This window comes from Zonotrichia leucophrys, chromosome 21 (genome assembly GCF_028769735.1).
Source record: "Zonotrichia leucophrys gambelii isolate GWCS_2022_RI chromosome 21, RI_Zleu_2.0, whole genome shotgun sequence".
Lineage (NCBI taxonomy): Eukaryota > Metazoa > Chordata > Aves > Passeriformes > Passerellidae > Zonotrichia > Zonotrichia leucophrys.
The window spans coordinates 1,541,882-1,610,378 of NC_088190.1; the positions used below are offsets into that span (position 1 = coordinate 1,541,882).

A 68,497-nucleotide genomic window follows, 5' to 3' on the forward strand; every position below is an offset into this window, starting at 1 on the left:
TGTATCAGGAGCTTATATTTAGGTGCCCATTGATGTTGTTTTTCATCCCAAGTGCTTTTGGGAGGGCGAACAGTTGATCATTATACTGAGTTTGCTGGTACCCACGAGCACACTTAACCTAGAGCAGCAAATAGTTATTGTATTGCATTTTGTTTTGTGCCTCTGGGCACACTTAAGTCAATGTACATGATGGCTAGTACCACATATTGTATTTGTCTGCACCCATGGGCCCTTGGAATTGCCAGTGTGAGGGAATTGGTGAATTAACTAGTGGTATGCTGGTGTACTTACTTCAAGAGCAATGCTACTGTTAATTGCTAAACTTAAACCTAATCATAATACAAAATAACAGAAGTGCTGCAAGAATCCCGATTCACACAGAAAAGGAATAGTGACATTTGCTTGATTCTAAGCTTGTTTATTGCCAAAACTGAGGATGTTTTAGGGCAGAAGTCTCTGATGGCTAATTGTCCTTCTTTCCCTCCCTGTTTTACAGTTGGCACAGAGCTCCCTGTTCTCGTCAAGCTTCTACTCGCACAAAATCCAGTCCAAGGCCGGTGTTTACTCTGCTCATTAGTGAAATTACCACCAGGTGTTGTGTGAGATGGAGGCTGCTCTGCTTCAGCACCACAGCAACCTCAGTGCTAAACTCTGAGTGGAAATGGTGCAGCACATAGTGCTGACACACTAAAATTACCATTCCGTCCTCACAGCATGTTCAAACAACACTGGCTGTCTCCATGCTGACTTGGCAACACCACAACTGGCTTTGGGATGCATATTGTGGATCACTACAAAATTTCTTCGAGTGATCCACAATATACATTTCTTCTTCTTTTGTTAGCCTGTGTCTAGTCAGGTCCTCTCAGAACTGCTGAAAAATGGTAATTAAATGGTAAGCCTGAGTCTCAAGTCACACTCAAGGCATGGATGAGCTGAACTTCAGTGGTGCTGGGAGCCAATTTTTGCACTTGAAGAAATATAAAGTGGGAGTCTTAAATACTCTCAGCAGAAGCTATTAATGCAGGGTACTGGATTAACCTTTTCTAGCAGTAGAGTCCTCTGTCCTTACTAATAGCTCTTTCTTTTTATGAGATTCTTTGGGCGGTTTTTTGGGGTTTCTTTTTTGGTTTCCTTTTCTTTTCTTTTGTAAACACTCCTTGAGCTCTGGCAGCCCTGGGACCGTGACCACTGCCCTGGGAGCCTGTTTAGTGCCCGACCATCCTCTGGGGGAAGCATCTTTTTTTTTGCTCTATTTGCCTAAACCTCCCGTGACACGCCTCCAGCCGTTCTCTCACTGGTATCAGAGAGCAGACATCGGAGCTACTCCTGCGCTGCCCCTCACGAGGAACTTGTAGGCTGTGATGAGGTTTCCCCTCATTCTTCTTCATGCTGAACACGCTAGGTGGGCTTTGGTGTTTGTTTGTTTTGGGTTTTTTTTAATGAGGTGGCCTCGTTTTTTCTGGTAGCGGAAACGGGAGAGAGGCGTCACAGAGCTTTGGCAAGGATGTCTTTGCTAGCGGCTTCTCCGGGTGAGCTACCCGGGACTCCGGACTCACGGAGCTCCGCCGTGACGGACCCGCCGGACCGGGCCCGGACGGCTCCGGCTCCCGGCAGCTCCCGCGCTCGCGCATGCGCGGCCAGGGCCGCACCACCGTCCCCGCGCTTGGGGGGAGCACGGCTCTGAGAGCTGCCGTCGTCGCCGCCGGTTCCGAGAACGCCCCGGCCGATCTCCGGCTGTAAGCGACAGGCGCCCGCTGGGGCAGGGCCGGGGCTCCACGCTCTCCCGCATTCCGAGCGCCCCGCCGGAGTTCGCTGCCCCCCTCGGCCACCTGGAATGGTTCGGCCCGCGGCCCGGCCCGGCCTCTGAGGAGCCGCGGCCGCCATTTTGTGCGGCGGCGGGTAGAGTGCGGTGGAGGGGGTGTTGAGGAGTTTTTGGGGACGTCGCTCCCTTTCCTGGCTGGTGAGCGGGGCCGGGGGGCGCTGAGGTGGGTGGAGCCGCATCCGGAGGTTGTGGGCTCGGGCGGGTCCGGCAGGCCGCGAGGCCGGCAGGGGCTGTGCTCCCGGCTCCGCGGAGCTAGCCCATGGCGCCCCTGGGAATTTCCGTCGTGCTCGGGGACTAAGTCGCTGTTTGTACCTCCATAGCTCCAGCACCGGCCGAGGTTTACAGCAGGCCCGGAGGCTTTAGTGTTAATGAATAGCGCGTTTCGGGGCCCCCTGTTGTGTAATAAAGAGAGATTCGTGCCTCAGGCCGAAGAAGATGAAAGCCAAGTCGGGGGGATAGGGTGATCGCTTACGCCTTCTTTTTCCCTTTTGTACTTCAGTAACTTCCAGCGAAGATGTCGGAGTATATCCGGGTGACGGAGGACGAGAACGATGAGCCCATCGAAATCCCGTCGGAGGACGACGGCACGGTGCTGTTGTCCACGGTGACGGCGCAGTTCCCCGGGGCGTGCGGGCTGCGCTACAGAAACCCGGTGTCGCAGTGCATGCGAGGAGTCCGGCTGGTCGAGGGCATCCTGCACGCCCCCGAGGCCGGCTGGGGAAACCTCGTCTACGTCGTGAATTATCCCAAAGGTTTGTCCTCGTGGCTTCGGTTCTCCCTTCTGGGCTGCTTTCTTTAAGGTCCCATGTTGTCTTTAAGCAACATGTTACTCTTTAACTTTCCAGTTCCCAGTGATTTATTCAGGTGTCTGTTCTGCCGAGTAGGTCTGATCCCATTGAGTTTTTTATTTTTTTAACTACCTAAACAAATACTTTAAAGACAAAGTCTTGCATTATCCTTGAAGGCTACTCTTGTATAGGCCTTCAAAGGGTACTATTTGAAGTGTACTGTAATCTCTGTACTCACAGACACTTTTCCTCAAGGCATGGTTTAGTCAGAGGTACCATTCAGAAGTGTTCAGGAAAGGAAAAACCTGACCACCCTGCTCCATCCCCCCAAAAAAGAGGGGAAGAAAATAAATTGCTAGTGAAGTAGTCTTGTTAAACGTTTTCCCCACCTTATAGTGGGGAAAACATGAAATTTTTTCCAACCTTATGTGAATGTTGCTGGATAATTCTCAAGTAAACTAATGCAGTACTAACTGGGTTAATTTGCTTTTTGGAGGAGCATTCAGTTGTGGACTAGCTTTGGTTCAGGACAGTCAGATATGTGTTCCATTTAGCTCTCAACAGCTGATGTACTCTTCCTCATCACGGTTTCTGATTTAACCCCATGCAGTTCATAGTCACTGGGTCAATTTCCAGCTCTGAGGATGTCTAATGTACTTTTTTATATTCAGATAATAAGAGAAAAATGGATGAAACCGATGCATCATCAGCTGTGAAAGTGAAACGAGCAGTGCAGAAGACTTCAGATTTAATAGTCTTGGGTCTTCCCTGGAAAACCACTGAACAAGACTTAAAGGAATATTTCAGTACCTTTGGAGAAGTTCTGATGGTGCAGGTAAAATCCATTTGCAGCTCAAGTAAGGAGGGACATTGGGTAGATATCAGGCTCCTGAGAAAGCAGTAGAAACAAAGAAGCTTTATAAATTCGGACAAGATCAGAACCTGTGTCTCTTCCTAAGGATGTCTTTTTTTTTTTTCCATGAGCCTGTTAATTTTGGGAGAAGATGTTAAGGAATTAGAGGTTGCTGTGATAAGAATGGTTGGAAGACAGGTGAACTCTCAAACAGATTTTTACCAAATTCATTCAGTAACAACATGCTTCATACTAGTGGTTACTTCTGGTTTTTGTTTTTTTTCCCACCTAGGTTAAGAAGGACATTAAAACAGGCCACTCAAAAGGTTTTGGGTTTGTTCGGTTCACGGATTACGAAACCCAAGTGAAAGTAATGTCTCAGCGTCACATGATCGATGGAAGATGGTGTGACTGTAAACTTCCCAACTCTAAGGTACTTTGGGATTTACCACTGCTTTTATTTGTACCAAACACTCCAAGTGCACCTCTCCATCAGCTGTGCACAGATTAACTGTCCGCTCTCGGATGTGGCTTTACTGTGAATGAGCAGAACAAGCGAGAGCAAGGAAGGAAAACAGGGAGCAGGTGGGTGAGCTGGAAGTAATTTGAAATGTTGGGAAAATCACTCATTATGTGAGGGAATGAAACACAGATAGAAATCTGTGTTTGATGTCCAGCAATACCTGCCTGACTTGCCTGTTGCATGAATAAATGCAGAATAAAGCAGATGGAATCGCTAATTTGGGGAAGAGCAGAACAAGTCTTTGAGTTCCAAACTGAACCTATAGCTTCTATTCTTGTCTCTGTGTGCAATTATCACAAAAAAGTGTTCTGCAGTGGCCTTGTCACCATCCCTGTGTTGCTCCCATGCTCATTTTCTTGTGGTTTTTCCCCCCCACCTTTACCAAGGTGCAGCCATGTCCTTGGAATAGCATTTTTAAAATATACTTATTTTAAGTCTTAAATTTACAATCTCAAAGTTTGTTCCATCAGCAGCTGTCAGATCAGGCTAGATTATGAGTGTCATTTCCCATCCTGTGACTCAGTTCTCGAGGACTGTAGTTGTGATGGTTTTTGCCTTCAATTCTCTCCAGCAAAGTCCCGACGAGCCCTTGCGCAGCAGGAAGGTGTTTGTTGGGCGCTGCACCGAGGACATGACGGCAGATGAACTGCGACAGTTCTTTGCCCAGTATGGGGAGGTGGTAGATGTCTTCATTCCTAAACCCTTCCGAGCTTTTGCTTTTGTTACGTTTGCAGATGATCAGGTAAGTCTTAAAATATTTTAACTTCATAGACTATATTTTAGTAGCATGATAAAGTGTCATTTCTGGAACTACACATGAAATGCTTACTTGTCCACTGTCTGATTTATTGAATGGACTGAGAGTACACTTTCAGATGCAGCTGTGCAGACAGGACTTTGTACTACAGTTAGTGTAGTGATGAATGCAAAGCTAAATCACTTCAAATTGAATTAAGTACGTGCATATGCTTTCTTTGCAGGATAAATATCTGGTCAGAATTGTAGGGGGTGTTTTGTGTTTTGTCTTGTACTGCTAACATTTTTGAAAAAAAGGACATCTAACATACATTTAATCAATCCCTTATTTCTTATAGGTTGCCCAGTCTCTTTGTGGAGAGGACTTGATCATTAAAGGAATCAGCGTACATATATCCAATGCTGAACCTAAACACAATAGCAGTAGACAGTTAGAGAGAGGTGGAAGATTTGGTGGTAACCCGGGAGGCTTTGGGAATCAGGGGGGATTTGGTAACAGTAGAGGAGGTGGGGGAGGACTGGGCAACAACCAGGGCAGCAACATGGGCGGGGGTATGAACTTCGGGGCCTTTAGCATCAACCCTGCCATGATGGCAGCAGCGCAGGCCGCCCTGCAGAGCAGCTGGGGGATGATGGGCATGCTGGCCAGCCAGCAGAACCAGTCAGGGCCCTCGGGGAACAACCAGCCTCAGGGCAACATGCAGCGGGAGCAGAACCAGGGCTTTAGTTCAGGCAACAACTCATACGGAGGGTCCAACTCGGGGGCAGCGATAGGCTGGGGCTCAGCCTCCAACCCCGGCTCCAGCAGCGGGTTCAACGGGGGCTTTGGTTCAAGCATGGATTCCAAGTCGTCAGGCTGGGGAATGTAGACGCAGTGGGCTCTGATACTGACTCTATGGTGGGAAATCAAATTTTTTAACTCATGGTAAGTATACTGTAAATTACGTATATGCTAAAATTTTCCAAATGAATTTGTTCAGTGTGCAGTATATTCAGCAGTATTTTTGACATTTTTCTTTTCTAAAAAAAAAAAAGAAAAAAAAGAAAAAGAAAAGAAAGGTAAAAGGAATTTTCTAAGTTTTGTTACATATCTAGTTGGAATTCTGAATGTTTGGAAGTGGACTGCTGTTTGCCCGATAGGTGAACTAACACTACAGTCTATAGGAAAGGTTTCTCCTGTAATACTTTACCCCTTGTTTCCTGGTTACATGAATTCTTTGCATGTTCAAAATGGAACCATTGGTCAGAAACAGCATTCTCTCCCTCTTGTTTTTAATTTGATCCCACCATAAGACTCTCCAAGCGCCCCGTTGGACAACACAGTGTCATTTTTGTTTGTGTTCGTTTGTTTTTTTTAACGCTGTCTCCCCTCCATACTAAAGTACGATATGAAGGCTTCATTTAATCTCCGCAGTTCATCTCATTTCAAATGTGTATGGAAGAAGCACTTCATTGAAAGCAGTGCTGTAAATATTCTGCCTTAGGAATACTTCTGTCTACATGCTTTCTCATCCAAGAATTCTTCATCACACCGCACATGCTGCGTCTTAGACGGTGGGTGTTCCATTTTTATCCGCTACTCTTTATTTCATGGAGTCGTATCAACGCTGTGAACGCAAGGCTGTGAGATGGAACCAGAAGGCTGTTTGAACTTTTGAAACCATGTGTGGGATTGGTGGTGGTGCCGAGGCATGAGAGGGCTGGTATGTGCGAGATAAAGGAGCGAGCGCATGCAGAGACCTGGTGGTGCATTAATGGGATTTTATTTGACTTGGCGAGATGTCTCTCGATCCTGTGGCTTTGGTGAGAGAGTGTGCGGAGAGCAATGATAGCAGATAACGTACGAGTGTTTATTGCATTCAAAGGACATCCACATGTGGAAGACTTTTAAGTGGGTTCTCTACCTAGTTAATCAATTAGTTGAATGTGTTACGTGAAATGGAATATTTGTATTTCTTTTCCCTTATGTCAACTGCTGTGAATGCTGTATGGTGTGTGTTTTTTTTCTGTTAATGATCTGTAAGTGTGGTAATGTGACCTGAAGATGATGGGGGTTTGTGATGAGAACATTGAGCTTGTGGTGTGCTTTGCAGTAGCTCTTTTAGCAGACATCACTAGAGCTCAGTGTGCCTCTCCAGGGTGGAAGTTCCATTGTCTGTAAGATATCCAAAAGAATGCTGTTTGCTGCAGTTTTGTGTTTGGATGCTTTTTATAAGATTTGTCACTGTAGGAAATTCTTAAATAAAACTGATTTAAGTAATATGTGTCTTTGTTTTGCAGCCCTGAATGCAAAGAATTCATAGCAGTTAATTAATTTTACCCTTTTGCGATGAACTTCTGTAAAGCTTTTTGCAGCCACTCGGTTTGTTTCAGATAAGCAGGTTCTAAAGGAGCCACCGCTCAGCACGTATCGATACCTGACACTCTCCTCTAAGCCACTGTAGCCTTGCACTGTGCAGTGACATAGATCTAAAATCCAGGTCCCACACCTTGGGGTGCCCGCACCTAGACTGGTAAGCAGCTCCCTCCAGATTTCATCTGTGCCAAGGAACCTTACTTGTTCTTTTAGCAGTGGAAGTTCCTTATCAGAAGTGGGTTGGGGGAAACAGAGTTGCTGTCATGGTGGATTTCTGTCCACATCTTCTTTGGGGATGGATGCTTTTAACTTGTTTTTAGATCAGCCCACTCATGGCAAACAGGCTTCTGCCACACTTCCAGCCCAGAAGAGTGCTGTTAACTCCTGTTAAAACTAGTCACAGGAAAGAGTTTCCAGATGAGTAAAGCTCTGTAAATATACACAGACTGCTAAAGTTTGAACTGAGTTATGACAGGTGCAGAGGTGTCACATAGGAGGCAGCTTCTTAACAAAGTGCAAGGCATTGGAGCAGAAACTCATGGAAGGTTATTTCCACTTGTGGTATGAGCTTGAGGAATTGTGTTGTGTACTTGGGGTTGCAGCCCACTGAAGCTTGGATCTGTATTTTTCTATACACCATAATACTGTGCTGTGAATAGTCTGAATATGGATAATTACACAGTTTTTAACCTATGTGATTTTCAAGGGAATCTTCAGTATCCCACTGAGGCTTGTGAATAGCAAAGCATCTAAACAGCAAACAAAACTGCATGACTGAGCTTTCCACCTGCAGAATTAAAAAATCAGTTGTGCCTTAATGTGCTTAGTTTAAAGAGGGTTTCTAAACACCCAGGCTGAGAAAGGAATCCCACACATTTGTTCATATTCCACTGAAAAAGTTGCTTACATTTTTTTTCTGCACCTTAATCAGAATAATCTCCAAACTGTCCCATCTGTGAATTTTGCATTTTAGCACTTGCACTATTACCAGCTACTTCTGCTGAGTAACACTTTAAAATGGTATTCTTGGACCTCCAAAGACTAACTGTGACCCCCTGCAAGGAACCTCATGGTAAGTTTTTGTAATTAGCATGGTTTTAATTCTGTTTCAATTGCTCAGGTTTAGGTTTAAGAGACTGGTTGGCAGCACTGAGTAGTCTTTGCTAATAATTTTAGCCTTCCTTCACCTTCAAACAAAATCTCCTTTTCAAGTTACAGTATCATTTTAACTGCTTTGCATACTTTAATGTTTATAAGTGAGTAAATAAACTGTCACTGAAAATACTGAAGTGTTTGGAGTCTTAATTTTTTCTAGAGATACTTCATTTTCAGTTGCATTACTTCAGAAAGTGAAATGCTAATGAAAGAATCCAAGATACAAGAAAGAGGAAGTTTATTGTAGGGGGGGTCAATATAGAAAAAAAAGTTTTTCTAACAGTGCTAATTAGCTCCAAGAACCTGTTGTTGGATGGAAACTCCGAATGTGAAAGCTTGTTCTTCAGAAAAACACCATTTTTCCAGCTGAAAGCTGGAGCTCCTCAAGCAGCAGTGATGTGCAGGGGCACAGGGACAGGGAAATGCCCCCACGTACAGCCAGGGGCTGGTGCTGCAGACCTGGTGTGCCCCTGAGGGGTGGATGGAGGGATGTTGGTGCTCTGGGGGCTCTCACTTCACCTGTGCTCAGTCAGAAGCTGCAGCCCAACAAGAATTCACAGCACTATTTCATGTCACCAATGAGTCAGAAGTGACACAGATAAATCCATGCATTCACAGAAGGCTATATCTAACCCATTCCTTTTTATACTCTAGTTTGCTACATGTGGACCTAATTGGTCCTTTAATTAAAATTCTGTCACCATTGGCTAATTAAGATGACATCCCTTGGGAGTAAACAACTTGTTACAAATACCAGGTGCAGATTGATTAGAATTCTTTCTCTCCAGCACCCTAAAGTTTCCCAGACTGATTCATGGAAAGCTCATCTAGCTTTCTCTCTCTCTGACCAGGCTATTGCATCCACAATTAAAGAGAAATTCATAAAGCATGCTGTAGGCAGATGGCAGCTTTGTACAGTTGAAGGAGTTCTAACAGCTGCTGGGACATTTCCTCAACCCATCATCTGCAGCATAATATGTGTAAGATTAGTACTGATGATGTCCTGCTCCACTATAACCAGTACCATTATCAAAGGGGATGAGATCATTTTTATAATCTTCATGAGTTAAATTTCTTTCTCCCTGGCCACCTTCATAGTGTTTTCTCAAAATTCCCAATTTACCCCTCAAAGATGGGATTTTTTGATCAGCTATATGGTAAGCAGCTGTCAGAACCCCACTGCCACCCACAGCTGAGCCACCTAACTTTTCTTGCCCTGTAGATAACACCACTTATCAGGGAAGCTCATCCTCCCTTCCTGCAGGAACTCACTCCACAAAGTGCAAAACAGCAATGGCAGCAAAAGCTGTTTAACAGTTTGAGATCTAAATACTGAATTATTGTGCTCATATGGATTAAATTAAGTTAATGATTCTAAATGTAATTCCTGGATTGTTCTGGAATGGAAAAATTGCTTGCAAATGAATATTTGATTTAGAATACAATTTTCATTAGTATTGCATCCCTTGGAAAAGTTCTGTAATCAAGAGAGACAGCATTGCTGAGGAATTTGGGCACAGAGGAGGAAGTGCATTTGTTCTGAATGTAAATTAGGGTAATTGGAATATATGGATATTCTAATCTAAAAGATAAGAGGCATAATTATGCTATTACACTGTACAATGTTTCTCCCAAAACTCAGTCTTGGATCTTGACTAATTTTACAGAGTAATGAATTTAGCAGTTCAGGCATTAAAAAACCAAATACAATCCACAACCCTGTACTCAGCAGCGAGGGGATTCTTTTCCTCTCACAAATCCTGCTGTAGCATGGTTCAATCTTCCTGTCAGAAACAATCCCAATCAGTTTAAAAGCAACAATTTAGTTAATTATGAAACTGTGTTTTCCAAAGAGATCTGGAATACAGGAACATTTGGCTTTTTACTCTCCTCATGGAGAACTGCACTGAGTTCTGGGCATTGCTCTGCAGCAGGCAGCCTTAGGCATGACCAAGGCCTGTTCAACAGTAAATGATTTAACAAAACTACGATCAATAATAGAAATTACAGTCACACTGTGAGGTTATAACATTTTCAGTTTTGTTAGCATTCCTCTGCGCTGTTAAACATTTAAATTAACTCACATTAGTTCTGTTATTCTGTGTTTCTACATAAACAGTGAATATGTGCATCAATTCAGACAGACTATGAAGTAACTGCTGAGGTAAGCCTGAGCCTCCCCAAACCACAATCACCTCAACTGTGATTTTAAAATTCTGTAAGCATACACAGTCTGGAGTATCTTCCAAAACTGCCTGCTGAGAAAGCTCAGTTCAGTTACTCAGAAATAAGTCTGAAACACTGCCTTCAGCAGGAATGTCCATGTATTACTGTTTGAACTTCCCTGGAGAGGTCTATAATGAAAGAACATTAAAAATTCTCACCACAGATCTTGTGAATCTGTTGTAAAATCATTATTTTCTCCCAACATAATTAGAAGCAAATCTCTAAGTAGCAGCGTCCAGGGCACCAGCAAGGCCAGATGTACACACCAGCATGCACAGACAGGAACAATTCTTTGGGGAGCATATCAAAGGACAATTGCTGCCAAATCCACCAAACTCACCTAATTACAGTATGGGAATGACAGAAATTGGTAACAAGAAAGGGCCACCTCCGTGTTTAATGCACGAGAAATTAAATCAAACGGGGTGTATTTGTTCTGGTTTACAGCAAATCTGGGAGAGAATCTTTAAAGGGGCTCTGGTAGGAAAGCAAATTTAATCGGCTTCTCCTTCTAACTGGTCTGGGAGAAAATACCTCTTTGGAGAAAAGTGGAAAAAAACCTGATTATTAAACAATAAAACTTAAACAATATTAAACAATAAAACTTCTTGCTGCTCTAAAAGAGATGACCAACTGAGAAAACCCCTCGGGTTGCAGCTGAGCTCTCTCAGTCTCTGATCAGTCCCTCAGTGCTGGAAATGCCACGGGCCAGGCTCAGCCACAGCTGCAGCTGCCAGTGCAGAGCAGGTTTTAAGAGGTCTAAAGAAAAGGGAAAAAACCACAGTCCAGGGAATTCTTTGCCTCAGCTACCTAAACTAACTAAAACCAAAAAAGAGCTCTGTCTTGCTGTCTGTGTATCTGCAGACAACACAGTCCAGGAGAAGGAATGTGGAGGAGTGAGAGCAGCATCTGAAAAAACCTGTGCTTCTTCTCTCCTCCCTTCACTCTCTGCAACAAGGTGCAAAACTTATTATTCAGCATAAACAAAGCGAGACTATTGGGGGATAAAAGCATCATATAGCGAACCCAGGACACGGGGTTTACACGATTTACATCGAGCAGCACAACCCGGAGCCTGATGCACTGCAGCGCTCCGACCACAGGGTGATGCTCCAGGACCGCAACAGAGTTCGGAGTATTTTACTTACTGCTCAAGAGTGCTGGGAGAAAACTGTCACTCTGGTTTTTTAAGATTTTCTAAGCTTTCTAATGTTGACATTCTTGTAGTGAACTTTCTTACACGCTTTCTGCAAATAACTCATTGTTTTGCTTTCTTTTATGGAAGAGGAGAGAGTTGATAGACAGTTTGACTCGTGTCATTAGAGAGTGTCACTGTGACTTTTTAATCTGCTGTCACTTTTAGAAAACTATAAATGTTAGAGTCAGAAAATAAACTTCCCTTTTTCATCACCTTGAGAACAGCAGTGTGTGCTTGCGTTCTTTGGTGTCCTATAGTGACAGAAAGCACACATTTTCTCTAACTGGACACAATCGTCAACTGCTGAGAATTAAAGCAAAAACCATGACTGACTCCTGATAATGTTCTCACACCAAAGGGGAGCAGTGACCTGCCACAGCCCAGCTGCACTCACAGGATCAGCCCAGGACATCTGCTGCCTAGATGTATAACTTTAAACTCTTGACAAGTTAGGGAAATTGTTCCATAAAATAAAATCATATGCCTAGATCCAAGCTGGTCTGTAATGATCAGCTGGAATGCTGGAGTTCTCTTAAGAGCATATCTAAAAGGAGCATGAGGAAACAAAGGTGTGATGTGGTTATGCTCTTCTTGCAGTTTAAGAACTATGTAAGGTTAAGCAACAAGAACCAGATAAAAAATTCAAGAGTCTTCAGGTAGCTCTGATGCTCAGGGGCCTTTCACAATGGCTTGTCTCTTACCAGCTCCTGTCTGATCTACCTTCTTTTTTCCCAAGTGACATGTGGGAACATCAGAAAATGAATGTCCCAGAGGCTGCATTTGGCTTTCAATAGGCAACAGCCTCTTTATTTACTGCAGCAGGCAAGTCTGAAAGGCAAGGAACCACATGGACAAGTCATGGAGCAAGAGAAGCCTTCAGCCCTTGGGCAGACTGCAACAGGTTTCCTTCCTGGAGTGCAACCAGGAGGAAAACCAGCTCTTCCCAGCACATCTGTCTCCATCTCTGCCTAAGTGAGGAGGAGCTTAAATATCTTCTGCTGGAAAACAAAGGAGAAAAAGAGCCTGTCAATATCAGCCAGCTCAAACAGGAGTCCAAAAGACACAGGGGCAGCTTTTGCCCTCAGCTCATGAAGATCTGCAGGGACCTTTGGCACAACAGCTGCATCACACAATGTCTTCACTGCCAAGGTGGCTCAGCAGTCACTGTTGCTGAGGAGCTCCCTCTGCTAGGAACTCAGTGCAGCACAACAAGAGATCTTTTCAAGGAGGGGAGCATAAATGTGCACACACCAATGGTCAGTGCAGAGCTGCTCGTCTGCTGGTTCACAGCCCTGGCTAACTCTGTGAAACTCCTCCCAGCTGCACCAGGCACACAGGGAATACTGAAAATGAAATACTAAAAATGAAAATGAAACCCCAGAGCTTTCACTGATATTATTGTCAGGACTGGATTTAAGTAGATGTTGTAGATAGGGGAGCATCTCCTGATCTAGAAGGAGCTCACCTGTACACGTCCTCCTGTTTTCATGCAGTGTGTAGCCAACCCTGCAGCTGCAATAGTAGCCCCCCATGTAGTTGTGGCAGTGATGACTGCAGAGGGGTTTGGTATCCAGTGGCTGCTTGCACTCATCGATATCTAATGGGCAAAGCACAGGATCAGGCAAACCATAGATTTCAACACAACGTTCTGTCAGTCTCAGCCACCCTGTGTTTTGTGAGGTTGGTCTTTGGTTTTTGCTGTGCCCCTCTGCATCTGCTTCTGCACTATGAGACCCCCTTCCTTCTCTGCCCCACACCAGCAGCCTCAGGCACTGAGAGCACAGGGAATTGCCAACCCCACAGCAGCCCTGGCTCCTCCACCTGCAATGGGGCCAGTCTCTCACCTTCAGCAGCATAGAAGGCCTCAAAGCCTGTGAATGGTTTCTCGTTGGAGTAATCAGACCGGAACACCACCACGAGGCGGTTATCAGCGGAGATGTACGTCCTGTTCCCCGGAGCCTCCTCGGTGTCTGTGCTGCCCCTTCCACACAGCGTGGCCAAGGTCTTCCCACCAGAGCTCAGCTACAAAACAGGCAGAAAAACCCAGCAGGTGAGCACAGATCATTGATCTTCCCAACCTGCTGCCATGGCTGGACAAACATGCATTTAACAGTGTGGGAAAGGAAGCTTGGATGCTCTCAAAAGGTTCTTCTGGAGGTCAGTCCACATCCAAGGCCAGGTAAGAGTGGATTTCCTCTGTTCTCTGTGACTTAAGACCATAATTTTGTCTCCCTTTCTCCTTTCAGAGATCCTCATGAACCTCTGATGCCAGCCATGCTTTGTTTATAATACTCTCATTAACTTGGCTCTCAGTGACAATCAGATCTGGGTAAAGCCAGAGACAACTGGGGTAAAAAGGTTTTGCACACTGACAAATTCAATTTTAGAAAAAGGTGTCCTTAAGCAAGTAACTCACTTGCTCTACAATGCACATATTAGAGTTCCAGCTGTTCATTTATCTTTATCACAAGAGAAATGTTCTGATACGTGGGGTTTATGTGGGGCATGGTAAAGAGGGAGCTGTGTGCCACACAACCACCAGAAATGAATATTCTGTCCTACACAAGGGACAGTACATGAAGAAGAGCAGACATTTGGGGAATGGGAGCAACTTGCCATATAAAAGGGTGGAAATTAGATTTTTCTCAGTGGGAACAAGGCTGCCTGATTTGGTTCAATCAGATGAAAAACTGGGTTTGCACACTCCCTGCATACACAGCTCCTTCCTTATTGTACACCAGGCCCACGCAAACAACAAAAGGAGTGGAGGGGTGGCTTGGCCTCAAATCAATGACAGGACACCTGGACCAGAGCACACACATCTTTCAGGGGCACTGCTGCTCACCCAAACTCTTCCCCAAGGCAGCATCTTTAGTTTTTTAATTTTTTTTATTATTATTTTTATTGGTTTTTGTTTGTTTTTTTTTTTTTAATTGCTCCTCTTCCTGAGGCTGCCTCTCACATTAGCCAGCAAACACACCACAGTAACTGCTCAGATGAGCAGTTTAAACTCTCACTTTCATTTTATGCTCTCCCATTATAGCCTGTGTCAAGCATTACTTGTTAATTTAAAACACTGTAAAATAGCAAAATGCTCAAATATTGTTTTGGGCAAAATTTCACGCTTTTTGTTTCATCACAGAATAGCATCAGAATTTTCTGAGCAAAAGCATCTCACGTTGCAGATGTTCCAATGTGACAACCACATCTGCTTCCTGGTCCCGTGGGCCTCAATAAGCACATAATTTAGAAACCAGCTGAGCCTGAACTTTATAAGTAGACTAAAATCAAGAGCTGACAAAGAGTTATGTTGATTCTGCATGTGACCAGGATCACATAAACAGAGTTTTTAACAGCTGCACCTGCTGCATGTTACCCCATCCCACACATACCTTCACATAATCATATTCACACAGGTAGGACAGCTCCAGGTCGAAATGGGTGAAGTAAATGCGAACAGAATATCCTTTGGGGACAGTAATATTCCATATTTTCTCCTTGTGATTTGGGTAGACTTTTGGGAAGTTTGGGGATGTGATCCTTCCATACATTTTTTGTGGCACAATGCTGCTCCTTACTCCACTGCAGAGCACAGCCAGCAAAACAAACAGCCTGTGGCAAAGGGACAAGAAATTACCCAAGAAAGAGTGAGCATTGTCTTGGATCACACCCCAAAAGCCACACACCCTCATTGCCTGTATTGGTACCAGATCAGGTCACTCAGTTCTAGCTGAAACCTTCGTGCCCAACACCAGTGAAAGCAATTGGGAGGGAGCAGTGGGGTCACTGTGGTAACAGCTAAACAGGATGAGCCTCATGCCCACGCCTTCTGGACCCTGCACAAAATCAAGTGGCCAGAGGAGCTGGATGGAGGTGACGGCACTCACCTCATTTTGATGCCTCCCTGTCTGAGCCTGTTCTGCCCTGAGCCTCGGGGAAGGAATCCCTCCCTGTGTGTTTGCATTTGGGGGTGGATGTATTTATTGCGTGTGCTCTGCTGTGTTTGTCTGGATGTTGAACCCTTGTGTTTATCTCCCTTCCACCCCCTTCAGCCTGCTGAGTTCTGGGAACAGCAGAATCACTAAAAACCGGGCTTCAGTCAGCGACGGGGAGAGCAGGCAGAGATGGAGAGGATGGATCAGGAGTGCTGCAGGCTCTTGGAGGGAGCCACAACATCACTGCTCTGTGGGAAGGCAGGCAGGGTCTGCCAGGGTGAGCAAGTGTTGTTATCTTGTTGTTATTATATTCTTAAACAGTCCATACCTTCTCGCTGGTTCTCTGCCACATAGCTGTTCTCTGTAGCACAGTTCTTCACGGCTTCTCAGGGGCTCCTCCTGGGCTCCTGACCCACCCCTGTTATCCCAGCTATCTTTACGAGCCCCAGCTGCTGCCCAACTAAGGACTTTGCAGCTGTGACTCATTTAGAATAGCTAGGACCCACTTATCTAATACATAGGACTCTCACTACATTTCAGTTGTTGTATTCTTATTGCTGTTATAACAATACATGTATTCAGGCCCCCACAAGCAAGGGGAGCTGGCGATGCTCCTTCCCTCTGAACAACTCGTCCCCATTTACTACCGATGCAAAAACAGCGTGTTACAGCAAGTGGCTGCGTCCATCTCAGAGTACAGAGGTGTTGAAAACAAAATAATGGGGCACATTACAGGATTTTAGAATAATGATGCCTCTGGTTGTATGGTTCTTGGTACCAGGACAGAAATACTGCAGGGACATAACACTGCAGTACACGCAGGCACCAGTTTCAGAGATGTAAATTCTTCCTGTTTTCAGCTGCAGATTTTAATCCAGTGCACACTTGTGGCGACCGAAATCTACTCCATGCCTTCTCCATAAGCATGGATTGCTTTTTATCCTGCCCATCCTGAAACACCCATAAGTAAAAAGTCACACTTAAAAAAATAATTTAAATTTCTTTTAAACATTTGTGGATCTACACAGGGGTTTCACACTGCCTAGGAAATTCAGCTGGGAGAACAAACACTATGGGACATAAAGCTTCATTAAGTCTCCTGCATGTAGACTGCTTCTTTCCAAATCAGCATTTAGGTTTCCTACAAAACTCCAGCACACATGGAAATAGTCCTAATATATAGAGGGTGAAAACCCAGATATATTAAAGCTGAGCCTAGGTCCATCTCTTCTCTGATGAAAATGGACAGAATTGGAAAACTGATCTGCAGCATGGAACAGACTGTTGGATTGCACATGCAGGAAATTTAGCCTGAGATATCCTGTAATCTAATGGACACCTTTTCAACTGCCAAAAGTCATTACCCCGGGCACAGAAGCTGGTGCTGGCAGGAAAGCAGGAGTTATTATATGAACAAAACTAAGGCCAACAAACCATTCAGCAAACTGCAAACAGAAAACACCATTTAATAAAAGCGAAGGAGAAAATACTAGCATAATAAATAGTAATAATTGTGTAGCAGCAATACCTACAAGCACAGCTAAATGACAAGAACCAAGAGGGCATTGACCTTTCCCATGGCCCACTAGCTACTAAAATGATCCTATCATCAAGATAGATGTGGACTTTATACTATCTGGAAAAGGGGGAAGAGAGAAAATTTTGGAAAAGAAAATCAATCCATGCCTGACTGAGCTGCTGCCTGATTCCCATGGGCATAAACACTTCCAGAAGCATTCCACTTCAGGCTTCCTGCTCACATCAGTGGCAGAGGAATGGAAAGTCAATTCTGATCTAAGGTCTGCAAAGTTTCTCACAGCCCAGAATTTGCTGAATGCCCTGAGGCTGATAGTTGCTGCCAAACATTGAAACAGGACTGCTGACTCCATGAACTGTTATGCTGGGCACACATTGGCTTTCCTCAGGCATGAGGAGAAGCACCTGATATAAACAAGGCTAAAAACACTGTCCCTGTTTCTTCTCCCAGAAGCCTTTCACCTCCAAAATACTGCTGGGGATTGGCTCACCAGGTGCATGAGCATTTTGAGAGCACTCATAGCAAACCAGGACCCACAGAAGCTCTTCCTGCCCACAATTTCCCTTCTGTCACAGTGCAAAGGCTGAGTGGACTTCATCCATGTCACTCACTATTTAGACAGTTTTGCAATATAAATGAAATTTATTGTGGAATGGAGCAGAAGATCACCAGTGCTGTTTTTTCTCAGCCATTCTGCTTCTAGCCCTCTCTGTCCCACAGAATGGCCAGCTGCCTTCCAGCACTGGACAGGGCTCAGTTGTGCTTTTGGAAGAGCAATCATAAGGCACTTCAGAGCCTGCTGACTCCCAGCAGTGGGTAAATTCATCAGCTCACAGATGAAGATGAGCACTGTTTGCAAGCCAGCATTTTGGAGCACAAAGACCTCTGTTTGCTCCCCGTGGCTCTGGGCTCCTAAAGCACACAAATCCATGGTTTTTTGGGGCAGCTGCAGCTCCCTGTGTGCACACCTGCACCTAAGCTTCTGGCAAGGAAGCCACCTCTCACCATGGGACTGATTGGGCTCTGGCTGGATTCAGCAGCACATGGCCAAGGACAAAGGCAGAGCTCTCAGAAAGGAGACCTCTTGGCCCATGAGTTTCACCCTGAGCAGGGCAGTTCCTGCACAGAGCCTTATCCCAGCTGGAAGGCTTAAAGTCCTAGCTGGACAATCTCCTTTTATTCAAATATATAAATAAAGTCATAGTGAAACCAACCAGATCTGAGGACCAACACTGACCATATGTACCATGTGTCTAAAGTGATGGATTCCAAAGCCATCATTGTCACTTTAGTTCTTTAAGATTTTTCTAAGCTTTCTGATGTTCTTGTAGTGAACTTTTTCACACACTTTCTGTAAATAACTCATTGTTTTGTATCCTTTTATAGAAGAGGAGATAATTGATAAACTGTTAGTTTAACCAGTGTCATTGGAGAGGTGTCACTGTCACCCTCCAATCCACTGCCACTTTTAGAAAACTATAAATGTTGGAGTCAGAAAATAAACTTCCCTTTTTTTCTTCACCTTGAGAACAGCAGTGTGAGCTTGTGTTCTTTCATGTCCTGCAGTGACACATCATCTCAGTGACCAAATGTCTCCTGGGTAATTTCTGGAATGTACAAGCCAGGAGTGGAAGCTTTTCACAATCATAAGTCATTGGTTTCTTCCCCTCTTTCAAGAAGAGAGTAAAATACACCAGCCAAGCACAGCCCCAGTCAAACATTTTTAAAAGCAACCTTTCCTAACTAGCAGTCTTGCATTAGGAAGCAGGCCTGACCTCAAACCAAATTCAACAAGGTCTCAGCTGTAGAGATTGCTTGTAATTTATTTTTGTTTGTTTTACACTAAACATTAAAGGCTTAACAACTGCTCAGGACTATGACACTCTCTGGGGAGGTGGAAGATATGCATTTGAATTGTTGATATTTCCTTCACCTTCCAAACGCTTCCTCTGAGACTTTCTATGAGCTTTCTATGCCTTCTGTCAAACTTTTAAATCTTTTTCACTTTCTAAAAAACCCAGAGATAACTTATGGGTATTTGCTCTCGCTCAAAGAGCAAGACACATTATTCTGAGCAGAGACTCTTAAGTGCATTGGCTACTGCATCTAAAAAAGAAATAGCAGGCTCTCACTCCCTTCTAACTTGTCAAATGCCATTATAAGTCTCACAATTCTTTTGTGAAAATTCAGATTTTTTGTGAAAATGGAGAATAAGTCACTCACACTGAATCTGATTTATCCTGACACACTCACTAATTGCTACCATCAGGCAGGACCTCGCATCGCTTCAGTGTCAGCACATTGACTTAGCAAGGAGACTGCACAGTCAGATCCAGCTCAAACACTGATTTCAGAGCTGATAAAAGAAGCTGTCCCCATGGTGCTGGCCCCTGTCCACAGCAGGTGCACTGGCAACTCACACTTCCCCTTGGTGCTCAGCCAGTGCCCCAGCCTAGGGCAGCAGGAGCCATCTGTGGGGACGCAAGAGCAGCTCAACTTTCAAATTTGCTTCCAGCCTTGAGAGCTGCCAGGTTCCTCTCTCCTGTGGGAACCACTAAATAATCCAGCTCACAATCTGCTGAACCAGCAGGCTCTGTCTGGGGCAATCCCTACATCCATGTACTCAGGAGTTTCTTGTTTTTACTGCACAATTTCTTGGCCATTACCTCAGCTGCCACAAAACTGGCTGGTTTGCTGATTAATCCAAAATGCTGCTGTTGACAGGAGTGTCCCCTCCTGGTCACCGACCTCCAAAAGCAAGATGTAAAGGCTCAGAATGAAGCCATTAAAAATAGCTACCTTCAGTTCTCATCAGGTCTGGGGACAGGATCAGTGACATACAGTAGAAGCCTCCTATTTTGTACAGCCATTCACAGCAGGGTAATACAGCTCTGAAATTCGAGTTCCTAGTTGAACTTGAAGCAAAAGAGTGACTAAATTTCATACCTTTTTGTTTGGCCAGTAGGAGAGATTCAGCAGCCTTCTTCAGAGGGAAATACCTGTGAACTCGGACACGTCTACTGTCCGTATCTTTTTACTACCTGTTAGTTCTAAAAATAAACACTTCAAAGATCTCCTCAATAATCCCAAAGAAATAAAACTACATGATCTGCTACTCTCCAGGCAGCAAATGGCACCCAAGAGGGTAGGTAAGAAAGCCCAGGTGGTTTGGTTTTGGGCTTGTTTAAGCAAGTTGAGAAGACACCAAGAAACCATGAGTGAACCAGAGCACAGTCACAGCTGTTCAACCCAGGGTTATGGCCAATTTATAGAATTGTTTTGGTTTTAGATGCAGCCCAAAAGCAGCCCAGGAGCTTCTCTGGAATTACCTGCTGGCAAACCAAAAGTAGGTCAAGTCTGGGCATGTCTCCCTCTCCCCAGATGCTGCTCCTGCACCCCACATCTGTACAGCACTGCCTGGGTGCTTCACTAAGCCAGTGTGGGAAGGAGCAGGGGGTGCTGCTCTCTCCCATGTCCAGAATCAAACCATCCTCTCCCCACTGGTGCATGGCACCTAATCCTGACCAGGGGCTGACACTGAGGATCCTCCCCACGAGGAACCAGCACTTCACTGCACACCCATCTGGTCCCTCAAAGGCTGAGGAGGCAGCTGCAGCAGCTTTAGAGACGGCTGTGCCTCCTCCCCGTGGCTCCCCTCACACCTGCAAACCCTTTCCCATAATGGCCATGGTCCCCCAGGGCTGCTCCTGGGGGAAAATGTGTGTGTCCCATCCTCCCAGCACGGCTGCCCCACAGAGAAGCACAGACACGTCCCCGAGGCGCTATGCTTTATTCTGAGGCGTGCAGGGCACAGAGAACGAGCTGGGTGGGCAAGGAAGATGAGTTGTGGGAAGGTGTTTGCAGGCTGGCAAGGCCAGGCCGGGCAGCACTAGCAGGAGGTGAAGGTTTTCCAGAAGAAATTCTTGCAGGGCGCCTTGCGGTCTCGCTGCGGGAGCTGGGCAAGCCGCCCCAGCGCTGCCCGCTCCTCCTGCAGCTTGCCCTCCTCCTCCTCCCCATCCGGCAAGGCTGCCTCGCTGCCCGCGTCCACGCCGTCCAGCAGCCCTGCCAGCATCTTCAGAATGACGTCCTTGTGGACGGTGCTCCGTTCCTGCAGGCAAAGAGCAGGCAAAGTGAGGGATGGAAGGCTTGTCCCCCATGGCTGTCGAGATCCAGAGCATGCAAACGTAGCCCACGGGGCCCCTTCTCATTCCCCTGCCGCATCTCAGAGCCAAGAGATGGCAGAGCCGTGCTGGAGCTCAGGGATCTGTGGCTGCAGAGGCCACTGCTGCCTCCCATCCCTATCCAGCTCAGCCAGTTGGGCCTCCATGTGCCATGTTAGAGCTGGAAAAGAGCTGCTAACAAATAAGCTTGAATTGCTGTGAAGGCCCTCACTGCAGCACTAATTAAATTTCAGTGTATGCCAAACTGCCTCTTTGCTGCTCTGGCCTCTGCCTTGGGAAAGTCAGGGAGGAGGCACAATTCTCTAGGCAATAGTAAATTATTTTACCCCACAGTAAAATGCCGAGAATGAAGTGCAACAAGGAGAGGGCTGGGTTGATGGGGAGAGGGACACCCCAAATATCTGAAACAAAATGTTGCATCAGTGGAGAGAGGCAGCTGTACTGTGTAATGCCATAGCCTGACCTTGGGGGAAAGTGGGATGGAAAAAGAGCTTTTGAGCTCCATCCCATTGCTTAATCATCCCACAGAAGAACAGAGCCTGTGATTTGGAGCTTGAGGGAATTCCACAGGTACAAGCTACGAGTTACTGTGTTTCTCTTAATTTTACATCCAACAAATCTGAGAAATTACCTCTTGCCTGAGCATTCCTGGTCTCTGTGACTCATTAGCAGAGACAGCTGGTACTGGCCTAGCTGAGATAGGATCTGTTCCTGTCAAACCATCTATTTCCCATGCAGATGGGAATCTTGGAAACAAGTTTCCACATCGTCCCTCACAAATGCCCACACGTACTTAACATTTGCTAAGGACCACCTCGTGAGCAACTCAAAAGATGGGCGAATACAGGCAGAGCAATTGTCTTGAGTTCACTTTACAGAAGGTTTATGGATATTTTTAATCACTTTCTTAGCTCCAGTAATTACCCCTGCTACCACACAAAAGAAACCAAGGAACAGAAAAAATCCACACTATATCTCTGGCAGAAGAAAAGACAGGCAAACCAGTTTGTGCTCATGGTTCATTAGCATCCATGAACTCTCCAGTTTGCAGAATGCTCTATAATAATGACTGTCTTTAATGATACCAATATCTTGTAAGCAACAGTGTGTAAAAGACTAAGAGCCATTACACTTGAATTAATTTTTACTGAATACTTTTTTATCAATTTATCCCCTATAACTTGTTTCTTTTTTTCCCCAGCAGCTAGGATTTGCACCAGGAATTTGTTTTTTAAGAGAAATTAGTTCACTTTTTAAGTACTGCACTTGTTATTGTAAGGATGTAGAGCTGAAAATTTCCAGTTATACCCAGAATGGTTAATCCCAGGCAGCTGCAGGAGCTCTAATCTCTGACAGAATGTCAACACTTCACACTGTGTATGGTTCTGTCTTGCAGCCAGTTTTGTCATTAATGGGATGTGAGCCTGCTCCTGAAGTGCTAACACACCGGTGGATGAGCTGGAGCCAACACTAAGACCAAAAAACCAATGTGGATGTGCACAAAGGAGAAGTTAGTGCCTGTGAAACCACCACTGGCATCCCTCACTATGGATCCAGCCAGGTGTGGCACTAACCAGAGCTCAGAGGCACATCAGGAATATGCAGGTGAGAGGACTGCAGGGCAAGGGCAAGCAAAACAGGGCTTGTTTGGTTATGCTTTGATTCCCTATCCCTTTGGCCTCTTAGGGAAATAGCACAGAAAGCAAAGTTATTGGAGTGCTCTAGCCATTATAATATTAGGGTTTTGCCAATTGGTAAGATAATTAGACTGCTGTAAGTTCTGCCACTGCATTGAGCTACGCTGGCTCAGAGCATAATTATCCTAGTGGAACTATGTCAATATAATTCCTCCTGTGAATACTTACTACTCCAGAAAACACAATTTTATTTTGATGCAATTTCTTCATTTATTTCTCTGTCACTTTCCTATCTTTTAAATGTTTGTCCTTCCCACAAATTCTATTTAAAATTGATCATTTTATCAATTATATATCTTTTCCTGCCCTCCCTAGTACTTTGCTTCATTCTCTCATGCTGTACCCTTTCAATAAGATTTTCTCCTTTTCCCTCCAATCTCCTTTGTGCCAGTTTTCACTTAGCTCAGGCTTCACATATTCCAGCTCTCTGGCGTCTGTCCTGGTACCTTTCCTAAATCAGCTGGCCAGCAAGCCATAGTAACAGTCCGGGGCTTTGCAGCACATCAAACTGTAAAGCCTTGGAATATAGAGGGATGGAAGAGTTGCATTTGGTCCAGTCTACTTGCCCTTATGTCCCTTTCCTTGCCTCTATCCTACTCCTACCCAGCGCATGTTGTACTCACCCTGGTGCTCTGCAGTCTCTCTTCCCCGGGCAGCGTCGTGGCTCTCACACTCCACACCAGCAGCAGCACGGACACCAGGCTGGCCACCAGCTGCATGATGCTCAGCTTGTCACTAGTGCTGAGATAGGGACACTGGTAGAGGGAGCTGTTCCTGGACTCTCTTCTGCCTCCGACAATTGTTGCAAGCCATTTTATAGCCCTCCCCCAGCCCAGTAGGTGACGCAAACAATTAAGTCTATATCAAAGGGAAATTAGGCTTTGGAGAGGTTGTTAACATTTGGCTGCTTGAGTGGGATAATTCAGTGCCTCTGGGTTTTCCATGTGCCAGACCTGCAGAGGCTGAGGAAGCAAAGGTCTGGGACTCTCCAGTGACAGGCTGTTTCTTCATGTCACAAAATTGCAGGCATCATCTGTGCCTCTTCTAGTTAGCCAAATTCTGTTTGGGAAATAATGAGAAGTAGAACAGTCCACCAGCTCCCACAAACCTCTGGCCAATGCCAGATGAATCAGAGGCAAGTGGTAAAATCTTTGGCCACCAGTACTTAGATATAGCTTGATTGATTTAAATGGGAACTAATGAGACTGAAAGCCCTTCCCCAGAAGCATTCCCTGCCCAGCACAGGAGCTGTAACTGCTGGAGCAGGGCATGACATCTGAAGGAACACTGCAGCCATGGCATTAAAGCCAGCAAAAACAATTACTAAGTAGAAATAGTTACTCAACTGGTCCAACAATCAAATCTTTATGGCTCATCCTCGAGGGGTGAGCCCACTCCAGGGAGGAATCTCCATGCAGCCCTTGAGCATTGGGGTCAGATGCTGCCCAACCAGTGGAGGACAAGGGGTTAACGAAGCTTTTTGGACCTTGCCCTCAGAGTGGTTCCACAAAATGTCGATTAAAGCAGATCTTTAAATAAAGACAGCTTATACATATGCTTGCAATGGGTACCCCTAATTTTTTATGTTCTTTCCTTAAATGTTGGCATATATTGTATGTACCTATGTTGGCTTGTATTGTATGTACTTATATTGTATGTAATTATGCTGGCTTACAGTGTGTGCTTATACTGTGTGTACCTATTTTGGCTTATATTGTGGTCTCCTGTAGCAATAAAGCAAGGTGTAATCAACTTTTCAGAAATAGAAAAATGGTAATATTGTGTTCATATGTATTTGGCCTGTATTGTTCTGAATTTGCAATTGCTGCTGCATTTTGATGCATTCCCTCTATGTGAATTGGACTCCTACTTGTTTGTATATGTATATTGTGTTATTACTTGCATTTGTATCCATACTTGCACTTGTATCCATTGTTTCAATTCCTCCTTCAAGGCTCAGCTCCAGTCCCAGGCTCAAGACCTGGCATGCACATGCATTTGGCAGGGAGTAGCAAACCAAGTGAAAGAACATTTCAGTGTTTTTTTTCAGCTGATTCTTTAGGAATATACTTGGAATAAGCTTCCTCCCCAAGAGGATTTCAATTCTACACATGCACAAGGAGGAGAAAACATAAATGCAGCATTGAGACAGCTCCGTGCTGAGAGCAGTGGTTTTAAGGTTAAGGCCTTGTATATCTGGGAGGGTGAAACCTCTGTGTTCAACCCTCTGGGATCATCACTTGGGCTTCCTGTGCTTCTCAAGTTCTCAAAGTAAAATTGACCCACCAAACTCATCTTTGTCTCAAACCAGCCAGTGAGACTCACATTTCAGAAGGACCATCAATGGTCTGATAAAGACACAGCACATTCAAGCAGGCTACTGGGACTGAGGAGGATATTCGAAACCTGTTGACATGCAGTTCTAGCAGAAGTGCAAAATGAAATGCAAGGTAGTAGAACTGGAAAATGAAATGCTGTTAGACAAGGCTGCTCCCCAAATTGGTTCTGCCTGCATCCACCTGCCCTGCAGCAAAGCCTTCTCCCTTTCTCCTCACTGCCCTGTGCTCAGCACCAACCCAAACCTGGGCGATTTCAACTGTTGTAAAACTGCTGTAAAGCGCGACTGTTGTAAAAGGTACCGTAAAGCGCGACTGTCGTAAAGCAGCACTGTCGCAAAAGGTGCCGTAAAGCAGCACTGTCGTAAAACTGCCGTAAAGCAACACTGTCGTAAAAGCTGCCGTAAAGCAGGACTGTCGTAAAATGCCGTAAAGCGCACTGTCGTTAAAAGTGCCGTAAACGCGACTGTCGTAAAAGCGCCGTAAAGCGCGACTGTCGTAAAAGCGGCCGTAAAGCGCGACTGTCGTAAAATCGGCCGTAAAGCACGGACTGTCGTAAAATCGGCCGTAAAGCCGACTGTCGTAAAAGTGCCGTAAAGCGACTGTCGTAAAACGGCCGTAAAGCGCGACTGTCGTAAAATGCCGTAAAGCGCACTGTCGTAAAGTCGGCCGTAAAGCGCGACTGTCGTAAAACGGCCGTAAAGCGCGACTGTCGAAAAAGTGCCGTAAAGCGCGACTGTCGTAAAATCGGCCGTAAAGCGCGACTGTCGTAAAAAGTGCCGTAAAGCGCGATGTCGTAAAAGTGCCGTAAAGCGCGCGTGTCGTAAAATCGGCCGTAAAGCGCGACTGTCGTAAAAGGTGCCGTAAAGCGCGACTGTCGTAAAAGCTGCCGTAAAGCGCGACTGTCGTAAAATCGCCGTAAAGCGCGACCGTCGTAAAAGGGCCGTAAAGCGCGACTGTCGTAAAATCGTCCGTAAAGCGCGACTGTCGTAAAATCGGCCGTAAAGCGCGACTGTCGTAAAAGTGCCGTAAACAGCACTGTCGTAAAAGCGGCCGTAAAGCGCGACTGTCGTAAAAGTGCCGTAAAGCGCGACTGTCGTAAAAGCTGCCGTAAAGCAGCACTGTCGTAAAAGCGCCGTAAAGCGCGACTGTCGTAAAAGGTGCCGTAAAGCGCGACTGTCGTAAAAGCGGCCGTAAAGCAGCACTGTCGTAAAATCGCCCGTAAAGCGCGACTGTCGTAAAACTGCCGTAAAGCAGCACTGTCGTAAAATCGGCCGTAAAGCGCGAGTGTCGTAAAAGGTGCCGTAAAGCGTGACTGTCGTAAAACGGCCGTAAAGCGCGACTGTCGTAAAAGGTGCCGTAAAGCGCGACTGTCGTAAAGGTGCCGTAAAGCGCGAGTGTCGTAAAAGTGCCGTAAAGCAGCACTGTCGTAAAACTGCCGTAAAGCGCGACTGTCGTAAAAGCGGCCGTAAAGCAGCACTGTCGCAAAAGGTGCCGTAAAGCAGCACTGTCGTAAAAGCGGCCGTAAAGCAGCACTGTCGTAAAAGGTGCCGTAAAGCGCGACTGTCGTAAAAGCGGCCGTAAAGCGCGACTGTCGTAAAACGCCGTAAAGCAGCACTGTCGTAAAAGGTGCCGTAAAGCGCGAGTGTCGTAAAAGCGGCCGTAAAGCGCGACTGTCGTAAAAGGTGCCGTAAAGCGCGACTGTCGTAAAACTGCCGTAAAGCAGCACTGTCGTAAAAGGTGCGTAAGCGCGTGTCGTAAAACTGCGTAAAGCAGCACTGTTTAAAAGGTGCCGTAAAGCGCGACTGTCGTAAAAGCTGCCGTAAAGCGCGACTGTCGTAAAAGCGGCCGTAAAGCGCGACTGTCGTAAAAGGTGCCGTAAAGCGCACTGTCGTAAAAGGTGCCGTAAAGCGCGACTGTCGTAAAAAGTGCCGTAAAGCAGCACTGTCGTAAAACTGCCGTAAAGCGCGACTGTCGTAAAAGCGGCCGTAAAGCAGCACTGTCGTAAAAGGTGCCGTAAAGCAGCACTGTCGTAAAATCGGCCGTAAAGCAGCACTGTCGTAAAAGCTGCCGTAAAGCGCGACTGTCGTAAAAGCGGCCGTAAAGCGCGACTGTCGTAAAACTGCCGTAAAGCGCGACTGTCGTAAAAGTGCCGTAAAGCGCGACTGTCGTAAAAGCGGCCGTAAAGCGCGACTGTCGTAAAAGGTGCCGTAAAGCGCGACTGTCGTAAAACTGCCGTAAAGCAGCACTGTCGTAAAAGGTGCCGTAAAGCGCGACTGTCGTAAAAGCGGCCGTAAAGCAGCACTGTGTAAAATCGGCGTAAAGCGCGACTGTGTAAATGCCGTAAAGCGCGACTGTCGTAAAATCGGCCGTAAATCAGCGACTGTCGTAAAAGGTGCCGTAAAGCGCGACTGTCGTAAAAGTGCCGTAAAGCGCGACTGTCGTAAAATCGGCCGTAAAGCGCGACTGTCGTAAAAGTGCCGTAAAGCGCGACTGTCGTAAAAAGTGCCGTAAAGCGCGACTGTCGTAAAATCGGCCGTAAAGCGCGACTGTCGTAAAAGGTGCCGTAAAGCGCGACTGTTAAAAGCTGCGTAAGCGCGACTGTCGTAAAATCGGCCGTAAAGCGCGACTGTCGTAAAAGGTGCCGTAAAGCGCGACTGTCGTAAAATCGGCCGTAAAGCGCGACTGTCGTAAAATCGGCCGTAAAGCGCGACTGTCGTAAAACTGCCGTAAAGCGCGACTGTCGTAAAAGGTGCCCTAAAGCGCGACTGTCGTAAAAGGTGCCGTAAAGCGGGACTGTCGTAAAAGCGGCCGTAAAGCGCGACTGTCGTAAAAGGTGCCGTAAAGCGCGACTGTCGTAAAAGCTGCCGTAAAGCAGCACTGTCGTAAAATCGGCCGTAAAGCGCGACTGTCGTAAAAGGTGCCGTAAAGCGCGACTGTCGTAAAAGCGGCCGTAAAGCAGCACTGTCGCAAAAGGTGCCGTAAAGCAGCACTGTCGTAAAACTGCCGTAAAGCAGCACTGTCGTAAAAGGTGCCGTAAAGCGCGACTGTCGTAAAAGCGGCCGTAAAGCGCGACTGTCGTAAAAGCGGCCGTAAAGCGCGACTGTCGTAAAAGGTGCCGTAAAGCGCGAGTGTCGTAAAAGCGGCCGTAAAGCGCGACTGTCGTAAAAGGTGCCGTAAAGCGCGACTGTCGTAAAACTGCCGTAAAGCAGCACTGTCGTAAAAGGTGCCGTAAAGCGCGACTGTCGTAAAACTGCCGTAAAGCAGCACTGTCGTAAAAGGTGCCGTAAAGCGCGACTGTCGTAAAAGCTGCCGTAAAGCGCGACTGTCGTAAAAGCGGCCGTAAAGCAGCACTGTCGTAAAAGCGGCCGTAAAGCGCGACTGTCGTAAAACTGCCGTAAAGCAGCACTGTCGTAAAAGCGGCCGTAAAGCGCGACTGTCGTAAAAGGTGCCGTAAAGCGCGACTGTCGTAAAAGCGGCCGTAAAGCGCGACTGTCGTAAAAGGTGCCGTAAAGCGCGACTGTCGTAAAAGGTGCCGTAAAGCGCGACTGTCGTAAAAGGTGCCGTAAAGCAGCACTGTCGTAAAACTGCCGTAAAGCGCGACTGTCGTAAAAGCGGCCGTAAAGCAGCACTGTCGCAAAAGGTGCCGTAAAGCAGCACTGTCGTAAAAGCGGCCGTAAAGCAGCACTGTCGTAAAAGGTGCCGTAAAGCGCGACTGTCGTAAAAGCGGCCGTAAAGCGCGACTGTCGTAAAACTGCCGTAAAGCAGCACTGTCGTAAAAGGTGCCGTAAAGCGCGACTGTCGTAAAAGCGGCCGTAAAGCGCGACTGTCGTAAAACTGCCGTAAAGCAGCACTGTCGTAAAAGCGGCCGTAAAGCGCGACTGTCGTAAAAGCGGCCGTAAAGCGCGACTGTCGTAAAAGGTGCCGTAAAGCGCGACTGTCGTAAAAGTGCCGTAAAGCAGCACTGTCGTAAAAGGTGCCGTAAAGCGCGACTGTCGTAAAAGTGCCGTAAAGCAGCACTATCGTAAAAGGTGCCGTAAAGCGCGACTGTCGTAAAAAGTGCCGTAAAGTAGCACTGTCGTAAAAGGTGCCGTAAAGCGCGACTGTCGTAAAAGGTGCCGTAAAGTACGACTGTCGTAAAAGGTGCCGTAAAGCAGCACTGTCGTAAAACTGCCGTAAAGCGCGACTGTCGTAAAAGGCGCCGTAAAGCGCGACTGTCGTAAATCGGCCGTAAAGCGCGACTGTCGTAAAACTGCCGTAAAGCGCGACTGTCGTAAAAGCGGCCGTAAAGCAGCACTGTCGTAAAAGGGGCCGTAAAGCGCGACTGTCGTAAAAACGGCCGTAAAGCGCGACTGTCGTAAAAGGTGCCGTAAAGCGCGACTGTCGTAAAAGGGGCCGTAAAGCGCGACTGTCGTAAAAGGTGCCGTAAAGCGCGGCTGTCGTAAAAGGTGCCGTAAAGCGCGGCTGTCGTAAAAAAGGGATGTAGTAAAGCACGACTGTCGCAAAGGGCAGTGCCGTTCAGCCCTTTACCAAAAACTTGAGACACAGGTTTTTAAAGCACTTTATTGTATCTCCCGCCGGGCCGTGGCTGCCGCAGAGCTGGCCCCATCCTGCAGGGCGCTGCTGGAGCTCTCTGCTGCACAGGGGATGCCCCAGCGCCCGCCCCGCCCAGCTCCACCCCTTGATGCCGCGAGTCTCCAACGGGACACGCCCCCAGCTCCCCGTCGGACTCCGCAGCTCCGGCAGCCGCAGTCCGGCTCGCCCGCACCGCCCCGCCCCCAGCCCCTCCCACCATCCCCGCCTTTGCCATTCTACCAATCGCTGCTGCCGCGGCTACCGCGGGCCCCGCCCCTCCTGTCCCCGCCGCTTGCTCCCCGCGAGCGCGGCCGCTCCTGCCGCCCCCCAAGTCCCCCTCGCCCCGTTTGCCGACCCAGCGCCAGCGCTGGCCGAGTCCCGTCGCTGCAGCCGCATCTCTGCAGCCCCGTGCCGCTCCCGGATCCGCGGTGCCGAGCCCGCCCGGCGCGGCCCCGCTGCGTCCCCAGCGCCCCGTGTAGGCGGCTGCCGCGAGAAGCCTTCACCCCCTACCCCGAGCTGCCCGCGGGCGCCGCGGCAGCGCAGACACCCACGGCTGACCCCGTCCCTGCCGCCGTTTCGGCGCAATTCCCCGCTCCCGGCACGGCACCGCTTGCGCAGGCACCGGGGCGCCCCAGCCCGCCCCGCCGCCCCGTGCGGGCGCCGCGGCGTCCACAGCGGCGGCTGCAGCCTCTGCCGCGCTGCCGCCGCTCCAGCCGAGCCTCCTGGCAGCGCCGCCCCCGCCCGCCGGGCCGGCAGCCCGCAGCTCCCGCCGCTCCTCCCGCCTCCCGCGATCATCTCCCGCTGACGAAGCCGCCCCGCCGCCGCCCGTGGCCGCTTTCCTGCTCCTGCCGCCGCCGCTGCATGGCGGGCCGAGCCGTCCCTTCCCCAGCGTGGCTCCCCGCCTCAGAGCTGATGGATAACGCCTCTCCGCCGCCTCCTGCGACCGCGGCCGTCCCGGCTTTCCTTTCCACGGCCGCCGCCGCAGCCCCGGCTTCCGCAGCACCGCCGCCGCCCGCCCGCCATGGCTCCCCACGCTGCCCTAGTGACGTAACGCACGCATGCGCATTGCTACAATCCCCGCACCAGCTGCTGCCGGGATCAGCCGCACGCATGCGCAGTTCTACTGCACGGCCCGGCCACCATCCCCCCCCCCCCCCCCGCCGCTTTCTCCGCAGCTTTGGTGCACCCCTGTCCCGGTCCCGGCCCCGGTTCCGATCCGCTGCGTGCCGCTGTTCCGCCACAGCCGACATCCCTGTGTCCTGTCCCGCCGCTTCCCGCCGCCACCGGGTCTAAATACGGCACCGCAGCAGGCGAAACTGCAGCGCTTTGAATGTATCCTTCCGCGTCTCTGCCTCTGCCGGACCTCACCGCATCACCGACAGATCCCTCCGCAGCTCGTGACTCTGCACAACCGATCCCCGATATCCCTCCGCGCTTCCTCCCTCCGCACTCCCGGCACCGAGCGGGACTACTTTGTGTCACGATTCGTCCGCGCGGCCACATCCGCGCACACAAACCGTGCGACGAGGAGGGGGAGGCTGGAATGTGGCAGCTGCTTTAATAAATACAGGACAGACAGATAAATTCCGTTCAAACACAGAATAATGTGTTTGAATGGAATTTATGCACCATGTATGAGGTGTATGAATATACAACAGGTTATTGTTTTTAAGGGTTAATCCTCTGTTAACGTGGGTCCTTTTTCGGGTACCTTTTATAGTACCTGGATGTCCGTAACTCTTTGTCTCTGTTGTCTCATGTTGTCCTAATTCAAATTGTCCAAATTATTATTACTCTAATTGTATAACAGAGTATTATACAATATACAATCTTATTGTATATTGTATAATACAATATTGTATAATATTATTACTCTAATTGTACAATATAATAGTAATTAAATGGTTATTTTTATAACCATTTTATTACCATTAAACTTTGAAAATTTTAAAAACAAGTGATTGGCGTTTTTCGCAGGGAGCCTGGAATATAACAGCTGCTTTAATAAATACAGGACAGGCAGAGAATTATTTTGCCCCAGCAAATGCCAACCCTCTGATCCCAACACAAAAGAATTTAGAAAAAGAACTGTTCCCAAACAGCTCCAGAGTCCTCCCCAGTGTTTGGGACAGATTTCTCGACCCAAAATGAGACACTAAACCCTGAAAACTCACCAGCATTAATCCCAAAAGTAGAAAACTCACAAAAATATTTTGATAATTTTCACCCTGGAAGGTGAAAATTTTGATTTTTTTTCCAATCAAATTTTGGGGATTTTGAACCAAAATTTCAGCGTTCTGGGGGCGAAATTTGGGGGTTTTAATTAGAAATTTTGATTTTTTTTTTAGTTCAATTTTTGAGGGGTTTAGGGGCAAAACTTGGGGATTTAAGGGTAAAATTTTGTTTGAGGGCTGGAGCTTTTGCACCTTAGGAACTCTGTAAAATAGGCTTGATTATTCTGATAGTAATAATTGGAGTTTTTAGTAGCAGTACCCTGTATAATTCAATGTGTGCAAAGAATTATGAGTGAGACAGTGTCTAATATTTTAGAGATTAGTGTCAAATATTTTAGTTGTTCATCAGGACAGGGTAGATGTTGGGGAAGATGAAACAGGAAAGCCTTATAAATGTGATTGCCTGGCAAAAGATTTGGAGAATATAGAAACTATAAGCGAGATTGAAATGTTTTTAGGGTTTAAAAAACATGTAACACAGTATGGTGATGTAGTGATTCTTATAAATGGAATTTCCTACAGTATGGAAATGCTGTAGGACTTGTGCCATTGAAACATCAAAGCAAAACCTCTGCTGATTCAGCTCATAAAAATCATTGATGCATAAAATCCAACAATAATTGTCAAGAGAGAAAAGGGGAAGAAGGAGGGAGGGTTGGGAGAGCAGAGGAAGGAGAAAAGGCAACCCAACCCCATAAATGCACACAAGACAGTTTAACTCTTCCATGAAGCATTTGCACCCTTGTGTGGGGGAGAAAAAAGAAAAAAGTGGATGTGGAAAAAATTCTGTGGGAGCTGGAGGGAGATGGAAATAAGAAAATCCATCTCTTTTCCACATTATCTATCTTGGATGGAAGCTTCTGGTCCAGCCAGCAGCTTGGGAGCATCTTCATTTACAATATTCCTTCCTGAAATCTGAAAGCAAATGGAAAACGGGGTCAGTACCTGGAGAGAGATTTAAAACAATTCAAAGAAACACAAAAATATGGATTTTTATAGGGTGAGCATTTGCAGTCACCCAGAACCCTGATATCAAAAATCTCCCCCAGTGAGAGAGATTGAGGGTAAGTTATTGCCCAGAGCCACCCTGCAGGAGAAAATTCCAGGAGAATTCCATCAGGGACAGCTCCTGGGCTCTCCATCCCATCTTGGGGTCATTTCAGCCCCTTTTATTAAATCCTCATTGCCCTGGGGCGAGTCATGGAATCCCAGGGCTGATCACAAGAAAAATTCCAATTTGTGCCGTGCCCAAAGCTTTTAAAAGCCAAATCTTGTGGAAAGCAAGAAAATTTCCAATTTGTGCCATGGCCAAAGCTTTTAAAAGCCAAATCTTGTGGAAAGCAAGAAAATTTCCAATTTGTGCCATGGCCAAAGCTTTTAAAAGCCAAATCACTGCTTGCATCTTGTGGCTCCATGATGAAAGGATGGGAATGCAGCTGCCTTCTCATTCCTGCTTTTGCCATGAGGTTTCTCATTCCTTTTTGGCCATGGCTTGGTCACTCACTGATGGGCTGTTCCCATCAGAACAGCCAGCAATTAAAGGGAAGAAAGTGATAATTACCTTTGTCTAAATCAATGTTCTTTGCTGGGCAGCTTCTGGCTTGCTCAGCCTTCTCCTTCAGGATGTTGTTTTTGTAATCTGTGCAAGGGAGGAGCAGAATTCACACAGGGTATTAAAATAAATCAAGATTTGATGAGCAACACAGAGGTGATCAGCCCTTCCTCGCTGTGCTCTGGGCCTGGCACCTATGATTTCTAGGAATTATTTGTGCAGTTACTCAGCAGGAAAACAGCTCTGAGCTCATTTTAGCCCCTGGCATGAATCAGTTGTGCAAACTTCAGCTCACAGATCTTTCCAGCTCTGGATTGTCTCCTCAAAGCTCACCTGGAGATGACTGAGTTGTTGCTATTATTATTATTATTATTATTATTATTATTATTATTATTATTATTATTATTATTATTATTATTATTATTATTATTATTTAATATATTGATATATACTATAATAAACTATAATATAGTATTAAAAACATTAAAATCAACATAATCATATAATATAGATTAATATATAATATATAAATCTATATTATTATTATTATATTAAAAAATCCTAGATTTTTGCAACCCACCCCCTGCAATTCCTTTCTTTACTTCCAATTTTTTTGTTTGCTGGGGCCTTTACAGCAATTCTTGGGTTTGTCAGCTTTTTCTTTAAAGGTTCTGCCTTTATTGGGGAACAGAAGGTGGAGAAAATGAACTCAGCTAACTCAGGACTTCTCCTTACCCAATTTTGGTCAAATAAAGTCCATCCCCACTTTCAGAGGGTAAAGAATGGCTTAAATCACTTCCAATATCCAAAAGCCATTGGAAATTTCAGATTTCCAGGGATTCTGACCTGGTTTGGTGCCAGGGATACCTACCCAGCCTGATGTCTTCACTTTTGTGTGGGGTCAGATCTGTTGTGTCCACTGTGAATTCTTTAAGGTTCACATCCTTCCTGAAAAGGGAATAAAGGTGGAAAATGATATTGTCTCATTTTTTAATATCTGGCTCTTTTCACATTTTCCCTCTTAGCTTTTCTAATTCTTTACAGAATTTATTTAATTTTAAATTTTTTCCCCACTTGTTTGTCCTGATCTTAGAACAATGGGCAGCCAATCCTGGAATTTCTTTTTTTTTCCACTTTAATCCCATAAAATAGAGTCTGGAGGAGCCCAGCTCCATGATCTTGGCCCCATTTCCCCCCAGATCTGTGCATTATTCCTTTCCCACCACCTCCCAAGAACATCTCACAGAAACTTCACCCCTCAATCAGATCCCAAAGAGCAACAAGAGGAAATTCAATTACAAATCAGCCCCACCATTTTTTCCTTTTACTTCCTCCTCCTAACCACATTTCCAGCTGGTTTAGGCTCTTAGCTGAGGAGGAAATTTAAATTATTTCACTTGAATGCATTCTAAGCCTAATTAATAATATTAATAATATTAAAATTTATTATACTTACTCTCCATATTTCTTCACGTTGTACTCATAACCTGAGCAGGAGGAAAAAGCAGAATGAGCACTCACAGCCAGTCCAGGCCCATTCCTGGGGCTGGTGTTTTTGAGTGGCACCAAAAACCAGTTGTGTGGGGTTTCCAAGCCCAACAACTTCACAAAATCAAAACCTGGACATTTTTAAACCACACCAGCCCTGCAAATCCTGGACACCTGAGCTCCCAAGAGATAAATCCCATTTGTGAAGGGCTTTTTTCTCCCTTCTGCAGGAGGTGATGACCCTGGAGGATTTTTCAAACCCCAAAAATTCCATGAAATCAAGGCCTGGTATTTTTACACCACATCAGACCTGCAAATCCTGGACACCTGAGTTCCCAAGGGATAAATCCCACTTGTGAAAGGCTTTTCTTCTCCCTTCTATGGAGCAAAAGAGGAGTGGGGCTCAGCCAAAGCCTGGATGTGATGACCCTGGAGGTCTTTTCCAACCCAAACTCCACGACATCCAGGCCTGGTCATTTCTACACCAAATCAGCCCTGCAAATCCTGGACACCTGAGCTCCCAAGGGATAAATCCCACTTGTGAAGGGCTTTGCTTCTCTTCTGTGGAGCAACTAAAAGGATAATGAGTGGGGTTCAGCAAAAGCCTGGAGGTGATGAGGTTGGAGGTCTTTCCCAACCCAAACTCCATGAAATCAAGGCCTGGACATTTTTACACCACACCAGCCCTGCACATCCTCCCACTGGGCAAGGACCAGGACACCTGAGTTCCCAAAGGATAAATCCCATTTGTGAAGGGTTTTTCTTCTCCCTTCTGTGGAGCAACTCAGCAAATCATGAGTGGGATTCAGGCAAAGCCTGCATTGATGACCCTGGAGGTCTTTTCCAGCACAAGCAATTCCATAAAATCAAAGCCTGGATATTTTAACACCAAACCAGCCTTTAAATCCTCCCCCTGGGCAGGTCCCTGCTGTTCCAGAGGGGCTCCCTGCTCCTTGCAGGAATTATCCCAGGATTTCCCTGGGCTCACCTCTGTGCCGGCGCCTGCGGGTGACGAGCGCCACGATGATGAGGAGGACGAGGAAGAGCAGCAGGGTGGCCAGGACGTAGCCCAGCTGCTGGAAGAAGTGCATCCTGCCCTCGGGGATGATGACATTGATGACATTGTGGCCCCTGACCACGTTGGGATCTGAGGGAAGGAGAACTGGGAGTGAGGTCACCGGTGGGAATTCCAAATTGCAAGAATTAATCAGTGCCTAAATTATGAATTATCACAATTCCCAGGGTTTAAAATAGGATCCCTTCCCTGAGATGAGTGATTTCTGGCCATCAGAGTGCTCTTGCAAAGGGAATTTCAGCCCCAAACCTTCCAGAGGGTCCCACAATGCTCAGGGAGGAATTCTGAATTGCAAGAATTAATCAGTGCCTAAATTAATATTTATTATAATTCCCAGTGCCTAAATTATGATTTATCACAATCCCAGGGCTTAACAAGATCACTTCCCTGGGGTCAGTGATCCCCGACCATCAGAGTGTTCTTGCAAAGAGAATTCCAGAGAAAAACCAACCCCAAACCTTCCAGAGGGTCCCACAATGCTCAGGGAGGAATTCTGAACTGCAAGAATTAATCAGTGCCTAAATTATGATTTATCACATTTCCAGGTGCCTAAATTATGATTTATTAAAATTCCCAGGGTTTAACAGGATCCCTGGCCATCAGAGTGTTCTTGCAGGGGGGAATTTCAGCCCCAAACCTTTCCAGAAGGTCCCAAAATGCCAGGTGGGAACGCTCAGGGAGAAATTCTGAATTGCAAGAATTAATCAGTGCCTAAATTACAATTTATCACAATTCCCAGGGTTTCAGGATCCCAAGTGTTCTTGCAGGGGGGAATTTCAGCCCCAAACCTTCCAGAAGGTCCCAAAATGCTGCTCTGGGGCCCTTTCAACACAAACTCAAACTGCTCTGTCTCCAGCCAGCAGCTCCTCCTTGCCAAGGGCTGTAATTTATGGAGTGGGAAGAGTTTTCAGAGCCAAAAAAATGAGCTTCCTTTGAAATGAAATAAAATCAATAAAACAAATAAACCCCCCTAAAAAAAGCAGAGGAAAGCCAAGATTCCATTCCTTTGGAGGGTGCAGCAGGATTTCTGCTCCGCAGCACAGGAAAGGGGAGCTCGGAACTTTTATGTGGAACATTTTTTCTTTTGTAGATCTCAAAGAAATAGGTCAATGTTTTACACATGTAAAGAGGAAGTGACTTCTCTGCTTGCAGCAGTCGGAGGAATGGACAAAGGCAGGCCAGGCATGGATGGAATCCCACAGGGCTCTGCTGGGAGAGAGGGATTTTTCCTTCAAAATTGAGCTGAAGAGATTCCCAATACATGGAATTTTCACAGAGAACCAGGCAAGAACAGGATGGAATTCTCACTATTCCCCGGAGGGAATAAGGGCAAAAATGGGGGAAATAAAATCTCAAAAATACCCCAAAAGCCACAGCACCCTTCACAGATGTGTCCTGACTCTTCTGGCAGTGCTGGGACTGCCTCCAGGTTTTTGGGCAGTTTTTTTTCCAATGTTTAAAAACACCAACCCAGCGAAAATCAAATTAAATCAAGCAAGAGTGGGTGGAAATAAACACTCTGAAACCAGAGCTGATGGTTTGCCAATGCCAACAGCACTCCTAGAAAATCAAAAAGCAACATGGAAATCAAAAATCAACAGAGCAGCGCGCTCTGTTTTTGTGGCCCTGTGCTCCACTCCAGCAGAACTTTGATTTTACTGGGATTTCCAGTTGTCCCTGCATACACAGCTGGAAAAACCATGGGATTTCCACCCTGCCAAGCTGAAAAACAACAATTCAAACCGAGAAAGCCACTTGCAAAGCTGCAAACAGCACATGTGACAGCTCTGCCCTGTCCCACCCCTGGCTCACTATGGCTGCCGTAATGAGATGGTGCCACAGCAAACACAGGAATTTCTATTCCTGGGTTTTTGCTTTCCCACAGAGCTTGGGTTTAAACTTCAGGCAAATCTGAGGAGAACGCTGCAAAAACAAAGAGTGGAAACTGAGATTTAATAATTTTGGGCAATGGGATGTGTCCCATTTGATAACTGGGGAATCTGCCCTGGAAACAAAATCTGGCTTCCATCTGTGGATAAGCTCAAGGGCTGTGTGCAGGAACTCTGATATTTGGATGCTCTGGTCTCCAGCCACGCCTCTCAGCACTGCCTGGATTTTCTGGACACCAACTTTAGCCCCAGGGGAAGAGGTTATGTCTCTATGACTTGAGAAAGCCAATTTCTTACAGGAGAATAAACCTATTTAAAAATAAACCTATTTAAAAATGTATGAAATTAATCAAAATTCTGTATTATACAGCCAATAAATATTAAAACACAATGAATATTTGAAAGTGTTAATAAGGAATTATACCCAAAAGACTTTAAAAAAAAAATATTAAACTTGGGGGTTTTGTTTTCTTTTTCTGCCTGAACGAAGTGTGATGGTTTTGAGTTTGGACAGGCTGACAGATGATAGCTCAGTGCAGTGGAAAATATGAAAATTGGTTTATGGCACACATACACACACACCAAAAAAAAAAATAGAAAAGCTGAAGGGTGGAGGAAAGAAAATTCCTGGTGGTTGATTCTGCATGGTCTGGCACCTTGCACAGCCCAAACATCCATGCAAAGGGGAGAGAAGGAGAAAAACTGAAAAACTCTGCTAGGAAGAGTTTGGGAGAGTAAAGGCAGGGCTGCATCAACCCCCTGCCCACACCTCCATAAAAGCATGGGGGAAAGAGAGGCAATAAAAAGGGAAAAAATATAAAAAAATAAAAATACAAAATATAAAAATACAATATATAAAAATACAACCCAAAGCCTGTTTGCCTCAGGGCCTGCCAGCAGTGCAGAACTGCCCTGGGGCACTAAGGAAAGGTGATGGGTGAGAAAAGCAAAATAAATCCTGTGGCAACCCTGGGTTAAAAGCTCCACATTGCCTGGTAATGAAGAACCTGTGACTCTCCTGAGCTGTGGCTGGCTGCTTGCTCTTGGAAATCTCACAGCCTCTGATGTTTATCTGAGCAAAAAATCCTTCTTAGTACAATTGTGGTCCCATTCTGTTAGAACCCTGGGTGTTGAGAAATTCAAACTTTCTGTTCAGACACACTCAGAACCTCTGGAGAGCACAGCATTGACCTGGGGCTGTGGAGAAGGGTTCAAAAGTGGAATTATAGCACTGGAATTGTGGGTGTGGAGTTGGTTAGAAATGTGTAATATCACGGGGAGGAAAACTGAGAGTTTGGGGGTTTAGAATATAGAAATAAATATGAAGCAAGATGGAGGATTTAGGGGGGAGGCAGGTTGTTCTTCTTTACCTTCTTCTTCCTTCTTCTCCACGGGTTTGGGTGGTTTTGTGTAATTGGGCAGAAAAGGGATTAGTTATTGGGTTAGAAGTGGGATTAGTTATTGGGTTAAAAGTGAAAATAATTTAGGTGTCATTTCTTAATTGGACAGTTTAGCCTTAAAAGGCCTTGTAAGAAGAGATAGTGCCCATTTTGTGCCTTGTTAGTGAAATACTGGAGAACTCATGGTTGGGAGGCCATAACACAGATAAGAAATAATAAAACACCTGAGTCTGAACACGAACCATGGTCTCAAAAGCCTTCAATCCCAACCTCAACAGAGGCAGGAAAAGCAAGTTGAGAACCCACAGGATGCCTTTAAATTAATGTGATGACTGCAGCAGTGTCCATCTCTACAGGGACAGCAGGGACCACTCACCTGCAGGGACCTGCAGGGACCGTGATGTTCTCCACCTTCAGTTCCCATCTCTACAGGGACACCACTCACCTGCAGCATGGACTGTGGTGTTCACCACGTCCAGTGTCCAACTCTACAGGAACACCAGAGGCCACTCACCTGGAGAAGGGACCATGCTGTGCCTGGTGATGTTCACCACGTTTAGTTCCCATCTCTACAGGAACACCACTCACCTGCAGCAGGGACCTGAGGGGACCATTCACCTGCAGGGACCTGCAGGGACCATGATGTTCTCCACCTTCAGTTCCCATCTCTACAGGAACACCAGAAGCTACAGGAACACCACTCACCTGCGAGGACCTATGGACTTCACCTCAGGGACCCGGGCATGATGTTCTCCACCTTCAGCTCCCATCTCCACAGGGAAACACCACTCACCTGCAGCAGCAGGGACCTGATGGACTCACCTCGGACCCGGCCATGATGTTCTCCCCTGCAGTTCCATCCTACGGACCCAGGTACGGACACCACTCACTGCGTCAGTGGCAGGGACCCACTGCAGACTGAGGGCCAGTGGTCTCCACTTCAGTCCCTCTCTCAGGAACTCCAGAGCACGACACATAGTGCAGCGATGGACCACTCACCTGAGGACCGTGATGTTCTCCACCTTCAGTTCCCATCTCTACAGAAACACCACTCACCTGCAAGGACCTGATGGGACCATTCACCTGCAGGGACCATGATGTTCTCCACCTTCAGTTCCCATCTCTACAGGAACACCAGAAGCTACAGGAACACCACTCACCTGCAGCAGGGACCTGCAGGGACCGTGATGTTCTCCACCTTCAGTTCCCATCTCTACAGGAACACCACTCACCTGCGGCAGGCACCGTGACGTTGACCCCCCTGCTGTCCCTCTGCGGCTCGGTGACGGCCAGGTGGTAGATCCTGCGCTCGTGCAGCCCGCAGTAGTGGTGGTGCAGGTGGCACGAGTAGGTGCCCTCGTCGGCGCTCTCCAGGCGCGAGATGCGCAGCGAGAAGTCCCCGAGGCCGAAGGCTCCGCGGCTCACGTTCATCTTCTGCCTCAGGAACTGGGGCCCGTAGGAGCGGCGCTCGCCGGACGCGTACAGATCCACCAGGCGGTCGGCGCGGTCCTGGGGCACGCCCGGGGGCTGCCGGTCCCAGTGCACCACCTGCTGCTCCTCCTCGCTGTGCCGCTCCGTCCAGATGTGCTGGCGGTTCACGCACGGCAGCGTCACCGTGCTGCCCTCCGGGGCCACCAGCACCGGCTTCTCGCCGTCCCAGTACTCGCTGGGCTCCTCGTCTGCGGGGAACACAGCTTGGAATGGGTCTGCTCCACCAGTTTTGTCCCACCCATCCTGGTTTTTCCCACATAATTAAGTTTTCCTCCTGTGATGTTTTGTGTAGGTTGACCTAGAACAGAGGCTGGGCAGAGTTACAGAATAAAGTAGAGATTTATTACAAGGATTTCCTCCTCGGGCAGCACAAGAGCGTGGCCTCCTCGCCTGCTGGAGAACACGACTTGGAATGGGTTCTCTCCACCAGTTTTGCCCCACTTGTCCTTTTTTCCCCCACACAAAATCTACTTAAGTTTCCTTCCTGTGATGCTTTGTGAAGGCTGACCTAGACAGATTTAAAAAAGAACAGACTAGACAGATTTAAAGAATAAAGCAGAGATTTATGAAAAGGATCTTCTCCATGGAGCCACCTCGGGCAGCACAAGAGCCTGGCCTCCTCATCTGGTGAGGAACACAACCTTAAAATGGGTTTGCTTCACTACAGAGAAAAAGGAGGAAAAATCTGGGAGATGGGGAGAGGAAAACACACTTCAACCTGAGCAGCAGCTTCTTGGAAATATTTGGAGGGATGCCTTCTGAAAGCTGGTCTAGAACAGAGACTGGACAGAGTTACAGAATAAAACAGGGATTTATGAAAAGGATCTCCTCGATGGATCCACCTTGGGCAGCACAAGAGCCCGGCCAGGGCTGCACCCAAGATGAACCAAAATGGTCCCAAGAAATGGATGATTGGTCACAAAATTATAAGTTCCGCTCCATTTGCATCTTGGAGTGAATTGTCCCATTCCAGCTTTAGCCCATGCAGTCCCATCCCTGTTTTTCTCTCTCCAGCCCACGGGGTTTGTGCTCCTGGGCTGAGATTTGGATCATTTGTCCTTGGTGCCCAGCTGGAGCAGGAATTGTTTTGTGTCCCTGCTCTGTGCAGAGCTCACCATCCCATAATGTGAAGCCCAGACCCGCACACTAAAGCAGCACAGAATGTGAAAAATAAAAAAGCCAAAACCTGAGGCACCACCCAGGTTTCCTTTTCTTGGCAAAAATCAGCAACATTTTAGGCCAATTTGCTGTTGCATGCGTGGACGCAGGCAATGCAAAATTCCCACTCAACACAGAGTGTCAAGGACAGCCAGAGACACCTGAGATTGCTCCCACACCCTGGAATTCTGAATTCCAAGTGTCAAGGACTCCCAGAGACACCTGAGATTGCTCTCATGAAATCCTAAAACTCCCCAAGATTGGAATCCTATAACACACCCCCTCCCAAAATCTTAAAAGGTCAAAATCTTAAAAGTGCCACATGGCACAGCCTGAACATGCACTAACATTAACACCCCTGGCTTTTTCACATTTATTTCAGCAGTTATTAAAAAAAAAACCTTTATCCTCTAACATCCTTGGCCATTTCATGAGCCAAGGCCACTTTCTCCTCCTCCTAACTCAGAGTTAATCTCCTGCTTCAGAGAGCAGGAAGCAAATTCCCTCCACAGGCTAAGAATGGAACGAGGATCTTCATCCCAATCCTCTGAGCAGGAAATGCTTTCCTACCCACAAAGGCCCTAATTACTGGAGGAGCTGCTCTGATTTTGGCTCTTGAAAAAGGAATAACAGAGGAAGCCAGAGCACAGAGGAGCAGCTCGGGGCTCTCAGGGCGTTTTTATTGCAGCAGAGGAGATGCACTCCCAGCCCAGCAGCTCCACTGGTGTCACCCAGAGGTTTAAATGGATTTTTCAGGGGTGCCTGTGTGGGTGGCTGGGACTCCCTGCAGCTGCCAACAGCTGGATGTTAGAGCTGGGCTTAAGGTGGGGTGGGGTTTAAGTACAGAATGGATAGGATAAGCTTAGCAGGAAGAGAACAGGCTGGTGCTTGTGGCTGGGATGAGGGTGGGGATTGTCACCAGGGTGGGATTGTCACCAGGGTGGGACTGTCACTAGGAGCGGAATTGTCACCAGGGATGTGCTGCTGCTACAGCGGGGACAGTTTGGTAATGACCAAGAGCAAACACTGGGCTGAGCAGGCCAAGGAAAATGAGATTTTTGTAAATAAACCCTCTGAAAACCAGAGAAGCAGGCAGCAAACAGCACAGGGAGCACCAGGTTTTCCTGCTGCTGCTTCCCAAGCCTCCTGTGGCACCTGTAAAACCAGAGCTGTCCCCACACCCACCTCTCTTGGCGATGACCAGCTGGACTTTCACAGTCTCGTACAAGTGGCAGTAGTGGTGGTGAAGGTTGCAGGAATAGGTGCCTGCATCACTCTCTGCCACACCTGGAGAGCAGGGAAAAGAGGGGAATTCAGTGGTTTATACTGAGACAATGATGATTTGTGTCATTTGCAGAGAGAGAAATTCAGGGATGGGGACTCCCCCATCTCCCTGGGCAGTTCCTTCCAAACCCTAAAATTCCCCCTGAGAATTCAACTTATTAACCTGGTACCCACAGAATTCACAGAATGACCAGGTTGGAAGGGACCTTAGAGACCATCAAGTCCAACCCATGCCCTAACACCTCAATAAAACCACAAACCATTTATCAAAAACATGCTGTGAACCACCCATTCCCACCAAAACCAGTGCTCTGAGATTGCTCCCAAACCCTGAATTCCAAATGTCAAGGACAGCCAGGAACACCTAAAATTGCTCCCAGACCAGGGATGGGGTCTCCTCCACCTCCCTGGGCAGTTCCAAACCCTAAAATTCCTCCTGAGAATTTGACTTTTTAACCTGATATTCACAGAATTCACAGAATGACCCAGTTGGAAAAGACATTAGAGACCATCAAGCCCAACCCATGCCCTAACACCTCAATCACCTGTTTATCAAAAACCATCCTGTGAACCACCCATTCCCACCAAAACCCATCGAAAGGGGGGCGAAAAACCCTCGCCACCTTTGATCACCAGCGAGAAATTCCCATCTGCAAAGGCATTCTCGGGCATGAGGATCCTGCCCTGGTTGTAGGAGCTGTAGACACGCTGGTCCCCAGCCGAGTACATGTCGCAGAGCCTCTCCATCCTGCCGTCCCCAAAGTAGGAGCTGAGCAGGTCCCAGTGCACCACGCGCTGCCGGTCGTTCAGGCGGTCCTGGGTCCACACCATGCGGTGGCTCTTGCAGGGCAGCACGGCCTGCGAGCCCAGGGCTGCGCTGATGTTCAGCACCGACACCACCACACTGCTGGAGGGGTTGGAGGCATCAGCTGGGACTGGAAAAAACAGCAGAAAAATGAGTTGTGGGGTTGTGGAATTAATGGGATGGGAAGGAAGGGGTGCAATCTCTGCGCGGTTTTTGATTCAGTTTCAAGACCAGCATGGGGCACTGCCATGGAGAATCAAAGAATCCTGAGCTGGAAGGGACCCAGAAATCTCTGATCCAATCCTATCCCTGCACAGAAACCCCAACAACTCCACTCCATGCACCCCTGAGAGGGATCCAACTGCTCCTGGAGCTCTTGGGGCTGGTGGAGCTCTTGGACCATGCCCAGGTCCACACCATGCGGGTTTGCATGGCCTGCGAGCCCAGGGCTGCGCTGATGTTCAGCACCGACACCACCACGCTGCTGGAGGGGTTGGAGGCGTCAGCTGGGACTGGGAAAAACAGCAGGAAAATGAGTTGTGGGGTTATGGAGTTAATGGGGTGGGAAGGAGCTACTGGAATTTCTGCGCGGTTTTTGATTTGGCGTGGAGCGATGTCATGGAGAATCCTGAGCTGGAAGGGACCCACAGAATCTCTGATCCAATCTTATCCCTGCACAGGAACCCCAACAACCCCACTCTGTGCATCCCTGAGAGTGGACTCTGTGCCCTCCTGGAGCTCTTGGGGCTGGTGGAGCTTTTGGGGTTTGGCTCTTGGACCATGGCCAGGTCCACACCATGCGGGTTTGCACGGCCTGCGAGCCCAGGGCTGCGCTGATGTTCAGCACCGACACCACCACGCTGCTGGAGGGGTTGGAGGCGTCAGCTGGGACTGGAAAAAACAGCAGGAAAATGAGTTGTGGGGTGATGGAGTTAATGGGATGGGAAGGAAGGGGTGCAATCTCTGCGCGGTTTTTGATTCGGTTTCAAGACCAGCATGGGGCACTGCCATGGAGAATCAAAGAATCCTGAGCTGGAAGGGACCCAGAAATCTCTGATCCAATCCTATCCCTGCACAGAAACCCCAACAACTCCACTCCATGCACCCCTGAGAGGGATCCAACTGCTCCTGGAGCTCTTGGGGCTGGTGGAGCTCTTGGACCATGCCCAGGTCCACACCATGCGGTGGCTCTTGCAGGGCAGCACGGCCTGCGAGCCCAGGGCTGCGCTGATGTTCAGCACCGACACCACCACGCTGCTGGAGGGGTTGGAGGCGTCAGCTGGGACTGGGAAAAACAGCAGGAAAATGAGTTGTGGGGTGATGGAGTTAATGGAGTGCGAAGGAAGGGGTGCAATCTCTGCGCGGTTTTTGATTTGGCGTGGAGCGATGTCATGGAGAGTCCTGAGCTGGAAGGGACCCACAGAATCTCTGATCCAATCTTATCCCTGCACAGGAACCCCAACAACCCCACTCTGTGCATCCCTGAGAGTGGACTCTGTGCCCTCCTGGAGCTCTTGGGGCTGGTGGAGCTTTTGGGGTTTGGCTCTTGGACCATGGCCAGGTCCACACCATGCGGGTTTGCACGGCCTGTGAGCCCAGGGCTGCGCTGATGTTCAGCACCGACACCACCACGCTGCTGGAGGGGTTGGAGGCGTCAGCTGGGACTGGAAAAAACAGCAGGAAAATGAGTTGTGGGGTGATGGAGTTAATGGGATGGGAAGGAAGGGGTGCAATCTCTGCGCGGTTTTGATTCAGCATGGAGCGATGTCATGGAGAATCCTGAGCTGGAAGGGACCCAGAAATCTCTGATCCAATCTTATCCCTGCACAGGAACCCCAATAACCCCACTTTGTGCATCCCTGAGAGTGCCATCCTGGAGCTCTTGGAGTTAATGGGGTGGGAAGGAGCTGCTGGAATCTCTGTGCGGTTTTTGATTCGGTTTCAAGACCAGCATGGGGCACTGCCATGGAGAATCAAAGAATCCTGAGCTGGAAGGGACCCAGAAATCTCTGATCCAATCCTACCCCTGCACAGAAACCCCAACAACTCCACTCCGTGCACCCCTGAGAGGGATCCAACTGCTCCTGGAGCTCTTGGACCATGGCCAGGTCCACACCATGCGGTGGCTCTTGCAGGGCAGCACGGCCTGCGAGCCCAGGGCTGCACTGATGTTCAGCACCGACACCACCACGCTGCTGGAGGGGTTGGAGGCGTCAGCTGGGACTGGAAAAACAGCAGGAAAATGAGTTGTGGGGTTATGGAGTTAATGGGATGGGAAGCAGCTGCTGGAATTTCTGCGCTGTTTTTGATTCGGCGTGGAGCGATGTCATGGAGAATCCTGAGCTGGAAGGGACCCAGAAATCTCTGATCCAATCTTATCCCTGCACAGGAACCCCAACAACCCCACTCTGCATCCCTGAGAGTGGGCTCTGTGCTCTCCTGGAGCTCTTGGGGCTGGTGGAGCTTTTGGGGTTTGGCTCTTGGACCATGGCCAGGTCCACACCATGCGGGTTTGCACGGCCTGCGAGCCCAGGGCTGCGCTGATGTTCAGCACCGACACCACCACGCTGCTGGAGGGGTTGGAGGCGTCAGCTGGGACTGGGAAAACAGCAGAAAAAAGAGTTGTGGGGTGATGGAGTTAATGGGGTGGGAAGGAAGGAGTGCAATCTCTGCGCTGTTTTTGATTCGGCGTGGAGCGATGTCATGGAGAATCCTGAGCTGGAAGGGACCCAGAAATCTCTGATCCAATCTTATCCCTGCACAGGAACCCCAACAATCCCACCCTGTGCATCCCGGGAGGGATCCAAGTGCTCCTGGAGATCATTCCCTGGGGAGCCTGGGCAGTGCCCCCTCAGGGCGAAGGACCTTTCCCTAATAAATAAAACTTTATCAGACAGATTTCATTCATGTCTTTTATCAGGACTGCACACTCGAGCTGTCCTACCCACCCTTCCTAATCCTGAGCCCAAATTTAATGCAGGTTTAGGGACACCAGTGCATGGGATGGATAATCCATGGAATTTAGGAATGAAAGCCATGGAATCAGTGCTCTCTCTCTCCTCTCATAATCACAAAACCTGGCAGATTTCCAGAGATGCCACTCACCTGAATATGAGCACACAGAACCTGCAAAAAGCAGAAAATAAAGAATGTCACCGACAACAAAATGATAAAAAAGCCACAAACACACTCCAGCAGCCACCTCTATTATTGCCCCACCTATTTCCCCTTACTTGCTAATGCTGATGTTTACATCTGGATGTTTACATCCATTTCCCACTCCAGCCACACTCTTTGTCTGCAGAGTTAATTAATTCTGTGTCACAGTTAATTAATTCTGGGATGCTGTGGACGCAGCAGCTCCCTCCAACCCACACAACTCTGATCCACACAGGAGGAACTCTGCCAGAGATTATCCAATTCCTCTGATTCTGAGGGACTTTGCCAGAATTGAACCAATTCCTCTGATTCTGCATTTCCCTCCTCCAGCCCCTCCTGCTCCTCGTGTGGGAAGGGTCCAGAAGGTCTGCTGGCATCAGGATTTGGATATTCCCAACACAACACCACCATTCATCTCCCCACCCAGCCAAACCCATCAAAAATCACAGGAGGTTTTGTCCTGCTAATGTCAGAGGCGCAAAGTCCTCCAGACAAAGACTGTATTTTTATTTTATTTTTTTTTCAGCCCCGGAATTTATTAATTTCAAATTCAACTCCAGACTGGGGGTATTTTAACACACCCCAAGTGCTGAGAATCAATTTTATTTTTCCTCTTTTTCTATCACAAAGCACCGGGCAGCAGAGAACAAAAAAGGAGCAGCGCTCTCTGTTGAACTGCCAGCTCAAAGGCAATTCAAATAGGAGGGTTTTTCCTTAAAATGGGAGGAAAAGTGCCTTTTCCTTTAAAAGGCAATTCAAATAGGAGGGGTTTTCCTTAAAATAGGAGGAAAAGTGCCTTTTCCTTAAAAGGCACTTCAAATAGGAGGGTTTTTCCTTAAAATGGGAGGAAAAGTGCCTTTTCCTTTAAAAGGCAATTCAAATAGGAGGGTTTTTTCCTTACATTTAAAATCTCAGCATCACAAAGAGAAAAATCAAACCTTGGACAAGGTCTGTGCTCTCTGTCTATAAGAGACATCACAATTCCATCATTTAATTGTTTCTCGTGACAGGCTGCAAAATGTGTCAGCTGCAAGCCAGGACTTAGAAAAACAAAAGAATTATTTAAAAATCCCTTCCACAGCACCAAATCAGCCAGGAAAGATCGGTGTCCAGGTAATGTCCTGTGAACGGGTGTGGTTTGCCCCGGGGCCAGGCGACAATGTCGCGACATAAACGGCGATTTGGGAGCTGGGCAATGTGTCTGAGCTGCTTCCAAGCCCTGCCCCAAGGACAAATTGATTTGGTGGGGCAGGAACATCCTCTGCTGGCTGAGACAGAGGAATGAAGGCATTTACTGCTCTGCTAATGGGAAAAACACGGAGCATGGAATTGACCACAATATTCAGGAATGCAGCACTGGAAATCCAAAAAGCTCTGAGCTCACATCAGCACCTGCTTCTGCACCTTTTTGGAGCCCTGCACCTCCACCTGCCAGGGCAAGGAATTTCCTTTTCCTTCTCCCTTTTCCTTCTCCCTTTTCCTTCTCCCTTTTCCTTCTCCCCTTTCCTTCTCCCCTTTCCTTCTCCCCTTTCCTTCTCCCCTTTCCTTCTCCCCTTTCCTTCTCCCCTTTCCTTCTCCCCTTTCCTTTCCTTTCCTTTCCTTTCCTTTCCTTTCCTTTCCTTTCCTTTCCTTTCCTTTCCTTTCCTTTCCTTTCCTTTCCTTTCCTTTCCTTTCCTTTCCTTTCCTTTCCTTTCCTTTCCTTTCCTTTCCTTCCTTCCCCTTCCCTTCCCTTCCCTTCCCTTCCCTTCCCTTCCTTCCCTTCCCTTCCCTTCCCTTCCCTTCCCTTCCCATTCCCATTCCCATTCCCATTTCCATTTCCCATTTCCTTTCCTTTCCCCATTTCCATTTCCCATTTCCTTTCCTTGAAATTTCCTTCAAGTTCCATGGGATGGAGAATCACTTTGTCTTCTCTGGGTGATGTAACCACACAAAAAAAACTCCAACAAAAAACCCCAACAAAAGCCAATTTGTTCTGTGCCCTGTGCTGACTCAGCAGGATCCCAGAGATACTCTGTGGTCCCGCAGTAAAAAAGAGGAAAGCAGCCTGGAAAACGATTTCTTAATCCCTTGTAAAAGCCAGAGCCAGCTCTCACTTCTTGAATCCCATCCATTTTTCATGTGAAGAATTAAGCCACAAAAAAAACCCCAAAAAAACCCCAAAAAGAACCCAAAAAAAAAAACCTGTGGGCAAACTAGGAGCAAAAGGCTGGGGCTGTGAAAGATGTGTGACATGCTCAGAGCACCCTGGAGCAGGGCAAGGACAGAAAATTGTCCCCTGAGCCCTGTCTGGACAATGCTGGGCTGAATTCCCTCCTGGGACACAGGAAAAGTTCTCCCCCAAATCTGTGGGTGCCAAATCCCTCATTTCTCCCAAAATCCCTGTGTTTGTAGAGGGTTTGATGGTCTCTGTGGGGTCATTACACAATTACATGTAAATTATAAAAAAATTATGGCAAAAGCAGCAGCCAGTGCCACCACGCTGTCCCCAAACCCTCTGGGGGTGGCAGGGGCTCCATCCTGACCCTTTGGGGGGCTGAGAGGCCCTGATGGATTTTTTGGGGACATAAATGAGCCCAGGTTTTTTAAAACCACTGAGCAATGACCAGGAGAAACATCTGGGCTCATCTGGAAGATCTGGGAGATGTGGTGAGCAAACAGCTGATCCCAAACTGCTCCCAGCCCAGCCTGCAAGACTTCTCAGTAAAACTGAATTTCCCCTCAAAGCCAGGCTTTGAAATGGGATTTTTTTTTTTTTTTCTTCTCTAAATCTCGGTGTTTGTTTATTTTTTAAAGGCTTCCTGGGAAGCAGCAGGCTCTGCCACTTCCCAAAAGGATTCCAGAGCCCTGAAACACCAAACCAGCCCCAGCAATTGCTGCCCTCCCTGCAGGTAGGAACACGCAGAGAGCAGGAATGCGCTGCCTCTGCAGAAAGGAGAATCCTTGCGGCTGTGTGTGAAAAATGTGCATTTTATTATCGGCTTTTGGCAAATATTAAAGTGAATGTTATACGTGTTGTGTTAGAAAGTGATGCTGTGTTAATTCTCTTGAGTAGTGGGGTAAATATAGTTTTAGGTTATAAAAAATGTTAAGATAGAAACGATGCTATGTAGGATACTTTTTTAAAAGAAAGGATTGCAGGGAGATAGCAGCCACAGGACACCTGAATCTTTCAGAAAAAGAGAATTTATTGCCCCATTATCAGAAGAAATGAACTTCTTCCCGCCTCAAAGGCGCTGTTAGGATTGGAAGGAAGAAGCTGACACTGACCAGAGAGAATCCTGTATTTAAATGGAATTTACGCATCGCTAAAGAGGTGCATGAATATGCAACAGGCTGTTGTTTTTAAGGGTTAATCCTCTGTTAATCTGGGTCCTTTTTCGGGCTTGTTCTGCCCAGAAAAAGGTACCCAAACGCCCATAAATCTTTGTCTCTATTGTCTCATATTGTCCAAATTATTATTACTCTAATTGCATTACTATTTTATAACCATTTCATTACTAATTAACTTTTAAAATCTTAAAAACAAGTGATTGGCGTTTGTCACATGTGCAAGGAGCCAATCCCCAGCTGGGGCACAGTCAGGATCCCTCAGAGATCTGCCCCAGCTTTTCTGGGATTTTTGCAGAGTTTTAACTTTAGGAATCCTCCCCTGCCCTGTGAGCTTCCCTTGGCTGCAGGCCCGCGGGACGGTTTTGTTGAGCCATTGCAAACACGGAGCTGGGACATTGACACTTGAGGGAGGGATTGCTGTGCAGGAGGGGGCACGGATTTCCTCAGAGCACAGATTTCCCCCTCCCCATCCTCGTTATCTATCTATAAATCTATCTATCTATCTATCTATCTATCTATTATTATTATTATTATTATTATTATTATTATTATTATTATTATTACATATTTATATTTCTATATTTTTATATATTTATATTATATATTTATATATTATATATAATTGAGTGATATATATTTCTATATTATAGATTTATATATATAATATATATTATAATTATTTTTATATATTATAGATACAATTTCTATATTTTTGTATTATATATTTTATATACTATATACTATATATATAGTATATACTATATATAGTATAGTATATATATAATATATATTATATACTATATAATATATATAATATATATTATATTATATATATTACATACATATTATATTATATATATTATATTTTTATATAATTGAGTTATATATTTTATATTGTATATATGTATATATGTATATATAATTGAGTGATATATTTTTATATTATGTATTTATATATTATATAGATTATATTTTTAATGTATTACATATATTTTATATATAACATATAATTGATATATATTTATATATTATATTTATTTATATATGTATATATAAAAATATATATATATATATCACTCAATAACAAGAATGGGGAGGGGGAAAATCTGTGCTGTGAGGAAATCTGTGCTGATATATATATATTTATATTTATATATCTCTAACACCTCAGGTGGCACCTCTGGCTCTGCAGCAGCCCAGCCCAACCTGCTCTTCCTGCCCTGCCAAACCCCACTGGGACTCACTGGGCTGGTTGGAGCTTCTGGAGCACACAGCTGTGGGTTCTCCTCCTCACCATCATCATCCTCCTCCTCTCTAACCCACCCCGCAGCCCGGATTTCTGAGCCTTTTGTCCCCATGAATGATCCCATCCCCTGCCAGCTCCTCAGCCTTGCCCTGGGGCATTGCAGGAATGCCTGGTGACATGGAAACTGGATTAATGAGGGAGCAAAGGGGAGGAGACCCTCCTCATCCTTGATTACCTTTGCACCTGGTTCTCCCCCTGTGGCCAGAGTGGGATCACTAGATTTCCCCTCCTCATTCCCTCATTCGGATCAGATGTTTATAAACACCTGATTTGTGTGGGGTCACAAACTCGATCAGTAGTGTGGGTACGCCCCAATAAATCCAAAATGCACCTGAAGCTGTGTCAGAGACCATCCCTGCTCAGGTGGCACCTCTGGCTTCTCCTCCTCCTCTCTAACCCATCCCACAGCCCGGATTTCTGAGCCTTCTGTCCCTCTGACTGAACCCATTCCTTGCCAGCTCCTCAGCTTTGCCCCGGGGCATTGCAGGAATGCCCGGTGACATGGAAAATGGATTAATGAGGGAGCAAAGGGAGAATTCCTCACCTGATTCCACCCCAGCGCTGAGCAGCTGAGGGGCTCAGGTGGCAGCCACAGCTTTTAAAAACGGCTGGGAAATCACAGGGTCACCAGCCCGCAAAATATTCTCATTTCCTACTCCTTTCTTGCACATTGCTACCCAAAAGGGAACTCTGAGTGTGTCTTTACGCTGACAAGAGGAAAAGAAACCCAAAAACCACACATTCTTTTTTTCCCCCTTGTTCTGAACCCTCTCACACCCCCCCAAGCTGTTTCTGCTTCTTCAAACTTAAATAAAATAATGCTAAATCTATAAATCTGACTCTGAAAGCTTTGCTGTGCTCACAGCCAAGCTTGTTGGGTTTGAATTTGCTGATAGGAAAAACAGAATTGCACAAACATGCTGAACAGAGCTCCAACAACCTCAAACATTTTTCCATTCTCTCCCTAAAAGTGCAGAGAGGAAACTTTCAACTCCCTCCCATGCCCAGATGAAAACAGAGCAAATTTAGGAATCCGAACAAAATCTCACAAAGATAACACCTCAAAATCTTGTAAATCTGAAATAAAAACAAATAACAGCGCAGCAGCAGCTCGGAGCTTACTTTGCTGAAGCAGAATCTGCCACAGGAGGAGTTTCACCAGCTGCTCCATTTCTTCCTTCGGCTCCTCGGGAGTTTTCGCCTCTCTCAAAAAACAACTTCAACACTTTTCTTTTTTCCTTTAACTTTCTTTTCTGTGACTGGAAAACACGATGAGCTCATGGGTTTGCATCCCCAGAGCTCAGATCGAGCAGTTTTTTACCGCACCTCCTTCCCTTCCCCAGCACTTTCTGCAGATCCCTCCCTCGCTCTGACATCAAACCCACAAAACAAATCTCTTCTCCCTCCCCCTGGGGATGGAACCGATTTTCCTGCTGCTTTACTGGATCCAGCTGTTGCTGCCTTTGTCTGACGCTGCTCCGCACCGGGTTTGTGCTGCTGCTGCCTTCAGTGGGGTTTTGATGTCTTCATGTGGTTTTACTTCCAGCTCCAGCCTCCAAAGACAGCCTAGAAAATAATATTTACCCTGTGCTGTGATTTGTAAGCGAGGGCTGGGTGTTTGCAGGGAAATTAAAGTCAATAAATTGAGTATAAAATAGGAAATAAAGTAGCTGCTGCTAGGATATTAAAAGTAAAATTATATATTATATGGAAATTAAAATATGGTAAATTTTTCTGTTTTCTCACATTCTGTTGCTTATGGTTAACACCATTTAGTGGACTGGATTTGCTGGATTTTATTCAATCAAATGAATCATCAAGTGAAGAAAGGGAATTAAAACTCGTTGTCCCTTAAATGTCTGTGGGATTCCATCAGAGAACTTACAAACAAAAGTCAGGAGCCTTCCCATGGGATCCATGGGCATAAACTTAATTGCCACACTGGAATTTTTCCTGCTGACATTTTTCTGTCTCTCTACTCCACCAGAAAATAAATTCCCTCTACCCCAGAGGGGGAAGAGTTTCAGGAAAGAGGAGAGAATTATAATTATAATTGTAACAACCCCTTAAATAAACATTCAAATAATTACACGCTGCAACAAGGGAAACTTTGGGAGCATCCAGATCAGAAGTTCAGCCAGCCCAGGATCCTGTCTGCAGCATCAGACTGAACCAGACACTTCCAAACAAATTCCAAGAAACTGAAGCTATTATTATTATTAGATAATGTGACCATGACAAAAAAAAAAAAAAATAAAGCAGCCTGCTGTTAACTCCACACTGTCCAGGACAGATCCAGATAAGTGGTTTGTTTCTAGGGAAAAATCCTGAAATAATCTTCAGATAAAAAGGAAAATTTGCCTGGAAATTCGAATTCTGACATTTCTATGAAGTGAGGAGGTTTGGGGGTGATGGGATGGGAACAAACCCCACCCTGATCCCATCAGCTCCCCCTTTCCAGCCTCAGGAATTCCCATTATTCCAATTCCCTTTTCCAGCCTCAGGAATTCCCATTGTCCCATTCCCCCTTTCCAGCCTCAGGAATTCCCATTATTCCAATTCCCTTTTCCAGCCTCAGGAATTCCCATTATTCCAATTCCCTTTTCCAGCCTCAGGAATTCCCATTGTCCCAATCCCAAACCACCTGCAGGGCAGCAAAACCTCCCGTTCCTGTGTCCCAACAAGCCCAGCACCGACCCAGAGCAGCTGCTGGGCCAGAAATCCCCTGGAATCTCCTGGAATTTCATGGAATCTCCTGGAAGAATCTCATGGGGATTGCTGGCCCAACAATCTCCTGAAATCTCATGGAATTTCGTGGAATCGCCTGGAATTTCGTGGGAGAATCTCATGGAGATTGCTGGGCCAGGAATCTCATGGAATCTCCTGGAATTTCATGGAAGAATCTCCTGGAATCTCATGGAATTTCATGGAAGAATCTCATGGGGATTGCTGGGCCAGCAATCTCCTGGAATCTCCTGGAATTTCATGGAATCTCATGGAATTTCATGGAAGAATCTCATGGAGATTGCTGGGCCAGGAATCTCCTGGAATCTCCTGGAATCTCATGGAATTTAATGGAAGAATCTCATGGGGATTGCTGGGTCAGCAATCTCCTGAAATCTAATGGAATCTCCTGGAATCTCATGGAATTTTATGGAATCTCCAGAAATTTCATGGAATTTAATGGAAGAACCTCATGGAATTTCATGGAACTTCATGGAAGAATCTCATGGAGATTGCTGGGCCAGGAATCTCCTGGAATCTCCTGGAATTTCATGGAAGAATCTCCTGGAATCTCATGGAATTTCATGGAAGAATCTCATGGAGATTGCTGGGTCAGCAATCTCCTGAAATCTAATGGAATCTCCTGGAATCTCATGGAATTTTATGGAAGAACCTCATGGAATTTCATGGAATTTCATGGAAGAATCTCATGGAGATTGCTGGGCCAGGAATCTCCTGGAATCTCCTGGAATTTCATGGAATCTCCTGGAAAAAGGAGCCTTTCCTGTTGTCTCCATTGGGGAGCCAGCCTGGAAAACGCCTGCCAGGGAGGCAAAAATCTTCTCCCACCCACCAAACTGCAAATCCTGCATTTTCTCCTTCCCCTGCTCCCCTCCAGCCACAGGAGGACCCTCCAGGCTGCAATTCCAGGGGTTTTTTCCCATTTTTCTGCCTCCCAGCTGTGGCAGTGCAGAGGTTACAGCCTCTCCTGGCAGGGTTTTGGGGAGGAGCAGATTTGCTGTGGTTGCTGCTCTCATGGACTGGATATTTCCTGACTGCAAGGAGCCAAGTCCAGGCTGGACAAGGCTGAAATCTCCAAAAATCACCCAGGGAGAGAGCAGCAGCTTCTGTGGGGTTCAGAGAGGGGATGAAAGGGACACATTTAGGGGTTTTTATAAATATTTTTAATTAATAATTTTATTTATTTATTATTTTATAAATAATTTTATAAATATAAATCAGTTTATAAAGTATATAATTTTATTTAGTTTATTTTATAAGATATAATTTAATTTCTTTTATAAAATATATAATTTTATTTAATTGATTTTATAAAAATCTATAATTTTATTTTATTATTTTTATGAATAATTATTTTGTTTTATTATTTTATGATTGTCCAATCTCTAATCCTGCACAGCTCTGCTTCCTGGGGCTTTGCTGCTCCAAAGACATCCTGCAAGAGCAGCTGTGTCAACATTTTTCCTGCTCTAGGAGGATTTGAATGTTGAGTTTTTAGCCCGTTTCTCCACTCTGAGCTGAGCTGTGCTCCCCAGCCGTTCTCCCTCCCCACTCCCAGGGGAATTTGGGGTTGATTCTCCCAACCCCGAGCATCCCCTGGCTGCCCAGTGCTCACCACAAACCCAAATGCATTTCTGTGCATGTCACCTGTCTCTGGCTGTTATATCTCTATATCTATAGAATATTTCTGGTATTTAATGTTCCCATTTATTTTTTAAATTTATTTTTAATTTTTTTTTATTAAATTTATTTTTTAAATTCCCCACAGCCCGAAGGTGTCGGAGCTCTGCTCGTCCTGCAGCCGCTTTGGTGGCTGCATCCCAGGCTGCTGATCCCAGCGCATTCCAGTGAAATGAAACACAAAAAAAACCCCCAACATCTGGTGAGAGCATCACCTTGTCATTTAAATTTATTTTTTAAATTTTTTTTAAATTAAATTTATTTTTTAAATTCCCCACAGCCCGAAGGTGTCGGAGCTCTGCTCGTCCTGCGGCCGCTTTGGTGGCTGCATCCCAGGCTGCTGATCCCAGCGCATTCCAGTGAAATGAAACACAAAAAAAACCCCAACATCTGGTGAGAGCATCACCTTGTCATTGTGAGAAGGCAAATTTGTGTTTGTGGCTGGGGAACAAGCAGGGAAATGCTGGGGCTGAGCGGTGCCTGCCTTGTTCCAGCCCTGCAGGAATGACCGGCTCTGTCATTGTGGCTGCCTCTCAGCTCTGCCCTTTCTGTTCTTGCTCTAAAACGGATTATTTCAGTTCTGTCCCTTCAGTTCTGGCTCTAAACTGGATTATTTCAGTTCTGTCCCTTCAGTTCTTGCTCTAAGATGGATAATTTCAGTTCTGTCCCTTCAGTTCTGGCTCTAAACTGGATTATTTCAGTTCTCTTCAATTCACAGTTCTGGCTCTAAACTGGGTTATTTCAGTCTGTCCTTCAGTTCTTGATCTAAACTGGATTATTTCAGTTCTGTCCCTTCAGTTCACAGTTCTGGCTCTAAACTGGATTATTTCAGTTCTGTCCCTTCAATTCTTGCTCTAAGCTGGATTATTTCATTTCTGTCCCTTCAATTCACAGTTCTTGCTCTAAACTGGATTATTTCAGTTCTGTCCTTTCAGTTCACAGTTCTGGCTCTAAACTGGATTATTAATTTTTGTCACTTAGTTCACAGTTCTTGATCTAAACTGGATTATTTCATTCTGCCCTTCAAATCTTGATCTAATGGATTATTCAGTCTCTCCTTTCAATTCACAGTTCTGGCTCTAAACTGGATCATTCAGTTCTGTCCTTCAATTCTTGATCTAAACTGGGTATTTCATTTCTGTCCTTCAGTCTTGCTCTAAACTGGATTATTTCAATTCTGTCCCTTCAGCTCTTGATCTAAACTGGATAATTTCATTTTTGTCACTTTAGTTCACAGTTCTTGCTCTAAACTGGATTATTTCAGTTCTCTCCTTTTGTCACAGTTCTGGCTCTAACTGCTTATTTCAGTTCTGTCCTTCATCTGATCTAAACTGGATTATTTCATTTTTGTCACTTTAGTTCACAGTTCTTGCTCTAAACTGGATTATTTCAGTTCTCTCCTTCCAATTCACGGTTCTTGCTCTAAGCTGGATTATTTCATTTCTGTCCCTTCAGTTCACAGTTCTTGCTCTAAGATGGATTATTTCAGTTCTGTCCCTTCAGTTCACAGTTCTTGCTCTAAGCTGGATTATTTCAGGGCTTCGTGGCAGCTGGAGGATTTTGTTTCCAGAGAAAAGTGAAAAATGAAAGTGGTGCTGGTCTTTTGCTGTTCCCATGCAAAGTTCTTTTTTTCCCATATTTTATTTTGAATTTGATTTTATTTTTCCTTGCTGCCTTTGCCACTGCCAATTAGCTGTACCCTTGTACTCTATAGCATTCCCTTCTACTTTTCCATCCCAGGAATTTTTCATTTCTTCCTGCCATGAGTAGGCATTTTCTCCTTTGATCCTGGTGGAACACTCTGTATTTAAAGGAGTTGCTGATGATGAGCCTGGAGCGCTGACAAACCCTGGTCCTCGCGCTGTAATTTGTGTTAACAGATCATTAACGCTGGCATTCCTTTTTAATTAATGGATTTATGGCTGTGAGGATGGGGTGGATGCTCTCCTGTTCGTGCCTCTCAAAAATTGCAGTAAAGGATGGAGAGTTCCTCCTGACATCAGGGCTTTTTTCCTGATCTGATACTTGCTCACTTTTTCTGGCTGCTGCTCATCAATTTGGATTTATTGGGGAGTCTCTCAGTGCAGCCTGAAACAAAACACCACAAAAAAAACCAAAAAAACAAACAAAACCATAAAGAAAAACCAAAAAAAAAAACCAAAAAAAACAAACAAAAAAAAAACAAACAACAAACAAACAAACAAAAAAAACAAAAACCAAACCAAACAAACAAAAAACCCAAAAAAACAAAACAAAAAAAACACCCCTCCTCTGGCTGCAAAGCTTCAGATTCCTGGGATTCATCTCAAAAGCATTAATAAAAACCAGTTAGAAAAACAGAGAAATTGCCCAGGAAACCAACACTGATGATTTTATTTTTTCTTTTCTATTTTTTTTTTTAAATTCCAGACAGAAGCTGCCCCAAAAAAAACAACTGACCAAGGAGAAATGGGAAAACAACAGGCAGCAAATCAATCAGGGATGGAAAAAGAGACCCAAAGCAGCAACTCACAGACACCCACAGAGCAGGTGTAAATTATAGTTTTCTGTTAAGTTTAATATCTTTGGCATGACCAAACTGTATGAAGGCAAATCTAGAAAAATCCCTTCTCTAGGAAAAATAATTTTAGTTAAAAAAATTAATTTTAAGTACTTGAGATGATTGTTTTAATTTAAATGCTGTATTGTTTTAATTTAAATGCAGTTAAAAAACAATTAAAATCACATTAAATGTGTTTTCTGGTCCCTCACTGATGTGTGACACTCGGGCCTGTCCCACACAGCTCAGGCAGCTCCTGGGAGGGAAAATTTGGAATTTAAACAGGAGCAGGAGGGAGCCATGGAACACAGAAGGAAATGAGTCACCCAAACTCACAGAGCTCAGCAGTGGCAGGGCTGGGAGCAGAGCCTGCACCAGCTGCAGATTTTGGGAAGATTTTGGGAAAAACTGTCATTTTTAACTTTCATTTCATCCCTGTTGCCTCTCAGGTCTTCCCAGAATTCCCATTCCCCAGGGAAATCAGGAGCAATTTCTACCTGCTGCTTCTTTACCCCAGTGAAATGGCATTTTTTACCTTTTGTTTCATTTAAATTATTAAGTATGTATCTCCCAGTCTATTCTGAGAGCAAAGAGTGCCTTCAGCATAAGAAAAAACAGCTCAAAATCCATGAGGGGATGGATTTTTCCCCTTTCCAAAAATGTGCAGCTCTGAACTGGAGTGACAACAACCAGAACTCCTGTTCATGGATCTGCATCTCTCAGTCCTTCCCTGAGCTCCACAGCAGTAACCAGCAACTGGATTTTCCTAAAAAAATCAGGATTTTTTTTCTCACTTGCAACTGAGTGCTCCCAAAGCTTCTAAATTGATACAGAAGATCCCCCAAAATCAACTTTTGAACCTGAGAGAGAAGAGGGTCCAAGCCGTGACACGGGACTGACTCACGGCCATGTGCTTCTGGAGCATCTCCAGCGTTCCCAAATCCACAAGGAATCCATCAGGCTGCACTTTGGGGGATAAATCCTTAATTCTGCTCCCATTTAACAGCAGGAGGCTCAGAGGAAATGGCTGAGGCATCAAATCACCCTTTGAATCCTGCTCAGAAGGTTTGTCCTCAAAACTGGGGGAGAAAGCAGCAGCTCCTGGCTGTTCCGCTGTCTGAATTCCAGGGAAAAGCCACCAGAGCTGGGTCCCATCTCTGCAGGAGCAGGAATTTTGCATTCTCTCATTCCAGATTTTGAGGCATTTTATGTGGAAGTTGTTAATCCTACACAAAGTCCTGGAGAAAAGTGGGGAGAAGCAACCGATCTGGAAAAGTGCCCAAAAATCTGCGCCACCGTTCTGTCCAGAATGCCAGGTCATCCCCAAAGCCCTGGAGGAGGCTGACCACAGCACAAACCCTGGCCACAAACTGAATAAATTTTAAATAACTCCTCCCACAGGCACCATTCAATCAGATTTCACTAACCTGGGAAAAGCTCAAACCACAATCGCCCAGTACTACCCAAACTGAATTTCTCTCCTCCAACTAAATCAGGGAAAACTCAAGCTACAGCACCCAGCACTGCTCAAACTGAATGAATTTCACTCCTCCAACAGGCACCATTAAATCAGATTTTTCTAACCTGGGAAGAGCTCAGCTCACAGCACCCAGCACTGCTCAAACTCAATTTCACTCCTCCAACTAAATCAGATTTCTCCAGCCTGGGCAAAGCTCAAGCCACAGCACCCAGCTCTGCTCATTCCTATGGGGAACAAGAAAATTCTGGGAGTCCTCAGGAGCTGAGAAATGACATTTTGTGTCCCCTTTGTGGCCACCAGCACTGTGCCTAAATCACATTTTGTGGCTTTTCTGCACGTGGGAACAGAATTGTTCAAACAGCAGGTTTGACACTAATTGCAGCCCATCCACTGCACCCGCCTAAAATAATTAAGCAGTGGGATTGCAGCTTATTTTGAGATCAGAAATGACTGGGAAAAGAGTGGGAAAATTAATGGCTTGGTCCTGAAGAGGGTGCTCAAAGATCCCTCCCAGAGTTGTGTTATTTACCTCAGGTTTGCAGGCTGTTTTCATTAAAAATAAAAATACTCTGGGTGAAAGGAGGCTGCTTTCCATAATGCGGTGTGATGCTGCTGCCAAATTGTCCAAATCCAAATTTAGACACATAAACTTGGAGCCTGCTCAGCTCTTAAGGGGAGGCTGTGTGAAAAGTGTGTTTGCTCAGGATTAACCCAAAAGGACTCTGGAAACTGTAATTTTAGCTGAAAAACCTCAGGGTGCTGCTTGCTTTGCCTCCTTTAGAAATCAAGGGAGAATTCCCACTCCACTTTGGGGATGACACCACGTGTGGAAATCCCAATTTCTCCCTCAGAACAATGTGGAAATGCATATTTATTCCTCAGAACAATGTGGAAATTCATATTTCTCCCACAGGACAATGTGGAAAATCATATTCCCCCCTCAGAACAAGGTGGAAATTCATATTCCTCCCTCAGAACAAGGTAGAAATTCATATTTCTCCTTCAGAATAAGGTGGAAATGCAATTCCTCCCTCAGAACAAAGTGGAAATGCAAATTTCTCCCACAGAACAATGTGGAAATCCACACCTCCCTCAGAAAAATGTAGAAATGCAATTTCTCCCTCAGAACAATGTGGAAATGCAAATTTCTCCCTCAGAACAATGTGGAAATGCATGTTTCTCCTTCAGAAAAATGTGGAAATGCAATTTTTCCCACAGGACAAGGTGGAAATTCATATTTTTCCCTGAGAAAAATGTGGAAACACAATTTCTCCCTAAGAAAAACATGGAAATGCAATTCCTCCCACAGAACAAGGTGGAAATTCATATTCCTCCCTCAGAACAAGGTGAAAATCCAATTTCTCCTTCAAAACAATGTGGAAATTCCTATTTCTCCCTCAAAACAATGTGGAAATGCAATTTCTCCCTCAGAAAAGCATGGAAATGAATATTTCACCCTCAGAACAAGGTGGAAATGCAATTTTCCCCTCGGAACAAGGTGGAAATCCACACTTCTCCCTCAGAAAAATGTGGAAATGCTCACAATTCCACACCCTTGTATTAACACCAGTCATTTTACAAGTGAGAAAGGAATTCCAGAGCATTCCAGCTGCTGAGAGGCTCCAGGAATGGTTTTATTCCCAGACCAAAGGCAAAGAAATTCCCTCAGACAGCACCTGTCTGAGCAGCACCAAGCCTCAATTACTGAACAATTAAAAAAAACCCAAAAAACCAATTTTTTTAAATGTTTTCTACTTCAAACCAAATTTTAGCCACTTCCATTTAGCCTTGTCCATTCCAACTCCTCCTCCTCCTCATAATTTTGCAGAAAATAAAGTTACATTTAAGAGGGACAAATCTCTGTTTTAGAGTTCTTAGTGTCCATGCAAGGAGCAAGACAAAAAAAAATCCTTAAATCAGGGATTTGACCCAAAAGTGATGTATCAGCTTAAATCCTTAAATCCTCTGACTCACAGAACTCCTTGTTTCAATTTTATTCCTCAGTTTTGTAGGAAAAATCAAGCAAGAATGGATTATTCCACAGGAAAACCAGCACCCTGTGTTTGCTCCAAGCTTCCTCAGGTGTTTACAGCAGCTGGAGTTATTGATATTTTTATTTATTTATTTTAGAAGCAGCAGGGAAATAAACATCAAAAAAAAACCACTTTTCAAACCAATTTCACAACTGCTCCAGGCTGGGTAGAGAGTGCTGTTGTTTTTGGAGAGGTTCAGCCCAAATGAGCCCAAACCAAGATGTTTTCCTGGAAAACCATGAATGGTGAAAAGAAAAGGTGGCATTTGAGGCAGGCCCAGGATTTGCTGTTTGTAAAATCAGTAATTCCACCCCAGCCAGGTTTGCAGCTGGTTGGGAACAAGCCTGGATTTGTTAAATTTGGAATTTTTGGAGCAGGAAGGATCCAGGATTTGAGGAGGAGAAGGTCACAGCTCCTGCAGCCAGTGTACACCAATATTTTGGTTTTTCACATCAAAGTGCCCCATTTAACAGGGCACAGGAAAGGTACCCACTGTTCCTGCTCAGAATTATTAAATTTATTAATTATTAATGGTGCTCAGGTCCTATTAATGCCCTGAAAGGTGTTTTGTACACCAAATTCTATAAACATCTCCTGGTATTGGCTGATTTATTCCCAATTTTGAGGCTGGAGCCTATTAGGGGAAGAAAGAACAGTTCTCACAATAAAAATATCAGAACAAACCTTTTTTTTGTTTGTTTTTGCAGAGAAATCCTCCAGCAGCAAAAGGACAGAGAGTTCCTGGGAATGAGGATTTCCTTCAGCTCAGGGTCAGCATTTCCCCTGTTCTCTCCCTCTGATGTCAAAAAACCCCAAAACAAAACCAAACAAACAAAAAACCAAACCCAAAGCAAACAAAACCCCCACAAACAACAACGAAAAAAACCCCAAATAGAAATAAACCACACACACCAAAAAAAACCCCCAAAACCTGCTCTAAAAAACCATGTTTTAGGAACACCAGCCAATACAAGAGGAAGATTATTTCTCTTTATTTCTCTTTTTGTTGCTCCATTGTGTGCAGCACTATCATAAATCTCCTGCTTCAATCCTAAAAATCTCCTGTCATTTCCAACTCCTCATCATGGAGCACCCAGCAATTTTCTAGTTATATAAAATACTGGAAATTGATGCAGGTTTTTAGGAAAAAGCTGCAGGAATCAGTTATTTCCCATTTTCCCCCTTTCCATATACAATCAGGCCTGATTCTCAGCTGCAATGTATTTTTTAAGTTCAACTGGATTTATTTGTGGCTGAAATAACTTTTATTTTATGTCCAGAAGCCTGTAAAAACCCTCAAGAATCCATGCTGATGTCACTGAACACCACATTTTTCTAGAGAAGACTTAAAAATTTATTTAGTTCTTACTGTGGTAAGAATCATTGCTCTCCAATTTAAGGGGACAACCAAAACCCTGTTAACATTAAATAGAAATTGTAATTTTTGTCTTGCCACCACATTGCTGGGCCCTGAGCTTTCCAAAATGGGGCAACACCCTCCACATTGGCAATGGGATTTGGTTCACAGAAACAAAATTCAGAATTTTCTTCCCTTCCAAGTCAGCTGATTTCCTATTTTAGAGCCAACTCATTCCAGCCAAACCTGATCAGAGAGAAAATTCCTGAATTTCTTCTGTTCAGCTGAGCTGTGCCTGCATAGAATCCAAGAATTAGGGAAAAATGAGAGACATTGGATTTATATTCCAATTTTGAGACCTTTCCAGCCCAATGAGCGACATTAAAAAATCTCCCCATTTATCTCCAAGCTCTGTAATGAACATCAGGAATTTGTCTGGTTTTCAACCATTTCCTCTCAAAAAACAGAACAGCAAAATAATGGAAATTTTCAGTATTTGGGGAATTTTAAATCAAAGCTTTCCTGTTTGCAGCTTTATTTTGTTACCACAGCTACATATGCACATGAACCTTGGTTAAGTGAGCAAAGTCAGATATTTTGGAGAGGAAAAACTCAGATATTTATTTGGAGGAAGCTCCTAATAAAGCTTTGTGGGCATATCCTGGACTCATGCTCCCTCTACAGAAAATCAGGGGCATTTTCCATCTCTCTGGATGTTCAGTAAAGTGAATTTTCAATTCCATCCTGTGCTCAAAAACACTGAAAGAAGCTGACACAGCCCTGGGGATGTAAAACCTGATTAATTCCTTGTAAAACAGAGGTTTTTCCACAAGGAAAAAACAAATCCTGAGAGATTGAAGATATTGGGAAGGAATTCTTGCCTGTGAGGAGTGGGAAGGCCCAGAGAAGCTGTGGCTTTTTGATTTCCACTGATTATTTTCCTCCCTTTCAGTTTATTCTCTCCCAGCAGAAAAAAAACTGAATTATTTTCAAGGAATTTCCCAGCTCATTCTTTTCTCCCCTTCAGCCCTTTGCCAAAAGTTAAATCAAACTAAACCACCCAGAAGTGCCTCAAACCCCCCAAAAAAGCAGAACCCAAAGCAGACCCCAGATAAGAATCCTTTGTCAGGGTTTATTTTAAACATCTGTATTTTTCACAGCTTTCACAACTCTCTTCAACCATGCAAAAGCAGCTGATTGTATCAGGCTTGTCTCAGGCACAAAAGTTTTTGTGGTTAATAAATAATTAGCTCTGAGCTTCTACTTTGACCAATATCTGGATGTTTTACATGACAGGGGTCAGTCAAAAGACAAAAAAATAACCATTTTTTATTAGCACAAAATAGAACACAAAGAGAAAAATGTGCCTTTTGAGGATGCTCACAATATGCCCAAAGCTCCACATAAGAGACACCAAAAGCTCCTGCAGGTCAATTCCATGGAATTCTGATCCAATTTCCCACTTAGGAAAACCCCAACCTTTCTGCAGTAAGGCTGTGAAAAAATGCAATTTAGAAAAGAACTTTTCCAAAGTTTTGTGCCTTATAAACAACAGGAAATTCTTTCACTGATCCCTTCTCCTACACCTGATTTTTCTTAGGTTCATCCCAAAGAGGGACCCCAAAAATTCAGCAAAAAGAGCTCACACCTCTCCTTTGGGCAGGAAAAGTTTCTCCTTGGAAAACTCCTTCCTACAATTTCCATCACAATCAGAAAAAGGTTACATGCCATCAACATACTTAAATATTTTGGTTTTAATTACAATTGCAGGTGAAAATTTGTGACAGGTGAGGTTTTTTTTTTATCGCTTGGAACTCCTCAGGTAGATCTTGGGGGTTTGCCAGCCTGCAGGAGCACTTTTCAAGCCAGCTTTCTTCCAGATGCGCTCCAAATCTTTCTCAAATTTGATCTAAAATAGGGGAAAAAAAAAGAAAAGAAAAATAGTAACACAGCTTAGAAGTAACAGCCACTGCCCATGTGTCTCAAGGGCAGTGTAGGTGTAACACACACAAAGGAAACAAAGGTTTTAAATGTCAAAATATTGAATTTTACTGCAGAAAATTCATCAGAAGACATTAAAATGCACAGGGATTTTTGGCAGTATCGTTTTTAAAGTCCTGTGCAAGGAAAACTGAGAAGGTAAAACCAAATTTTAGCCACTTCCATTCAGCCTTGTCAAGGTGCTACTGTCCATTCCAACTCCTCCTTCTTCCCATTATTTTGCAGAAAATAAAGTTACATTCAAAGGGGACAAGGCTCAGTTTTAGAGTTCTTGGTGTCCATGCAAGGAGCAAGACAAAAAAATCCCTAAATCAAGTATTTGACCCAAAAGGTGGTTTTCTTAAATTCTCTGACTCACAGAACTCCTTTGTTTTTTGGTTTTGGTTTTGTAGGCAAAGTCAAGCAAGACAAGCTTGACTTTAAAATAAAGCTACATTCAAGAGGGACAGGTCTCAGTTTTAGTGTCCATGCAAGGAGCAAGACAAAAAAAATCCCTAAATCAGGGATTTGACCCAAAAGTGATGTATCAGCTGGTTTTCTTCAATTCTCTGACTCACAGAACTCCTTGTTTCAAGTTTATTCCTCAGTTTTATCAAGCAAGACAAGCTGAGTTCATTCAAGCTCATTTTTCCCTAAAACCATCACCTAACACCTAGAGAGAGGCTGGTTTGATGTGTGGACACATTTCTGTCAGGGAGCTGCCCCTCTCCTGGCTAAATAAATAAAATAAAGCTACATTCAATGGCTAAATAAATAAAATAAAGCTACATTCAAGAGGGACAAGTCTCAGTTTTAGTGCCCATGCAAGGAGCAAGACAAAAAAAATCCTTAAATCAGGGATGTAACCCAAAAGTGATGTATCAGCTGGTTTTCTTAAACCAGCTTTCTCAGTTTTGCAGGGAAAGTCAAGCAAGACAAGCTGAGTTCATCCAAGCTCATTTTTCCCTAAATCCATCCCCCAACACCTGCACAGAGGCTGGTTTGATGTGTGGACACATTTCTGTCAGGGAGCTCCCCCTCTCCTGGCTAAATAAATAAAATAAAGCTACATTCAAGAGGGACAAGTCTCCCATGCAAGGAGCAAGACAAAAAAATTTAGGGTTTGACCCAAAAAGTGATGTATCAGCTGGTTTTCTTAAACCAGCTTTCTCAGTTTTGCAGGGAAAGTCAAGCAAGACACGCTGAGTTCATCCAAGCTCAGTTTTCCCTAAATCCACTTCAATCCATCCCCCAGCACGTGCCCAGAGGCTGCTCTGAGGTGAGGGCTCACCTGCCGCTTCCTCTTGCGCCCCTCCTTTACCCTCCTGCGGATGAACTTCCTCCTCTTGAGCAGCTTCTTGTACTTGTGCCTGTTCATCTTCCTCCTGCGGATCTTGAGCACGTTCCTGCACTGCACCCTGTCACCCTGAGCCCCCTCTCCTTCCTCCAGCTGCCCCGTCCCTGCAGCAGGGGGACACTCCAGGGGCTCGGGGGGCTCATGGCCGGCTTCTTGCTGAGCCCTGGGGAGGGAGTACCTGACGGTGAGCCAGCTCTCCAAGGGGCTGATGGAGAGTTTCCTGGGGATGAGGATCTCCTCCAGCTCGGGGTCCAGCGTGTGCCACTGCTGGGGCTGGGCCCCGCTGGGGCTCTGGGGCTGGGTGCTGTAGCGGGCGCACGGGGAGCGGCAGCACAGGAACGACGACACCGACCTGGGCAGGAGGTGGCCTGGGGGAGAAAAAAGAAGGGGGTTTGTGTCGGGTTTTCTCGGCTGTTTGAAGGGCCTGGAAAGGCCCGGGGTGGCCTTGGGGCAGCCCGCGTATCAAAGGACCAGAAGAGGCTTCAGTTCTTCTTTCGGTTTTTATGTTTATTAATTGTTTATCTAAAAGATTTTCTTTCAGCCCGACAGAGCTCTGCTCAGCAGCCAGCCATGAGCACACTGTGCCTGCCCTCCAGACAGTCACCTATCTTTATACCCATGGTTACGTGTACAATATTTATCATTTTTCCCCAATACCATTTATTCTTATTGCCCGGTGCACTTTCAGTAATAACCAATCCAAAAGTGCCACCATCACCACAGAAGATGGAGGAGAAGAAGAAGAAGAAGAAGGACAGGACACGCCCCAATTCCTCCATCTTACTTCTCTAAACCCCCCTGTACAGAAATCCTAAACCCTGTGTCTCACCCTCTAATTAACCAATCCCTTCACCATTCACCCCGGTGAAACCCTCCTGTCCTCATACAGGTGTCGTCTCCCGTGTAGGATCAAAGTCCAGCCACCAGACACTTCTGGAACATTCCAGGACTCCCGGGCCCCCCAAGGGTGCTCTCGGTGGCTCGGCACCTCAGGACTCAGATCCTGAGATCCCACAGGTTTGTGCTTAAAAACGGCAGGATTTTACAGAGAAAAGCTCTGCCCCGGATCTTAAACTGACAGAGAGAGCTGGCCAGAGCAAGCTGATAAAGGGAGACGCTCAGAGAAGTTGTACTGAGATCACAAAAGCGAGGAGGGATTTTCAAGCCTTCGATTTTTCAATTTTAACTACAATGCTGTCACGCTAAAAATGTAT

The 68,497-nt window shown here is 45.8% G+C and overlaps 5 protein-coding genes across 7 annotated transcripts in view; 1 reads left to right on the forward strand and 4 right to left on the reverse strand.

Moving 5' to 3' along the window:
• The first annotated feature begins 1,743 nt into the window (after nt 1-1,743).
• TARDBP (TAR DNA binding protein) lies at nt 1,744-7,005 on the forward strand. Of its 2 annotated transcripts, none has more exons than XM_064730633.1 (6): nt 1,744-1,963; nt 2,325-2,577; nt 3,285-3,448; nt 3,759-3,899; nt 4,561-4,731; nt 5,084-7,005. In XM_064730633.1, the coding sequence occupies exons 2-6, from the start codon at nt 2,340-2,342 to the stop codon at nt 5,612-5,614; spliced, it is 1,245 nt and encodes a 414-aa protein (XP_064586703.1). In that variant the 5' UTR covers nt 1,744-1,963; nt 2,325-2,339; the 3' UTR covers nt 5,615-7,005. The 2 variants fall into 2 exon arrangements, with proteins under 2 accessions (XP_064586703.1, XP_064586704.1); XM_064730634.1 differs by having other exon boundaries at nt 1,867-1,988.
• A 5,455-nt stretch (nt 7,006-12,460) lies between these two features.
• Nucleotides 12,461-16,101, reverse strand: MASP2 (MBL associated serine protease 2). The gene is made up of 5 exons (XM_064730899.1): nt 15,944-16,101; nt 15,073-15,292; nt 13,525-13,702; nt 13,146-13,277; nt 12,461-12,678 (listed from the first exon to the last, which is right to left on the reverse strand). The coding sequence occupies exons 1-5, from the start codon at nt 16,099-16,101 to the stop codon at nt 12,665-12,667; spliced, it is 702 nt and encodes a 233-aa protein (XP_064586969.1). The 3' UTR covers nt 12,461-12,664.
• A 4,824-nt stretch (nt 16,102-20,925) lies between these two features.
• LOC135456683 (somatostatin-2-like) lies at nt 20,926-25,781 on the reverse strand. The gene is made up of 2 exons (XM_064730704.1): nt 23,654-25,781; nt 20,926-21,260 (listed from the first exon to the last, which is right to left on the reverse strand). Exons 1-2 carry the CDS (start codon nt 23,747-23,749, stop codon nt 21,042-21,044), a joined length of 315 nt encoding a protein of 104 aa, XP_064586774.1. The 5' UTR covers nt 23,750-25,781; the 3' UTR covers nt 20,926-21,041.
• Nucleotides 25,782-31,483: 5,702 nt separating this feature from the next.
• On the reverse strand, nt 31,484-53,483 carry MXRA8 (matrix remodeling associated 8). The gene is made up of 10 exons (XM_064730720.1): nt 53,235-53,483; nt 47,423-47,443; nt 44,136-44,447; nt 43,414-43,515; nt 40,812-41,258; nt 36,204-36,362; nt 35,184-35,214; nt 34,599-34,675; nt 33,737-33,814; nt 31,484-33,090 (listed from the first exon to the last, which is right to left on the reverse strand). The coding sequence occupies exons 1-10, from the start codon at nt 53,281-53,283 to the stop codon at nt 33,065-33,067; spliced, it is 1,302 nt and encodes a 433-aa protein (XP_064586790.1). The 5' UTR covers nt 53,284-53,483; the 3' UTR covers nt 31,484-33,064.
• An 11,581-nt stretch (nt 53,484-65,064) lies between these two features.
• The window catches only part of AURKAIP1 (aurora kinase A interacting protein 1), a 4,738-nt gene continuing 1,305 nt past the window's right edge, over nt 65,065-68,497 (reverse strand). For both annotated transcript variants that reach the window (XM_064730788.1, XM_064730787.1), the window contains exons 3-4: nt 67,218-67,651; nt 65,065-65,855 (exon numbers count right to left, since the gene is read on the reverse strand). In XM_064730788.1, the coding sequence (XP_064586858.1) occupies nt 65,748-65,855; nt 67,218-67,651 (542 nt within the window). In that variant the 3' untranslated portion in view covers nt 65,065-65,747. The remainder of the gene's footprint in view (nt 65,856-67,217; nt 67,652-68,497) is intronic.

What these genes read in the sequence shown, in the direction of transcription:
- MASP2 (XM_064730899.1), bottom strand. Translation starts at nt 16,101, where the DNA reads ATGAGTCACAGCTGCAAAGTCCTTAGTTGGGCAGCAGCTGGGGCTCGT. An exon ending in GGCAGAGAACCAGCGAGAAG is followed by an intron (nt 15,293 to 15,943) that starts GTATGGACTGTT and finishes CCTTTGCCACAG; the next exon opens with GCTGTTTGTTTTGCTGGCTG. An exon ending in GTGAATATGATTATGTGAAG is followed by an intron (nt 13,703 to 15,072) that starts GTATGTGTGGGA and finishes CCTGTTTTGTAG; the next exon opens with CTGAGCTCTGGTGGGAAGAC.
- LOC135456683 (XM_064730704.1), bottom strand. Translation starts at nt 23,749, where the DNA reads ATGCAGCTGGTGGCCAGCCTGGTGTCCGTGCTGCTGCTGGTGTGGAGT. An exon ending in AGAGACTGCAGAGCACCAGG is followed by an intron (nt 21,261 to 23,653) that starts GTGAGTACAACA and finishes CTTTGCCTGCAG; the next exon opens with GAACGGAGCACCGTCCACAA.
- MXRA8 (XM_064730720.1), bottom strand. Translation starts at nt 53,283, where the DNA reads ATGGAGCAGCTGGTGAAACTCCTCCTGTGGCAGATTCTGCTTCAGCAA. An exon ending in TTTCTCGCTGGTGATCAAAG is followed by an intron (nt 43,516 to 44,135) that starts GTGGCGAGGGTT and finishes CCTGCTCTCCAG; the next exon opens with GTGTGGCAGAGAGTGATGCA. An exon ending in CCGCAGGCGCCGGCACAGAG is followed by an intron (nt 35,215 to 36,203) that starts GTGAGCCCAGGG and finishes CCTCCTGCTCAG; the next exon opens with GTTATGAGTACAACGTGAAG.
- TARDBP (XM_064730633.1), top strand. Translation starts at nt 2,340, where the DNA reads ATGTCGGAGTATATCCGGGTGACGGAGGACGAGAACGATGAGCCCATC. An exon ending in GAGAAGTTCTGATGGTGCAG is followed by an intron (nt 3,449 to 3,758) that starts GTAAAATCCATT and finishes TTTCCCACCTAG; the next exon opens with GTTAAGAAGGACATTAAAAC. An exon ending in GTAAACTTCCCAACTCTAAG is followed by an intron (nt 3,900 to 4,560) that starts GTACTTTGGGAT and finishes AATTCTCTCCAG; the next exon opens with CAAAGTCCCGACGAGCCCTT.